At 40.1% G+C, this 72089-nt stretch overlaps 2 protein-coding genes across 2 annotated transcripts; one reads left to right on the forward strand and one right to left on the reverse strand.

Annotated features, from left to right (window-relative positions):
- Window positions 1-7223: 7223 nt before the first annotated feature.
- On the forward strand, window positions 7224-24032 carry LOC131234429 (uncharacterized). The gene is made up of 9 exons (XM_058231291.1): window positions 7224-7367; window positions 7514-7633; window positions 8730-8797; window positions 10401-10509; window positions 10617-10685; window positions 17714-17771; window positions 22825-23060; window positions 23173-23224; window positions 23821-24032. The coding sequence occupies exons 1-9, from the start codon at window positions 7365-7367 to the stop codon at window positions 23886-23888; spliced, it is 783 nt and encodes a 260-aa protein (XP_058087274.1). The 5' UTR covers window positions 7224-7364; the 3' UTR covers window positions 23889-24032.
- A 4117-nt stretch (window positions 24033-28149) lies between these two features.
- LOC131235146 (DNA polymerase II subunit B4) lies at window positions 28150-49037 on the reverse strand. The gene is made up of 3 exons (XM_058232282.1): window positions 48825-49037; window positions 39023-39141; window positions 28150-28419 (listed from the first exon to the last, which is right to left on the reverse strand). The coding sequence occupies exons 1-3, from the start codon at window positions 48989-48991 to the stop codon at window positions 28271-28273; spliced, it is 435 nt and encodes a 144-aa protein (XP_058088265.1). The 5' UTR covers window positions 48992-49037; the 3' UTR covers window positions 28150-28270.
- Between the last annotated feature and the right edge of the window lie 23052 nt (window positions 49038-72089).

Here is a 72089-nt window from a genome sequence, read left to right on the forward strand (position 1 = left end):
TCTATCCATCAATGTAAATCTCATATGATGGAAACATATAGATCTCACATTAGGATAAAAAATTAAACTTAAACAATTGATAACATGCATACACCCATTCATCTCATCATTAAAATAATCAATCATCATAACTATGAAAATATTAAACCAATATGCTTCCCTTATAGCCCGGACCAGAGGGAACTTAGAAAACATAATTAAATTACAGAAATAAAAAGCAACAAGAAATAATAAAAAGCTTGTAAAGAAAAACAAATTAAAACTATGAAAATTTCCAAAAATCCTATATAAAACTCTTTAAAAACCCTATATCTTGCTTTAAAATGCCTTGAATGAATTTTTAGGAATTCCCTAGAATGCCCTATTTATAGGTGGGGAACTCCCTCCTTCAAACAAATTTTTTAAAAAATTGAAAACTACTTCAAAACTATTTACTCCGCGTAGGCTCTGCGTAAATCTTTCAATGACATCAAACTTCCTTCGATGTCATCTAAGACTGACTTTGATGTCATCAAAACTGTTTCGATATTATCGAAAACTGACTCCAATTTATCCAGCAACCAAACTTGATTTTTCTACAATTCTTCGGTGTCATCTAAACTGTTTCGATGTCATCTAAGCTCAGATTTTACAATTTTCTCCACTTCTTTCATTTTCCTCTTGGTTTTCTTGACTCTTGGAGTCTTAAAGTCTTCAATCTTGGTCTCCAAAAGTCCATTCTTTTATTCGGTGATTCTTGAGCGTTAAATCCATGCTTTTAACATTGTTTTCACTCTAAGCTCTCAAGTTCACCTTACAACACAAACATGTATAAAATATACCATTAAGTATTATCATGTTTATAAAACCAATATATAAATGGGGAAAAATATGCAATATTTGACATTCAACACCAGCACGAAATAAATAAAAAACCAAGAGACTGACTGTGAGTGTGCAAAACTCACCATATTTGCATTATTAATCCTACCAATTATATCAAAGTTGTTCATCATCCAAAGTATTTTTTCCCTTACATAGTGAACTATAATTCAGCTATGCATGCACAAGTCCACATAGCGGATGTCTAATCTAAACAATCAAAAGGTTGTTGGTAGATGAAAGACAATATTCAAGAAAACACCACAAATGAAAAATGAGTTAGGACATACCTATTTGATATGACCACAATTATTTTAAAGGGCGGGACTTTCTGTCCAATGATACCAAGAGTAAGATCTGCATATAAAACATCTTCATAGTTAACTACCCATCTACAGAAACAGTTGTAATTATGGATAGGCCTGTGGAATGTATGGTTTTGTGTAAATCAGGTTAGTAGGTGAGAATAATGTCATATGAATTCATCAATGACACAAAAGGGATTGATGGGCTGACCCTATTAAAAAATTTGAATTTTCTTGGCCAGTTGATAGCCTTATGTGTTAACTAAAAGTATGCCCATGATAATGATGATGAAATATCTACACAGGGTCTCCCTATCTGCCAAATTTCATTTCGTTAATGTGCGTTATGTGTGCAATGTCTCAGTGCCTGTGTATCAGCCATCGCACTCTACCAAATAGGTGAAGAACTGCCCATTACAAAAAAGAATTTGAGGTTATTACATCACAATGTTGATGATCAACCATCACTCTTTATCTAAGTATTGAAGTAATTGCCCACGTCTCAAGAGAATTCAAGGTTGTTACATGATGATGAACTCCCCATTTTGAAAAATAATTCGAGGTTTATGACAGACTTATTATATAGGGTACCTCCATTCAAACGGTTCAATTTTAGTTAATAATGCATGTTATGTGTGCAATGTCTCAGTGCCTATGTATCAACCAACGCAATCTGCTAAAGTACTGAATAACTCCACACTAGGAAAAAGAATTGTAAGTTATTAGATAAAGATTAATGTACTTCCCAAATCCCAACAGTAGCAACTGTCCACATTTTTCAAATTATAAAGACATAAATATAAGACGAGTTGGTATTTAAAAAGAAAAAAGAACAAGAAGAAAAAGAAAAAGAAAAAGAGAGTAAAGATATGCACATTGTTTGGATGCCATGCAACATTACAGACTGATGAGTTAAGCTTTTTCCTGGTAAGTTTACCCTCTCACTTGGGGACCCATTGTCAAGTTTATAACCATTAAAAACGAACAATTTGAATTGGAATCACAAAATTCAAGCATTTAGATCATATTAAATGAGAGTTTAAGTGAAACAACAAAGTAAATGCAATTTGTGTTTATGTGGTTGTGCTTGTGCTAAATTGTAAAATCTCATTGTCAAGAGGAATTTATAGAAAATTTTGCAAAATTTTGGGGTTCTTTTGGGATATAATTAAGAAGTCCCTTTGAAATTGAAATAAAGTAAAACCGATATTGAAAAAATATATATATAAAGAGAAGTAAATATTACATTTTATAAAATTGGATAAAATCATGGTATTGTGTTGATACCATTTGAGGATTTGGAAATATCGTGTTAATATTTCCAGTTAAGAGTCACAAATCTACAACATGATTTTGACACTAATATATCATAAGACAGACCAGTAGAATTTTTGAGGAAGAAAAAAGAAGAAGAAGAAAAAAAAAGAACAGAGGACATACTAGTATAATGCAAGACCATATACGATAATGAGCACATTGCTGTTTGTTAAAAGTAGTAAAATGGCATAAAATTCTGATGAGGGCTCATGAAGAAATGAAAGATGAATCCATCAATCAAATGAACAAAAAGTTAGCTACTAATCATGGGAAACTTCAAAAGAAAACAGTAGATAGGATCATGAGCATAGCTATCTGTTAGAATGTTGAATCAAACCAATCTGTATTCTGCCATGTAGTATTTCATCAGCCATCATCCATTCATGATATCACTAACCCAGTATTCCCAAATCCAGACAGAAAGAACATTGAACAATAAAACCAAAGATCTCATAGTAGCGGATACCAGTTGTTCTACTGTTCATAGTAGCAGATACAAACAGTCTTGGCAACACTTCCAATAGCAAGATTGATTTTTGAAAATTGCATATTTCTGCTCATTAAAAAAATGCAAGAGTATTTGGATAGAAAATACATTCCATATCTAGAAGCACCAACAATGATGCAAATAACTCAGTTTAATATAAGAAAGAACGACCTTGATAAAAGATTAAAAAATAAGTTTAAAAAATGACTAGACATGACAGTAAAATAAAATTCACCATCTAGAAACACTAGTAATAATGCAAATACCCTACTTTAATAGAAGAAGGAACAACTTCAATAGAAGATAAAAATGAAAAGAGAAGAAGACTTCTCATCAAGGTAATGGCAACAGATGCTACTACAAGACTCCCTGTTCAACTATTTTAAGAAATACGTGAAAAATATTTGCAGGAAAATACCAGGTGATCAGTTGACAGGCATCAATCCATACCTTTGATTCCGGGACGAAGGTCAAAACAGACAATGATACCTCTTCTAATCCATATGATTTGATGTGGCTTCAAGGTCTATAATATGTATAAGAACGAACATAAATTTAGGAATACTCCGAAGAGAAGAGAATATGATGAGAATAACTAGAGTAAGAGACACGTGAGGAGCCGACACCCAATCGCGTGATCCACAGTGGGTACCTATTTTTAGAGATCGATTCCTCCTCCCTCTACCACAACGATTCAAGCTCAGGGGGATAAGTAATGCCAGCTTTCCTGCTAGTTCCGTCCCACATCCCGCCATTTCAGTCAACAAGATGTGAAAATGTAAATCCTCTCTCCAGTCCGTACGACAGTGTTGGGAAGAGAAGATCAAATCCCATCCCTCTGTTCGGACGACGGTATTGGGAAGAGAAGGGGTTAGGCTCGAGGATAGGATTCGAGTAGGAGGCGTATCTTAGTGGGATATCACAGTCCCACCGAAGTGATCTCACGTGCCACATGGTCGCAAATCCCTCGTAACTCTACTTACATCTAAACAAGGCTAAAACCATCATTTGTGGGATTAGATAACACAATCCCTTGTAAAACCACATAAAACAGATACCCAAACTGGCCCTTAGTGAACATGTGATCTGGATGATGAACCCCACCTAAGCACTGATACTTTCTGTTTGACAATATATTAAATAACTATTTTGGACTTTTTTATGCTTGGTTTTAATTTTGAGTTACTACATGATTGTGCAAAATCATGGTGTGGTTAATGTGTTTACACTATTTTTCTGTAATGTGGCCAACATGATGAATGAGTAGATCTGATCTTCACATAGGGACGAATATATGGTGGAACGTAACAACTGGATGGGTGGGATTTCTAAAGAAATTAAATGATAAAACCATTTTAGTGTGTGCACCATTAGTTTGGGGTCTATCGTAGCGGATGACAGACCTTCTCCCACGTGTTAATGTGGTCAAGAAAATCCCCAATGATCATATTGTGAGGTGAACCACTCCTCTGCGGCGTTCGGTCTCAATTTACCATGCAACAGTCAACTACTACACCTGAGTATGATGCAAGTTGTATCCAAACAAGATTTCCATTCATGTGATAGATGAGGTGCTAGACACTGTAAGTTTGATTTGACAACTACATTCACTGCCCAAACACCCATGCAGTGAATTGATGCTTGTTATACTTGAAAGAGTGTAAAAATCAAACAATGGGGGTGAAAGTCATATTCCTCAGACAATCATTGTCTTTACAAGCACAAAGTAATCATTCTTACTTTATCACCAACTAAGTAGGTAATTGGAAAACCAAACAGGCCCTTATAGTCTATTAAAGCATGTTTAAATTAATCTCCTAAAGCTAAAAGGTGATCAAAAGAAGATTTATCGATTGCAATTAGGATCATTTAGAGACTAAGTTGTTATAGGTTTAAGGTTAGGGTCACCAAGACACCTCATATTTTATATATTCTTTATTCCCTGATGCTTCATGTCATTTCATGTCTTCAATTTTTAGCTTAAGGGCTCAACCAACTCACTGACATACAAACTCATATAATTAACAATATATGCACAAGTAAATTGTACTTCCATTATTTATATTATAGTAAATTTTTGCCGGACTAGGTTTTGTGGTTTTTCTTTATACATTCGAGGGTTTTCTACATAAAAAATTTTGGTGTCTCTTGCATCTTACATGTTTGATGGATAGAGGTCCCAACCCCCAACACTACCAGTGAGGCCACTGCAATGTATACATTGTATATCTTCATAGTTTATCTATTTTGACGGCTTATGTTCAAAAAATTAAGTAGATGCAAATCTAAGGTGTATGACACCCTATGAAATAATGGTCATTGACTATCCAAACTTTCACGCGGGGCACGCATTTTTTGGTTCAAGTTGATATTTATGTTTGCCCTTCATCTAGGTCTTTATGACCTAATCAACGGGTTGGATGGCAAAAGTTTAAAGTGAGTCCTTGGAAGTTTGTAACCATGGGTGTTCATGACCATTGTTCCCGTGGTTTGGTCCATATGAAATTTGTATTGCTTCATTTTTTGGGACTATTATCTTAAAGAAAAAACTGGCAAAACGGATGGACGGTGATGCATAAATCAAGGTGGACCCACGGTGACGGGTGCCACCCACATCCCTCGGATGGACGCGGATTAGATATTGACAAGTTGAGTAGAGAGAGTCTCTAAAGTGATGTCACCAAGTTCTATGGACCCCGATATGATGCATGTGTTGCATCCACAATGTTCGTTCATTTAGAGATATTATTTTAAGGCATTAGTTAGAGAATAAAGCGGATCCAAAGCTCTAATGAGCCACACCACATAAAAAGAGCGTAGGATTGATGTGCACAATTGAAACCTCCGTAAGGCTTACTGGGATGTTTTTTCAAAATCTAACCTGTCCAAAAGTTAGCAAAAACATTAAAGAAGAGAAGAAACAAATATCAGCTTGATCCAAAACTTTTGTGGCCTTTATAAGATTTTAATGGTGACATCACTCTCTGCACTGATTTCTTTGGCAGGGCCCACTGGAGCTTTGGATGTGATTCACTCTCTAGATCTTCCACTAAAATTATCTCTCACGAGTGGATACAAAAATACATCATGGTGGGCCCACAGAAATGGGTAGCTTCACTTCGGTGGCAGTCTCGCTGCTCAACCTCTCAGTAGCCAATCCGCGCCGGAAACGGATTGGCTACGCCCCTGCCACCATCCCCATGGAGGGTGGTCGGTGCTATGTGGGCCCCATCATGATGTATGTATTTCATCTATTCCGTTCATCTATTTTTACAGATCATTTTATAGGTTCAATCCAAAAAAGAGAGGAATATAATTCTCAGTGGGCCACACCGCGGGAAAACAAGAGTCATTAGATATCCACCATTAAAATCCTCCTAAGGCCCATCTTATTATTTATTTGACATCCAATCTGTTGGTTAGGTCATAAAGGCCCAGATGAAGGGAAAAAAGCAAATATCAGCTTGATCCAAAACTTTTATGGCCCCCGAAAAGCTTTTAATGGTCGACGCTCATTCAACACTGTTTGCTTTAATGTGGTCCACTTGAGATTGTTATATAGCTCTGTTTTTGTATCATTTCATAAAATGATCTAAAAAAATATATGGACGGCATGGATGAAACACATACATCATGGTGGGTCTCACAGAGCACCGAACATCAGCCATGGCAGGGGAGTAGCCAATCCGTTTCCATCCGCGCCCCCCTCGGACGCGGATTAGAGCAGCGAGACTTGCTATCGAAGTGACGTAACCAAGTTTTGTGGGCCCCACTATGATGCATCTGTTGTATCCATACTGTTCATCCATTTTGACGTATCACCTTATAGTATGATCCAAAAATAAGCAGATAAAAAGTTTTACTGGACCCACGACAGAAAACAGTGGGGAGAGTGATTCCCAACGTTGAAACTATCCTAAAGCCCAACGTGATTTTTATTTGAAATCCAAACCGTTCAAAAGTTAAAAAAGACACAAAAGAAAGGGAAAACACAAATATCACCTTGATCGAATACTTCTGTGGCATTTATAAGTTTTTAATGGTGGCCGTCACTGTCCCACTGTTTTCCGTGCTGGGTCCACTGAAGTTTGGATTTAACTCATTCTTTGGATCTTACCCTAAAATAATCTCTGAAAATGGATGGACGGCGGGGATACAAAGCATACATCATGGGCTCACGGAACTTGGTGACGTCACTCCAGTAGCGAGTCTCGCTGCTCAACCAGTCAGTAGCTAATCCGCGTCCCATCCCTCGACCCCACGTCTGTCCCGTGTCGGTATCCCTAACTTGAAACCGACTCGCTCTTTCAGTTTTAGAACAGTGCTGCAGAGCCTGTAAAAAACTAGGGTTTATCATTTTCCTTCTGTGAAGGGAAGACACCTTCTCTGTAGCCATGGTTCGTTCTTCACTAGAATCTCTCTCTGACATCACGGAGATTTCATTTTCCTGGAAATTGAAATTTCTGTTTTCATTTCATCAAACAAATTCTCTGATTCTTCTACTTCTGATTTTTCCGTTTACCCTTTTTCGTATCTTCATCAGCCGCAAGGAGATTACATCGACCTTCACCGCAAGCGCCATGGATACCGCCCCGATCACTTCGAACGGAAGCGGAAGAAGGAAGCTCGAGAAGTCCACAAGCGTTCCGCTTTCGCTCAGAAGGTAAAAAGAGATCCCTTTCTTCCAAAAACACTTCAAAGATTTATTTTCTTCATTGGGCTATGTTTGGATACGAAAATGAGTTAAATTACAATATTTCATCCATGAAAAATTGCAAGATAGCATCGTTTCAACTCCCAACTTGAAGAATGGGATTATAGTTAGGAGCTTGATAATAGTTTTGAACTGAAATGCTGTACCCCTTCCGGCCATTTCCTTTCTAGCGAACTCTAATTACAAAACCACTAGGGGGTCGTTTGGATGGTGGTAAATGGTTTACGTTGTAAATGATTTACAGTGTTTGGATAGCCTGTAAATGGTAAATGAAATCTGCTTTATAGGCTTTCATTCAAAAGAATTGAGCCATTGCCATCTCCTCATTTACTAGTAAATGATATCTCAGCTTTTTGCTGGTAAATGAGAAGGGGTCTTTGCTAGTAAATCATTTGTAAATGATTTACTAGCAATGAGAGCATCCAAACATAAGTAGTAGTAAATGATTTGCTAGTAAATCATTTACTACTTGCCCCATTTACCACCATCCAAATGACTCCTAAACATAGTTCCAAAACGCAGGTACTCGACTCAAATCTCAGCTGGGTTAACTCCACTCAGTGAGATCTCGTGCCAAGTCTGTTGGAAACTTGTTGGCGAGAGTGATTCGGTTGAGTCTCGAAAAGTCTTGTCCAGGTGGCTCGTGAACTCAGTGGAATTGACCGAGTTACTCGCCCGGTCAACTGGGGTTTTGGTAAAAAAAACCCAGAAGGATACATAGCTCAAAAGTTGAACAAGCTATCTGTTTCCACTGTAGAACAGACCTGCTATGAGCCCACCAACTGCTTCGCTTGTTTTAAAACTTGGGCTTTTTATTTATTTAGTTATTTTACTAATGTCCAACATATCAACTGCCAGAAAATAATTTATATTTTAGTAATATATATCAGTCTAGTCCAGATATTTGAGTCAACCTGACCCGACTAGACACCGACTTGAGTTGAGTTTAAGGTTTTTGAACTATGCTGCTACAATCTCATTATTTCTTCTTCAGATTAATTTTTGATGTAATCTCTCATTTCTGTTTCCATTTTTCTGTAAACAGGCTCTTGGTATTAAGGGGAAGATGTTTGCAAAGAAACGCTATGCGGAGAAGGCTCTGATGAAGAAAACGTGAGTGCATCTTCCATTCCTGTGTTCCAGCATTTTGATTTTTCTTGCCCTTTCGTTTGTCTTTTTTTCTTCTGCTATTGCTACTCTTACTGTCTGTTTTGTTGCTTAAAGTTTCAAAGAGGGTTTTTTAGAGCTTCCTTTATAATATCTGAAAGAGTGTGTGTGTGTGTGTGTGTGTGTGTTATTAAAGCCAGGGCCAAAAAACTTCTATTGGGCATATTTGCTCAGACCGGAAACTATACATGTGGGGTCTTAGCTTTTAGGGATCAAGATAGCCTACATGGTGTGCCAAATGGTAGAACTGATTTTTTTTTTTGGGTTGTATTATTACTATTTTTTGTGAGTTTGGGATGGCTATCCAGCCATACAAAGTGGTACTCTAATCACTGAGTCAAGTAGGTTAACCCAGCCGAAGTAAAAGAAAATAGACCATAACAGAGAGCAAACCAAGGCACAACTAGAGTTCTCTGTGTGATGGAGCACTAATAAGAGGAAGCATATCACTATCGAAATTAAGCAGTGGCTAGCATGCTAAGTGCATGTTTGGATTGGGTGTAAACTAGGGGAAGGCAAGGGAAAGAAAAATTGTGACATAAGAAGAGTTTAAACTCACGTGATCACGTCAGAGCAAGGGGAAGGAAACCCTTCGCACTTGTTTGTTTTGCTAAAGAGAAGTCTTGGATGATGCTTTACCTTTTGATTTTTCAGTGTTTGGATTGCAATCCCACAAAGGAAACCTCTTCTCTCCATTTTTTCCAAAAACTACATTAGAGGGAAGTTATGGTTGATTAATAAGATCCTTCATGGGCTTTCTAGGGCATCTTTGTTGCGGCAGGTTGCCTTCTTCAAGTTTAACGATTGTCGTGGAGTGGTTATACCACATCCAATGTTTTGCCCAACACTCCAGTTGCAGGGGCATGGATTGGGAGGTGTCGTCTAGTGTTTGAAAACCCAAAGGCCTGTTTTCCGTGGGTGGTTCAGTCTACAACCACAATCCAACCAGTCAGACCCTTGTTGAACTGTTTTGCCTGGGAAATCTTTTAGTATAAAAATGTTTAAAATATAAGGAATAAATGATCTACTCTTAGAATACTGTTTTGGGTGTTTGGTTTATAGTTGTAAGTCACGGGTTCAATCATTGACTGTTAGAATTTTCTTTTTCTTAGGAAACAGTTGCCCTTCAAGTTGAGCCAGGTTTCTAATGAATTACCTGATGGCAGGTTCCTGTCCAAACTGGTCCAATGATCTGGTCCAGACTGTTTTGAAACACTCGTCTTGGGAATTTCTCACCTTACCTCTTCCCTCTTCTTTTGTCTTCCTCCCCCATTGCTGTTCCTATTCGACACATTATCATCTCTATTTCTCATGGTTCTGGTTCTTTTCTGCTGCTTCTTATCGTATGTATATAAATACACACGCCCAAACACTAATACATTCTCATTTGTTATCCTTTAAGGACTTCGTTTTGGTTGTATACATATAGTTGTCTTTCTTTTCTGATTATGTTTTGTGTGGTATTGTCATCTGGTCCTAGGACATTACATATCTTATATGTTGCATTAAAGATCTTATATGTTGCTCCGTCCTTTTATTATTTCAACAGGCTTGCTATGCATGATGAATCATCAACGAGGCGCAAAGTGGATGATAAGGTTCACGAAGGTGCTATTCCTGCATATCTCCTAGATCGTGAAACAACAACAAGGGCAAAGGTAATTGCTGGGCTGGTTATTCATACAAGGATATCATTTTTTAAAAAACTCTGATATGATTTTGTGCATGATACTATTTTACAATGTTTCATTCTTGTTTTGCGCAGGTTCTTAGCAACACTATAAAGCAGAAGAGGAAAGAGAAAGCTGGCAAATGGGAGGTTCCATTGCCCAAGGTGAGTTTACCTTTAAGTTGGCTCTAGCAAGATGTGTGGCTTGAAGTTTTATATATTCCCTTCAACCATACAGTATGTCAACAGTTTTTGAGGTGGGCCCCACCTGCAACAGAACCTTCCGGATGGGTTTGATGCTACACATGCTGAGGTGGGCCCCACCTGCAACCTTTTTTGAATTAGCTTATTCTTCAAATGTTGCAGAGGATACTTGACTCCAAATTAAGGAAGGATTTCGTTAACTGTAATTAATGCTGAAAATCACGCAAGAGGAAGATGAAACAACAGAGATAAGAAAGGGAATAACATCTCCCTACAGCTGTGTTTAAAAAATCATGTCAAAAGATGGTTGTAACCTGATAGGTACTTGATGGGAACCCACGCCTGACTGGATCCGGGTCTGGGACCTCAAATATGGTACCCGGACCCAGTCAGACCCGACCTGATAGGTCCTGGGACCTGATTTGCCCAGGTATGGGTACACTTGGACTTGCCCTAAACCTGATCCATTGGCAGCCCTATCTTGAAGCAGTCGGATTGGTGGCTAATTTGGTTTTGTTTCCGGTAATTATGGGAGGCAGTTCTATAGCATGATTAACTAGGCCAAAACCAATATTTTCCTTGGAGGTTCATATCATGGAAGAAATTAGTGACTTTTGTGAGGGGTGCTTTTCCAATGTCTCAAGAGAAGCAAATAGGGATGCTGATGACCTTTGCCAAAAGGGGCGCCCCCGGCAGAGCCTTGCAAATTGAGGGCCATATTGTTTGGGTACCTAGGATGTTCTGTAATTGTCTTGGTGTTGTCTTTCTACTGGTTCTGTCTTGCAGAGCTGTATTTGTTTGGATAAGAGGTAAAAAATAAGGATGAGCTTTTGGTAAGGTATGAAGATCTTGGGTGTGGCCGTACAAAATCCTAGTGAAGGTCTTTGTTGAAACACTGTGAAGGTTTTATTGCTCGAGTATATTGACTTCAAAATTCAAATAAGTACAAAAGAGGCTCTATGGTGCTCGGTTGTTAGCTAGATTTTGGAAAAGCGTTGTGTTACATGCTTCAAAGAATGGGTTTCAGTATTAGGTGGAGGCAATGAATGATAGAGTGTCAGGCAGTGATGCACTATTGTGGCATTAGAATGGCTATTTGAAAGGTTTTTTGGGGGTCTAGAGGAATGCACCAAGGTAACAAACCCTTTCCTTGTATTTGTGGTGATTGCTGAAGCTTTAAGCAGAATGATAGACAGGGCAACAAGAGAGGCTTGTTCAGTGGGTTGAGATTAGTCACTGTATGCATATTGATGATACTCTGCAAAGTCTGGTTACATCACCAACTTAAAGAGGGTCCTGAGTTGTTTTGAAGATGTCTTTGTTCAAAGAGTTAGCATGTTTAACAAGGAAATGTTTGGAATTTGTTTAGTGGAGAGGTATGAGGGCTCTTGGCCAAGGAGTGTCTGCAAAATGGAAAAGCCACTATCAACATACACTGGTCTTTCGTTATGCATATAGAAGCGAGCCAAACTATTGTAGGATGTGGTTGTTGAAAAGGTGGATCTTTAACTTTCTGCTTGTAAAAGCAACTACTCACATTTGGGGTTGTAAACCTCTCAAAGCCGCATTGTTCAATTTGCCTGTCTGATTGGGTAACCAATCACATTGAAAAGCTTCAGGGAGGCTTTCTTTGGCATGGTAGGGAAGATGAGGAAATATTTCAACTGGTGAGGTGGTCTCAAGTTTGCCAAGCTTAGCAGAATATGGGGGTATGGGGATCAAAGACTGGCTAGGAACTAAGCATTGCTTGAAAAGTGGCTTTGGAGGTGCGGCTAAGAGGACAGCAATTTTTGCAAGCAGATAATTTCTTATAAACATGGGGCTGGGCTCGCAGGGTGTTCTGTCAGCGGGCTTGAATTTATGGGTAAGGTGGTTTTTGAGATGGTAGGTGGAGTTAAAATTAGAATTTGGGAAGACACTTAAATCGGCAATTCCTTGTTGTTAAGATTATCTCGCACTTTATTCTGTGTTGTCTCATCACTGTGTGATGATTGCCCAATGCTTGAAGGGTGTTGGCTTAGTGACTTGGTGCAGTCTTCTTGTTTTGTTTTTTTTGTCGGGATTGAGTGTAGATGAAATGGAGTTTATTGCTCTTGCCAACCATATAACCAGGGACAAGTCTTGTGGGAGCTAGAATTAGATTTTGGCAAGATACTTGGAGAAGGAATTCCTTTCTATCAAGACTATCTTAGACTTTATTATGTGTCCTCTCACCACCAAGTGACAATTGGCCAATGCACAAGCAATGGGCCAGTGAATTTTCCTAGGAATTTGAGTGAAGATGAAATGGAGTTTTCCCCTCTTCCAACCATATAATCTTGGATAAATGCTATTGTAAGCTAACATCTTCAGGGATTTTCTTGGTCAAATCCTTCCATAGCTTGACTGGAAATGCCGCTACTTGTCAATGGGGGGTAGGCTTACTCTCATTAAAGTGGCCCTTTCGAACATCCCGATCTACTTTATGTCTCTCTTCAGATGCCCGTCCTCAGTGCTTCAAGCTGAGAAGAGATTTCCTTTGGAGCGGCAAGGATAATGAAAAGAAGATGCACCTGCTTGACTGGAAAGAGGTTTGCATCCATTTTCAGGAAGGAGGCGCGAGCATAAAAAATTTGAAGATTTTAAATAGTGCTCTCCTTGGCAAGTGGTCCTGGAGATTGGGTGTGGAGAAAGATGCATTATGGACCTCTGTTGTCAAAGGTAAATACGGCTCTTCCCCTGGAGATTGGTGGACCAATGACTCCTTAGCTCACAGAGCTTCTCATTTATGGCGTGCCATCCTTCATTCTAAAAAGGCTGTGATAGAAAACATTGGATTTGAGTTGGGGAATGGATCAGCTATTCATTTCTGGAAAGATTTATGGTTGGGTGAGATGACATTGAAGAACAGATTCCCCGACATTTACCGTCTTGCCGTAGATAAAGATGGTCCAGTGGCTAATTTTTATGTTGAATCTGTGGCTGGAATAGTTTGGGAGATCAATTGTTCCAGAAATCTTTAAGACTGGGAAGTGGGGGAGTACGTCAATCTTCTTTAATGCTTATCCATTGTCGATCCGGTGCAGGCTAATCAGGATAAAATTATTTGGACGAGGGACAAATCTAGCCAATTTTCGGTTAAATCCCTATATTACATTCTATCCCCCCCTCCTTCCTCTGCGACTTTGGCCTCTTCTTTCATTTGGAAGTATGCAGTCCCTCCCAAGATTATCTGCTTTGGCTGGCTGGTGGTTAAGAGTCGAATTTTAACTGTCGACAATTTGAAGAAAAGAGGCATGCAATTAGTTAACATTTGTCTTTACTGTATGAACAGCGAGGAGTCAGTTGATCATCTGTTGGTCACTGCCCCTTTATATCCAAAATCTGGCTGGACTTCTTCTCCAGATTTAACGTCAGCGGATGCTACCCGGAATCTGCTTACTCGATGCTTGCATACTGGCACGGCTTCAAGCTGGGCAAAATAAAATCGCATGTTTGAAGAATGGGGATTCTTACTATCTGGTGGGCTGTCTGGAAGGAGAGAAATGAAAGATGTTTCAACAACAGCCAATCTTCGACTGAGGCTGTGGGTTCGTTTGCGAAAAAATTACTAATCGAATGGGTGGCAAATGTTCCGAGTCTAAAAGATGTTAACCTTTTGTTTTTAGGCATTTAGCCTTGGTTTTGCTATCTCAACAGTCCTCGTTTGTATTCCTTGTTTTTTTTTGCTTCTATAATATATTATCGTTGCTTTAAAAATAAAAAATAAAAAAAATCCTTCCGTAGCTTGCTTTGTGGCGAGGCCACTTCTTACTCTTCCCGAATGCATGAGGGTCTGATCTAGAACTTTCAGGTCCCTTCCAGGGTGATCGCTTTTGGATTCGTGGTGGTTAGGAATAAGATTTAACCAATGGCTATTTGAGGAAAAGAATGATGTTGATAATCTATTCATCCATTATGAGGTTGCCACAAAGATTTGGAGAGATATCTAACTCTTTTCAGTGTGTGTTGGGGATTTCTTGTTCAGTGGATGATCTTATTGTAGCTTTGAATGGGGAGAATGCTAGAAAAAAGATCTTATGCCATCTTTCCTTTCTGGCAGTTTTATGGTCTTTATGGAGAGAGTGAAATGACCACACTTTTACTACTAGATCAGAATCCTGTCAGATGGTTCCTTCCAGGGCCAAGGAAAAAAATAATAATCATTTCTTGGGTTGAGGGACTTCTCACCATCCCTCTCCTTGTCTGCCCTAGGTGATTCCTCCTTTCTGTTCAGTCTCCAATAAAGTCTTTTTGTTACCATTTAAGGAAAAAAACCATAGCCTACCTGATGAGTGGATTGGCTTTAATCTGGCTAGGGAGTCTACACTTGGACATACTTGATGGATGGCCCTTATGCCCATATTCCACACAGACGCATTTGGTTGATCTGCCTTATACATGCTTGTGGGGAGGTATCATATGATCCTTCTCATCTAGTTTTCAGTTTATACGGTGGCTTGTTGATCTAAACCATTGACATAATGCCCCCCCTAGAGTGGGTGGACCACTTTTAAAAATATCATCATTAGGACAATTCTAACTATTTGATTATTGGCCTTCAAATTGACCATTGAGAAAGGATACAATAACAATCAAAATTCAACACCATGAAGACCAAAGATGGGATAATTAGGTGATGCAGGCCCATGGCCCACCTAGTCCCACAGCCCACTTAGGCCTGCTGTAGGGCACAACATTAATGTAGGCCCATAGCCCACCGTAGGGCCCAAAATGTGCTGATTTTTAGACTATTTATTAGGTTTGGGAGCTTCAATCAATGATTGCATTTTTCTATTTTTGAATGATATAAGGGCTGATTTAAAGATGTGATTGAAGATTGGGGGGGACTATGATTTAAGATATGGGTCTAATCAAGAGAGGTAATTAGGATCTTCTATATTTGCTTTTACTATTGTTAGACTTTTACCATGTAGATTAGATTGATTGGAAGTCAACCATGATTGATTTGAAATTAGTTTCTTAGTTGGAGAAATTCTAATTAGAGATTCACTTAGAGTCTATAAGGGGGGGATTTTCTTAGTGTGGATTTTATTTATTTATTTATTATTTTTATAATTATTATTATAAAGTATTATACGAAGTTTGATATCAATAAAGTTTTTTTTTTTTTTGAAAGGTAATGAGATTTTATTAAAATAAGATTAAAAAAGACAAAAAAATTACAAAAGCAGTAGCCAATTCTGCTGAGATAGCAGACAAAGGCTTACAAACCAAGAAACAAAAGGTCGGAATCCTTCATGGATTCAATATGGGTGGCCCATTCAATAATTAGAGCTTTAGCTCTAGATAGCACCGAAGCCGAAGAATTAGAAGTGTCCCGAAAACATCTGCCGTTCCTTTCCACCCAAACGCACCACCAGGTGGCAATAAGGGCCATTTTCCACAGGGTGGATCGATTCTTTTCAAGCTTCACCCCGTTCCAATCCGTAAAAAGAGAAGAGACGCAAACTGGAGGGCACCAATTGACTTCAAAACGGACCCGAAAATTGGCCAAAATGGAAGAAATGAAAGGGCAGTGGAGCAGCAAATGGTCCACCGTCTCCTCCGCCTTCTTGCAGCACAAACAAATGTTCATTAAACACATCCCTCTCTTCCTAAGATTATCCACCATCAGAATTCTTTTCAAAATGACCAGCCAACCGAACGCGATGAACTTAGGAGGAACCGGGAATTTCCAAAGTTTAGAACAGTGATGATTAGTGGAGATGGGAGATTGGTCCAACTGCAAATAAAAGGAACGGACCGAGAATCTGTTGGTCTTAGACTTTGTCCAGAGCAGTGCGTCATCGATTTGAGGATTGGGTTGGGACCTATAGATGCACTCAAGGAGGTCCACAAACTGTTGGACCTCCCTATCTTGTATTTTCCTCCTACAATCCACTGACCATACCAACTTTCCAGCAGTAATAGAATAGCAATCGGAAACCATGATATCTGGATTTGGAGCGAGAGAGAAAATTAAGGGAAATTTGTCTCTAAGCTGGATTTTCTCCACCCAACAATCTTTCCAAAACCGAATTTTTAAGCCGTTGCCAAGATGGAATTCCATCCCTTGCAGGACCTGATCTTGAGTGGAAATAATCTCTCTCCAAACCGCTGAATCCTTGTGCCAAGAAGAGATGTTGGACCACCAGCCACCAACTGATTGGCCGTATTTACCTTTTATCACTTTGTTCCACAAGCTATTGTCTTCAGTTCCTAAGCGCCAAATCCAATGAAGTTATTGCTCCCTCTGTACTAAAATAATCTTCTGAGTGTAATTCTTGTCTACGTCTTTGCAATTCGGTGTCGATATCTCATTCATTCGAGCGGGTGATCGTTGGTTAATTGCCGGCTCTACATCATCTTGTAATAGCTTCAAAGGAGGTGACACAATAAAAGTTTGTGCAAGTAATCCAATTGATCCACACAGAGTGGGTAGATCAACTCATGAAGAGAGGCATTTAAAAAAAATAAAATCTTGGCTGTATGTTAGGGGATGAAGGCTTAGGGAAGGGGAAGAGGGAAATTAGCTTGGAAAAAGAAGACTGTTCCTATTATAATACACCACCCTTGAGAAAATAGTGGTGACTCTTCAACTGTACAATATGGCATAGTTGTAGCCGATCCAGGTCGTCCAAATTGGCCCCAAGTGGGAATGTGGAGACAAACATTTGAGCTTTCCATTGGAATTTGGACCATTCATCATTTTACTTCTAGCCATCCATTTGGATGGTTAGGAACTTAGGATTGCTTGATCAGTGGATTTGATGGTATAGATAGCTATATATGAGTGACATGTGTAAGGAGGATGAGTCACCACCATTTTGATGACCATTCACCATATGCGTTGGTGACATGCGTGACAGTGTCAGTAATATGAGACACCTCATTCTGTATTCATATTTACATTTTTTGCTTATCGCTGCATGGTAAACTTGTAATCACAAAATATTTCTCTATTGCAGGTCAGACCTGTGGCCGAAGACGAAATGTTCAAGGTTATTCGGACTGGTAAAAGGAAAAGTAAGTTTCCATGCATGTTTTCTCCTACTCCCTTTTCTTCCTCATAGGTATTATATTAAAAAAGTTATTTTCTGGGCATTTAAAGCTGGTTTGCTTTGTTCCATCTATTTCATGAATTCTGCTGCAGCTGAAGGCACATGCACCTTCACAATTAGCTACATGTGCCAAACTAGCATATATGGGACATCCAAGCTGTCCATCAGGTGTGCTGACAGTGTAGATTTCTTGCTCCAAAAATCAAGATGGTTAACTCATTGGATGGGTTGCACGTGCATGCAAACAATGGGTGGTTCATGAAATATTGCAGATGGTCCACATTCAATGTAAATTTGTGGCCTGCCTGATGAGTGGAGTGGTGCACAGTTTGGATTTTCTACACATTCTGGGTTGGCACATAGATCTACATGAATTGACTTGCGCCCCCCCCCCCCCCCCCCCCCCTCAATCAGACTTCATCTCCATGGAACATGTGTTTAAATTTTTTTCTTCTTCTTCCTTGAACTCTCTAGCGATCTCACCTTATTTTAAGCTGTGGGGTTGATTCATTTCTTCTATCAGAACTTCATGAAATGGAATTTCTTCAACTCTTACTGCTTCTCTGAGTAGACAAATTTTAATAACAGCTTCCATTATTGGTTTCTTTGGGTTGGTTTCCTTCCTATACTAACATTTAGTAATCTAGTGGAAAGTAAGTCCTGGCAAAGGTTCATTATCTGCAATTTTGATCGATTGAATCTTAGGCAATCCATTAACGGGTTACAGCTACTATGAAACTACAGTTAGTCTTGTAAAGATGCTTTGCAATGAATGCATGATATATCTCCCTTCTGTTTTGTTTTAATAAAATAATTTTTTGCCTATAGAAAAGAGAGAAATTGCTTTTGCTTAACATTTGAAATTACATGTTGTTCTTGTTGGTTTTCAGCGTGTTGTTTCATCGCTATCAATCTTACTATTTCTCCCAACAATTTGGGGTTGGCTTTTAAATGGTAGATGTGCAAAAGTTTTATGATTGGCTGACCAACAGACATCATTCTTCATATTCTACCTGGGTTCTTGGAACCAGCAATGGTAGAGGCTCCTCCCATTGACACCAATCACATTCCAACATGGTCCTACCTGGTAGACTATTGATCCTGGGCCCAACTTTGCACGCAAAAGGGTGAGGCAAGCAAAGTAGGGTCATGGAGGGCAGTTGCCAGGCAAACTGTGCACACACAAGGCCATCAGAAGGATAAACTAGCCTGTGTCATGGTCTACTAGTATTGAAAGGTCATTTGGTATAAATAGGGACTTTAATATTTAGAAAAAAGATCACACTTAATTTTAGTTACTGGTATTGAGCCCTACAAAAGCAATGTTGTAGAACAGATTTCTTTGAGAATTAACTTTACAAAAAGTAGATATGAATGGACTGTTTTGCAATGATGACACATTCAAGCATAAAGAGCAATCAGATTGTGTGTTTGCATCAGATTCTGTAGAATATCTAGCATTTGTGTTGTGCCCCAAAAATTAAAGATTGGAGTGGTCTCGTTGTTGAGTAATATGCTACCCCCATCGAAGCTGTTTTCAATCTATGCTAGAGACTAGAGAGATGGGGAAGCTCTCTATTCTAGTTGTATCCATACATGTATTTGGACATGTGGCCAGTCCAAATACATGTAAGGTGGGTCTTATCAGATTAATGGGCTATATCACTGAACCATAGGCCCCACTTATACAGACTGAAAACCCAAGCGTAATGTGCATATCATATGATTTCTTCTATTTTGTTGGCTTGCTGCTTTGGCTTGAGAGATGGCTTGACATCTTTTAGGGACTTTTTTTATGTTCCTAGTCTTGTTTTGGTGCTGTGTATTTGTAAGCACAGCTCCAAAACTTGATTATTATTGTTATTATTTGGAAGTTAATGAAAATTTTTATTGAAAAAGCATAGATATCTATGCTAAAATTACAACAAAGAGGGTTAAGGTAAGAAGCTATAGGACAATCGACTGGATCTTTTGTTACATGAGGCCCAACCCATAAACTCCAATTTTGCTCCTCTAAAAACCTTCTCTGGTGGTTTGCACCTATTCTGGAAACATCGGTCATTCATTTCCCCCAGATTGCTCATAGGCCAGCTAGGGGAGAAAGCCACCAAACCTCCTCCTGCCTAAATCCACCCTCATACCATGCTAGGAGGAAGCCCTCGATGGATGCTGGCATCGCCCAACTTAGTTGGAATGTATCAAAGAATCTGTCCCAAATCTCTCTAGCGAAGGCACAATGCATAAAAGATGATCGATTGCCTATGCATCGTGCATGCACATCATGCGAATATTGGGAACATTGTTCGAAGTATCCTCGATATTTTCTGGAAATATCCCCAATAGTATCTGTTTCTCCAGCTCAGTGATACCGATCACGCTGGTATTGATAACATTGGTAGTATTAGAAATTCCAGGCATTGGCGATGAATTACCAAGTAATGCCAATATTTTCGACTGTGTAAACTTCAAGTGTCGCTTGTATTGCCAGTGTATCAATATCGCCAATGTATCGCCGATATTTTTTACTATGTAAATTTTACGTGTCACTTGTATCACTACTGTATCGGTGATATTTCGATAATATTGCCAAAAATCTGTTATATATATATATATATATATATATATATATATATATATATATATATATATATATATATATATATATATATATATAATCATTTCAAATTTTATTATTATTATTTTTTCTATGGGCACATGGTTGTATGCAATGTTCAATTTTTCAACGATAATGTTGATAATATCACGATATTATCTTTATCGCAACATGGGCAATATCTAGACCACAATCTTTCATTTCCTTTCCAGTTGTCGACGATTTTTCAGAGAAATGTCATGTGCTGTTGATATTCTAAAATATCAATGGATGTTTGGATGAAAAGTTGGATGGTTGGATGGATGGATGAGATGGTTGGACTGATTTTCTATGACAACGCATGCTTTTAGGCCCCCATTAAATGGAAACTTATTATGTATTCATTCTTTTTGTAATTTTTTTGTTCCTAAATATGCAAAAATGTGCATTTTAGTATCTCCTGAAGTTTCCCCACATTTCTGATATCGACGATATCAACAGACGATATCAATATTGTTTCCATATCTTCGGCCAGCGAAACTTGTAGCGATACCGATACTTCGAACACTGATTGGGAATCCGCAATATTTTATTAGAACTTGATTACTTTATTAGAAGTGGATAGATGTACAATGCAAAATTTTGATTGTATTTCTAGTTGGGAAGTTTAGTAATCATGATTGTGTGACACTGGTAGTGATCTTTACCATCTGCTTTTGCTCATTGAATTTGGATCTTCTACCAATTTATTATTAGCAAACCATATGATGGTCACCGATTGGACAGATAGAAGTGCTCAACCAGTGTGATTTTTAGGTTATGCTTAAGGGTGTCAACGGGCTGGGTCAAGCTCTGTCCAAGCCTGGCCCACATTGTTCTATGTAGGACCAAACCTGGCCTGGGCCCGTGACAGGCCAAAATAGTCCAGCCTAAAATGTGCATGAAATGTTTATGCGCGGCATAGGCCCGAGTCCAGCCCTAGCAGAGAGACGGGGATGGAGAGAGGGGCCCGGTTGAAAACAGGCTTGATTTTTAAGCTTGAGCCCAGCTCTGAGGTGGGCCAGTCTGGCCCATTGGCAGCCCTAGTTACGCTCCAGCTACAATGGTCTACCACTTTGGTCTAGATTCACATGCATAAATGCAATGTGCATGGTGGATGAGTCGACACCTTCAAGAGAGCAGTTGCAACCATCTGCATGTGAAGCTTACATCCAAGCTGCTCAGGTGCCCACATGTCATGAGTAGGACTGTAGGACACAAGCTGTGCATAAGAATGGTCCAACAGTGAGGATCAAATTTTCAAAAAGTCAGGCTGGTATACATCAGGTGGGTAACATGTATATGGTGGATTGGATTGTTGGCAGGTCTCATCTACAGTCTAGTTGTTTTCTTAACAGAGGCCTGCTATTCTGTGCGAGATGGTCTTCATGGTTGTGCTCATCTTATGCACAAAACATTTTGGCACATGATCTGAGTTGCATGTAATGTTCAAACATGCAACTGGTTGTAGGAGATAATTCGTCATCTAGAAAATAGTGGGGCATGCTATCTGGCCTGATTGTGTAATTTCTTACTACTTTTCATTTGTTTTTTGGGTGAAATTTTCAATGCCTCGTGTATATTCGACAGAAAGGTGATTGCATGTTGTTCCATTGGTTCACATAAGAGATGGGACCACACATCTGATTATCTGTGTTTGGAACCATTTTTATACTTGTGCTAACCATCTCTGTGACCAATATAAGTATCAGTGGCCTAATATTTCTCACACCCTGACTGATTATCATGGCTTATTGATCAAGGAGAAAAAAAGTGGAATAGAAAATGCTCCCGTGATTGTGTAGTTATGCGGGGGGCGTGACTATTTGCTGATGTGGATGGATGTCTCCATGATGTGTGCTGATGTTAGGCCCTGATACCAAACGTAACACTGATCCAAAACTCAGGTGGGCCTCACTACAGACTGTAAAATCTGCCCAAAATCTCCAAATTCACGTGGGTTGATCACCTGAATTTTAGAATATCGTGATTTTTGGCAAGTACCTTCATCTTAGTGAAAGTGCAATGAATGGATTGGATGGCACATGTAAACCATAGTGGGCCCCATACACAGCTAACAGTGGGCGTCCCTCCCCAACTCTTCCTAATGGCATGGCTTGGCTGAGTTTTGGACCGACCAAATATTTGGTTTCCAAGGTGATCATTTGAGATAGCACACTAGATGGATGGCGTGGATCTCATGAACGTTCTCTACCTGTTGGTGCTTGGTTTGTTGTAGGCACACCAGCATATGTCTATGCATAGTCTGGCCGGCTCGGTTAAAAAAAGAGGGATAAGCATCAGTTCCCTCTTGGCATAATGATTTCACAATCTTGGCTTCTAACTTATTTTTTTTATTTTTTTATTTTCTATTCCACTAAAACAGCCAAGCAATGGAAAAGGATGGTCACTAAAGTCACATTTGTGGGACCGGGATTTACTAGAAAACCTCCAAAATATGAGCGGTTCATTCGTCCAACCGGTTTGCGTTTTAACAAGGCCCACGTGACACACCCAGAGCTGAAATGCACTTTCAATTTAGAGATAATTGGAATAAAGAAAAATCCAAATGGTCCGATGTACACTTCTCTAGGCGTCATAACCAAGGGAACTATAATAGAGGTAATATTTCTTATACTTGGTGCCTGTGATATCTTTGAAAATTCCCTGTTTATGCTGTTTTTATTTATCTTTCTTTCAAATATCTGATACAGTTTTCATATTAAAATTTCAGGTGAATGTGAGCGAACTTGGTCTAGTTACACCAGCCGGAAAAGTAGTGTGGGGTGAGTCTTGAGGGACCTGTACTGCATTTTTTTACATTGAATGAGTGATCATATAAATTAGTTAGACGATAGGCCTGTAGTGCAACTTGTTTTGGAACATGGATGGTCAAATTAATGATCTGGACCTTCCATCACTCTACACCAGTCTATGGGTCATGGTGCAAATGTCTCGCTGAGTGGATGATCCTAACCATCTGATCGGATTATTATAACTTTATGCTTCCCAAGACGGATCAGATGGTTAGCAGATATGCCTGAAGTCATCCTTTGGAATCACAAGCATTTGAAGGCGAGGCCCACTGAATGGTTACATCATTATGATGATTGGGCCTACGTTTCTTTGAATGATCCAGACTGTCCATTTGGGGGATTCTTGGCTCCGACTTTTGCATCATGGAATTAAAAAAGAGGACTTGAATGAATTGATGATCCTGATCGTTACTTGTATCATCCACTCTTCCAATGCAACTAGTACCACAAGTCTATGGTACACCTTGTTGTATGTGATCCACTTTTTTTTTTTTTCTCTGTTTTCTTTAAAAGGATCCTTTTCTCATTCCTTGGGAACTAAATTTCAATTTCACTGATGGATGCAGGGAAATATGCTCAAGTTACAAATAATCCAGAGAATGATGGTTGTATAAATGCTGTTCTGCTTGTCTAAGATCCTTACTATGCACAGCAACGTCCTTTGTAAGAGCTGTTTGAGCTGATCTTGAACAGCGAGCTTTTTGACCCACCTTAATCTTGATCAAATGTGAGGAAACATTATATATTATAAACTGAGACACATCTGTTTGATTTTGAAGAGGCTACCTTGCCTTATCACTCTCTTTTGCTGTGTTTGGGTGCATGAGCTGATTGCATCGTGAACAATCAGTTCAATTGAGATGAAATGAGATGTTTTCTGGTGTTCATACTTAGGAAGCATGGCCCCCAAATTGCAGTTTTGTTCATTCCATGTCCGAGATGTAATTGTAAATTGATGTGTATACCATCAATATGAATGGAAGGAAAGTAAAGGAAAAGACAGTTGAGTTATTTCCACTCCAGTAGACTAATAATTGCTATTCAATTTGGTAGTGTATCCAAATGCGCCCTAGCCTCCAGATGAGAGGGCACGGAATGAATGCCATTTGTAGGTTCTTGGATGAAAGATTGGTGAAAATGCTCCTGTCCATAGATTGGATGTGTTGTCGAATTGAGTTACAATTACTAGTCCATAGTAAAATGGAAATAACCAAGATATATGTCGAGGCTCGAGGCTTGAAATTCCAAGTTGCAATTAAGTGACGTAAAAGTTGAAATTTGTTAGAATCTGAGAACTATTTGAATAATAGGGTGTTTTGGATATCTAGAATCATAGGGAGTCTATCATTTCCATTTCTTTCTCTAGCTGAAATAATAAATAGATAAAAAGAGAAGATTGGAATAGAGATTTTTAAAAAATGTTCTCTCAGGTAGAAACAATATCTGGGGAAGGAGATTCGGGTTATCTTGATTGGGTGCCTCAAAGTCGGCCGTAAACTATGCTGGCAGTTTACCAGCATTTTAGGACAGTGATCATTTGTGCCTTTGATGCTAGGGCATTCCTGCACTGATTCCTATCTGATGGATCTCATACATATTTAGACACATGACCAAGTAGACCTAGTATTTGCTTTCTGAAACTCCTATTTTCTTATTGGCAGTTTAGTCAAAAGATGAGAAATGAGCATATTCAATGGTTGTGTGAACTTCCACATGCATGGCCCATCACCTTTTATATCCCTACACTAATTAACTAATTACAATGAAGCGTGGTTACTACATCCACATTTTCTAATTATCAATTGCGCTAGACATATTTGTACCATTATATGTAACATGATTTTCTAAGGGCTGGTTCTTTCCAAGCAATTATATTTCCAGCTTTAAATTTTATATTTCAAAAGATATAGGAAAGGATTTGAAACAAAATAAGAGCATTTAGGTAATTTGATGATATTCAGTTACTTCCCAGCTCCATTTCTAATCCACATTTTTACGTACTCCATATTTGTCAATTTAAAATATTAGTGTGAGTAACCCGCATGTCCGAACTACACATAGCCTACACCGGCACTAAAATGAAGTTTGCTAGATTACATCTTGACATATTGCTGTAGAATACTTTGGGACTCTTTAACCTTTACATTTAGGGCTATCATCCAATAAGTCGGGATTTTAGCCTTTACATTTTGAGGTCGAGTTCCAATGACCAAAAACTGTTTACATGGCGAGTCTCAACTTAAACTGGGGTATATACAAAATATAAAATTTCTTAGATTGGGATATTTTATTTGTTTATGATCATTTTAACTTTTTTTTTTTTGGGAATTTGAATAGTTTCCATAACATGTAATTAATCATAGGGTTGAAATACCTCAATCTAACAGTTATTTAGATCCCTCACTCTCACAGATTTAGGTCATTATATAGATGGTTTTAGTCATTGAAAAAGACAGATCCAACAGCTGATGTCTACTAAAGTGGTCCGGCTCATATCAAGTGCAGTCGACTTTGAGAGGCTCCGAGAGCCGAACCATTTAAATAATTGGGTGGAACTCTGGATGCAGAGCTTCTCCGATGAACCGTATTCAATTTTGGGTCGAGTCCAACAACCTGAGCTATTTGCATCCTTGCTGGATGATTTTAGTGTTGTTTAAGAGAGTGATTCTTCAATCATGCTCTATCCAAAAATGGGCCAGTTAGGATTTGGACGGCCTAGATTGATGTATATACGTTACCCCTACTAAAATGACTGGAATAATTATCCTTGTTGATATTAATTACATTTTTTCATGGGAACTTTGAAAGGGTGACTAGAACCACACCTACCCACATGGTGGCACTTGTGCATGAGATCCATGCCATTCGTTAGGTGGGGCCTATTACTAAGCGTCTTGGTCCAAAATCAATTGCACTCCCCATTTGCTAGCCGTAAACCATGGTCAAATGACTCTGCAATTCAATTCGACTCGGTTTGTCTCTTGTTGAGTGGCGGGTGAGTTGACATGTTGAACCAGATTGGGTATGATTGAGTGTGATTTGACTCAGATTAGTTGCAAAAGACTCATCAGAGTCATGAAACCATGTGTTCAGCCATATTACATTTTGTGGTCTTCCTCTCAAAAGGACCCAACCCAAGCTACCTTAACCTAACTCAAATACATGTGATTATCCCCAACCGGGTCTAACATGACCTGAATTTGCTCAACCCAAACCTAACCCGATTTCAAAGGAAGCAGATTGCATACAACCAGATTTGTGTAGGAGTCCACCATGATGTATCTGTTTATCCAAGCCCAAACCATCCATCCCTTTTGTAAGGTCATGTTAAGGTATGACCCAAAAACGAGGTAGATCCGACGCTCTAGTGGACCACACCAGAGATAACCCTTGCATTTAATGCAACCCAAGTTTACTCTTTGGTGTGGTGATCTACCTCATTTTTGAACCCATAATTTAACATGATCTTAGAAAAGGGATGGACAGCTTAGATAAACAGATACATCATGGTGGGTCCCCACACAGATCTGGTCAGACACAATCCCCTTCCAATTTCAAATAGGTTTGACATTTTACAACCTGAGCCCGACACCAGGACCTTCAGAACCCAACCCAACCTGAACTTGGTTTGGGTCAATTGGGTCCTAAATCCAAGTTGTAGCCCTAATACAGATCTTTGGGGACTCCAGTCATACCACAAGGGCTTTTTTGGGTGCCACTTAAAAGATGAGTTTATCTTGTTTTATTTAATCGAAATTATGTGTTAGAAATCTTTCTTTCTTTTTTCCTTTTCTTTTCTTTTCTTCTTCTTCTTCTTCTTCTTCTTCTTTTCTTTATTAATATTATTATTATTATTATTATTATTTTTTGGTGGAGATTGAAAATACAACCAATTAGTACAAACTATCATCTCTAATACACAAGTAATATTAACTAAAACAAGATGAAGTTATTTTTTAAGTGGCCAACCAAACAAACTCTAACCATATTTTCAGATTTTAGCCCATGGATTGTACTGATTTTGGACCATGTCACCTTTCTGGCAGGGCCTCCTGGTGCATGACTCGATATATAGCTGGGCCTTATATGTAGTGCCAAATATAGTGGCAAATCTTGTACTTGGCAATTCTCTTTGGGTCTTCTTGGTATATTATCAGGAAAATCTGGCTGAAAATAATATTTAAATACATTAATTATTAATTAATAAATGTTTTTTTAAAAGAAAAAACATATAGTGAATAATTTTAATTTTTATAAATAAATTGTGAAAATTGAAATCTGCCAAGATTTTGGAAGTACCACAACCTGGACTGGCTTGTTCCTTCCTGATCTGGGTTGGGATGTCTTGTCTCGCCCAAGTGAGGGTTAACACATGGTATTGAACCTGATAGGTTCTGACCGAGTCCGAGTTCAAGTCGACTTAAACAAGTCACATCAGACTCGTCTGAGTATAAAAACTGTAGGTACCAAAGCACTAAGCAACACGGGGACAAATCTTCTTGGAAATTTGAGATTTTCATATTTTGACATTTTTCTTGCAGTATTATCAATCTGGAAAATCTCACTGAAAATAAAATATTAAAAAATATTTACCATAAAAATATTTTATATGAATTAATAAATAAATGAAGTTATTTATATATTTGACAAAATTTTTTATATTTTTAAATTAACAAATAAACTTAAATCTATAGTCAGAAAATGAATTATTTAAACTTCTAAATGTTTTTTTCCCTCACTAAAATCACAATATTTTGCAATAAAATTATGACAAACTAAAATTGCCAAGATTTTGAAAATCCCAATAAAATCTCCCAATCAATTTCTGGTGAGTATATGGCAGTATTTTCAAAATCTCGCCAATATTTGTCACAATGCTTAGCAAAGCTCACATGTAAAGTAAGATTGCAGAAGATTTGTTTAAGTGCAGTTGCAATTCTTCATTTCTCAATATTGAAATTTACAAGGATGGCTTAGACATTGCCTATCAAAGTTCAAAGTTTGGTACAGAATCATTCATGCATCATCATCATTTTCATTGCCTTCTTCTGCATTCCCAACGTCTGCTCCATTTGACTCTGAAGGATCTTCCTTCATTTTCCTTTTCCTATCTGCTTCTTTTGCTTTTGCCCCCAACCTCTTTGCGGCAGTCTTTTGCCTAAATTCTGCAAGAAGCAAGAGAGAATTATAGTCATGATGGCTGCATATATGGGTGAAGAAATAGGACCAGTTGGGTTCAACCGGAGACTGGCTCACTGTTTACCAGTGCATTAATTTCATCCCCTCACCCAGCTCATTTATTTGGCAGGCAGAGTTCAGAATGTTGCCAGCCTAGGACTGGGGACGCGGATTGCGTATTACCCCCGCCCATCCCTAGCTCCGAACAGGCAGTTCTGTGGGCAGGCCCACCATGATCTATCTGTACATCCAAGCCGTCTATCCCTTTTCTCATATTATTTTAAGGCATGAGCACAAAAATGAGGCAGATCCAATGCTCAAGTGGACCACACCAAATAATAAGCTTGGTTGCATTAAAATGCACAAAGCATTAAATGTCAGTTGCATTAAATGCAAGAGTCATCTGTGGTGTGGTCCATTTGACCGTTGGATCTGCTTCATTTTTGTTTTGATGCCTTAAAATAATCTGAGAAAAGGGATAGACAGCTTGGATGTACAGATACATCACGGTGAGCCCGCCCGCAGAACTGCCCGTTTGAAGCTAGGGACGGGTGGGGGTGGGTGGGGGTAGTACGCAATCCCCGTCCTAGGACTGGGCCATGTTGGGGCCAACCAGTTTTAAAACTTACAGACTCAACTTGAAACTCGGATGAGTCAGCTCATCCTTGGTAACTTGGGCTTTTGGGACTGACTCACCCCAGAATCGGGAAGACTTGTCGAGTCAACTCGCTAACTTGGACAAATTGACTTGGCTCATGGTGACTCGAGCTGAGTCACTTGGCTTGAAAACTGGTATTGAATAAAAATGAAGAGCCGCGGGGCATAGGGATGAGTTTGCAACCTCCATTACATGAAGTGATGCCCCCAATCACCAAGCTACATAGTATCATGCCATCGATTCTTTTATTTTATAATACTTGCACAGCAATGACTATGTTAAATCTTCTTTACTACTGCAAATATTTTTAATTTATAATTATTAAATATTGATTCGAATCAGGATCAAGTCTTCGAGTCCACCAGATCCTGATGAACACCGAGTTTAGCCAAAGCATCAACTTGACCCGTTGGACCAATGAGCTTGACCTAAAGGTGCAGGCCTGATGAGACAGACCCAGGCTAGACCCAAAACTGCCAACCCCATCTTGAAAAGAGGGAAACAAATGGGCTGGACAGAATCAGATGTAAAATGCCAACATAGTTGTGCAAAGAAAGGATTTTTCTTTCTTTACCTGAATATCGATGGTTTTGTTAAACAAAGAGATCATACAATGCTCAAGTCCATGTTTTGAATAGAAAGTTCAGACTTTTTTAATTTGTATAAGAGGGGCGCACAGTCCACTGGTATGTAAAACATTGATATGATGAGATTCACTGTCAATGGATGGTTGAAGTACCAAAATTCCTAGATGGAAGATATAGCTGTAGAATACATGTCCTTCTATTGGCTAGATGGGACCATTGCAAAACTTCCTTTTCAATCATTTCTTTGCCGTTCTTCCATTCAAAGGTTTCAGAATTTTCTACTGTACAAATTTGTGGACCATTGACAGCAGGGTAGATAAGATCAAAATTTTTGGTGTTGGAAGTTAATTTGAAAATTGATTAATTAGGCTTGGCCCCTTTTGGTTAATGAGCCTGGGAATTCTACAAGACAAATATTATGCTTTATTAGAAAATAAGAATTGTGTTATGGGAATATGTGATTCATGTGTGAAAAAAAAAATGAAAAGGTAGTATGGGAAGATGAAATGCGTTATGAAAGTTGTAAACGTTAATAATTGGGTTACTTGGTTATTAATTATCTTATATATATGAGAAGGATACGAGTACAAAAGAGTAAAGAAGAACAAAAAAAGATATTGTTGAGAACTTCTCGTGGTAGAAGTTGTAATTGATGAAGTTAAAGAAGTACATTTTGATAAAAGGCCGCCTCCTGAAAAATTATGAGCGATCTTTACGACCTCAGGGCCATACATCTCCAAAGTCTAATTTTGTGCTTTAACTTCTTGTTACTTGTCTTATGCATGTATTTTTAAGATGAACAAATTGGAATCAGAGTTGTGCCAGATTCCAAAATCAATCTTTCCCTGCAAGTATCTAAGTAGTCTTTTGGCAGCACCAAAGTGAATTTGGCTTGGACTTTGCATGAATATGGATAACAAACTTGAACTTAATATCTGGTCTCATAGTAGTTAAATATGAGAGACTAACAATCAGGCTTTGATAGGCTGAAGCATTCACCTTCTTTGCGTTATTATCTCTTACCAATTTTTATTTGCCACCAGTGGAGTAGCAAAAGGCTTGAAACCAAACATCTTGAAACTTTTAAGAAGATTTATTATTATTATTATTATTGTTATTATTTTGCATATTTTTGTCTTGAGAGGAAAATTATCTCCCACTTTGTTAACTTAGATAGCCAAATGAAGACGGTTCTAAATTGAAAATCTATCAACACTGATCACTGACCACATCCACCCGTGATATTTAAATCTCACCCACGCAATGAATCCTTTCAACTTGCTTGTTCAATAAATCTCGATTTCCTTCAGAACATAAACAGTTCTTGTATCAATTGATTAAACATTGGCCCTACTTCTTCTTCTTCTTTTTTCCTGACAACACTCATCGTTTCCTTTGGCTCCAATGGAGGCATTTATGAAGCAATGGATCAAGCCAAAGAAATTATTACAAAGAATATTGGGATGTAAAGAAGAGATACTCCCCCATTTAGCAAATCATCGATGCAAGATGGAATGTACAGCTCCATAGGTCATTGCATGGGCTGAATATTTTCTAAATCCAAAATTTCAATATGATGATAATTTTCAAGCAGATTTAGAAATTAGACAAGGTTGTATGATTGCATAGAGAGTGGTATTAGCTTCAAGAGAGAGTGCCAAGATCAATGAACAATTTGACATGTACAATAAAGGTCACAGAACATTTAGGAGAGAGATGGACAAAGCAACTAGGAAGACTAAAGAACCAGGTAACTTATTTTTATTACATTTTATACTTAATCCATTAAAATTGCCTAGTTTATTGATTGTTTATTCCCTTTTAGCCATATTTCCCTTATATAATGATAGGTTTATGGTAGGAAAGCTATGAAGATCATTGCCTATTTGAGTAGCATCACTGCAAAGATTGGCAATTCATATGTTAACTCTCTCTTGCAGCACCATAGGTTGTGAACACAGTTTTTTTTTTTTTTTTTTTTTTTTTTTTAAAATTTTTTTTTTTTATATACACACACGTGCGCACACACACACACACAAACACCGTAGTGGGATTTCACCACCTATGGGTACTCGAACACTTGACCTGATGTTGAAACTCTTGTGAGTCTACCACTAGGGCAAGAGTGAGGAGATATTTGAGCAAGTGAAATATTGTAATCTATAATTTTATATTTATATATAATTGTATTATGTATATTATGTTCGTTACGTTAATGTGTCCAAAAAGGGGGGGCGGTTAGAATAATAGAAAGAGCCGCTTCTATCAACAAGTGACGACTCTTCCACTTAAATAACTTCCTTTCGAATCTTTCAACCACCTTACTCCTTAAATGAATTGCCGGCTTCCCCAAGCATAACAGAAGGCCCAAATAAGAGGATGAGAAATACTTAGGCCCCGTTTGTTAAATCTGAAGTCTAAAGACCGAATCTGAAATCTGACACTTGAATCTGAAATCTAAAGTATTTTTTTTTTAAAAAAAAAAACCAAACAAACTTGTTTGATAATTATAGCTGAAGTCTAAAAATTAAGTACTGAATTTGAAACAAACTGTTTGTTAACAAACATTTTCAGACATTGTTAACAAACATCTTAAATGTCTGAAATATGTTAATTTGACACATTTGCCCCTATCTCTCATTTAGAAATGTTTTACATTATAAAGGAATCATTATATTTAATTCAAATAAACTAAAATACTTAATAAAAAACTAAAATATCATCATAAGGCCCTCAATTCCCCTTAGCAGGAAGATTGTCGGTATGTGTTGTATACGAAATTAATTTTCATTAAATGAAAATAAAATCATTATATTTAATTCAAATAAACTAAAATACTTAATAAAAAACTAAAATATCATCATAAGGCCCTCAATTCCCCTTAGCAGGAAGATTGTCGGTATGTGTTGTATAGGATTGAACACCAGTAGCAACAAAACCTTCAAATAAGGCCCGCCTTATATTTATATGCTATCCAAACCGATTATAAGGTCATTCCCAATTGGATGAAGTGAAAACATATTGATCCAAAACCTCCGTGGCCTATTTAAGTTTATTTTCCATCCAATATGCTCATAAGGTCACAAATACCTGTATGAAGAGGAAAAAAAAATCATATTGATCTAAAACTTCTGTGAACCCAAAAAGGGTTTCCATGGTAGACGTTCAATCCCCCGCTGCTTTTTGCAGCTTATTTTTCGCCTCGAGCTTTAATACGAGCTCGCCAAATGGATGGATGGCTTGGATATAACACATACCTCATGATGGGACCCACAGAACTTGCTGACGTCAATAAGGCAGCTATATAGCTGGTGTGAGGTACACCAACCAATTCGCATCCTACTTGGACGCGGGTTAGGCGCTACTGACAAGTTGAATAGCGAGATTCGCTACCGAAGTGATGTCATCAAGTTCCATGGGCCCACTATGATGTATGTGCTTTATCTACACCATCCATCTATTTGGAGATTTAATTTTAGAGCATGAGTTAAAGAATGAAGCAGATCCAAATATGTAGTTGACCCCACCACAAAAAACAGTGGTGAGATTGATGCCTACCGTTGAAACCTTCCTAAGGCTCACAATGATTTTTATTTGAAATCCAACCTGTTCACAAGTTAACACAGACATGAAAGAAGGGAAAAAACAAATATCAATTGGATAAAAAACTTTTGTGGCCTATTTAAGTTTTTAATGGTGGGCATCACTCTCCCCACCGTTTTCTGTGGTGAGGTCCACTGGAGCTTTGGATTTGATTCATTCTTTGGATCTTTATCTAAAATTATATTTTCCAAATGGATGGACGACGTGGATACAAAACATACATCATGGTGGGGCCCACATAACTTGGTGACGTAACTTCAGTAGCAAGTGTCACTACTCAACCTGTCAGCATCCAATCCGCGTCCGCGGAAACAGATTGGCTACTCCTCTGCCACCAGCCAATGGCTAATGGTCGGTGCAATGTGGGCCCCACCATGATGTATGTGTTTCATCCATGCCGTCCATCTATGTTTCTAGATCATTTTATGGTATGAGACCAAAAATGAGGTATATCCGAACCTCAATTGGACTATATTACAAGAAACAATTTTAAATAAACGTCGACCATTACAAACTTTTTAGAGACTATAAATGTTTTGGATCATGCTCATCTTTGTTTTTTCCGTTCATCTAGGTCTATTGCGCAAACAATTTAAAGAGAAAAAATTGCCGTGGTAACTTGAAAATGAATAATTTTGAAAGCAAAAAATTTTATTTAATGAAAAATTCACCAAGCGCATTCCGCATTCACCATTAAGCCTGTTACGGAAAGAATTCAGTGAAAAACCACTTAGCACTTTCCTTCTTCCGCGTTAACGACGCATTAACAAACACCACTAAACACTGCACATTTTTGCAATTCCGCGTTAAGTGCAAAAATTCAGCGATAACAAACAGGCCCTTAGTTCCAAATCAAGAATCAATTGTAAACTCCTGAACTTCCTCCTTGTATAGACCAATGCCTAGCACCTCACTTTTACTAACATTTTTTTAAAAAAAAACTTGGAAACCTCCCCATAACACCCCACAATTTTCCTTAGATTGTCCATCATTGTCAACTCTACATCGCAAAACAAAATTGTATCATCTGCATATTGCAGGTGAGTTATCTAGACCCATCCTAGTGATCCTTTGAATCCATAAATGAGACCCCACCTCTTGACCCTTTAATAACATTCTACTTAAGGCTTCTGCTACCGCTATAAATAGAAAAGGCGAGAGTGGATCCCTTTGTCTTAGTCCCCCCTAAAGCTTTAAAGAAACCCTTGGGCGAGCCGTTGACCAAATCTAAGAAACAGACCGATGAGGCACCTTCTCGAATCCACCAAATTTATTTGCTTCTACATCCAATCATGCCCAACATGTACTCAAGAAACCCCCAATTAACGTGGTCATAAGTCTTCTCAATGTCTAATTTACACAACTCTCAGTTTGTTTTTGCCTTCTCTATTTCTTGAATCTATACATTCATGTGCCATAAGAGTATTGTCTAAAATTTGTTTGTCTGCCATAAAAGCTCCTTGGTTCTCAGAAAAGATTTTTACTAGAACCAACCTAAATCTAGATGAGAGGATTTTCGCCACATCTTGTAGGGACTTCCAATTAAGCTGATAGGCCAAAAATCTTTTAATGACTATGCACCTTCTTTCTTCAAAACAAGGGCAATAAATGACGTCCCCGTCCCAGAAGTAAGCCCACCTTTTTCAAAAACCTCTTATATAAAATCCACCACATCCCTTTTGAGGATTTCCCAAAATACTTTACAGAAAGTCATGGGGTATCCATTTGGGCCCAGGGCCTTATCTCTACTCAATGAGTCGATAGTTGCTTTGATTTTTTTCTTCTGATACAAGCTTCTCAAGGGAATCCCTTTCTGCGGTTGATAAGCTCTCAAACTGCAAATTGTCTAACTTAAGTATGATCCATCCATCACTAGAGAGTAGCTGCGAGTAGTATTGAACAATCATCGTATTCCTTTTTTCGATTCTTCTTCCATTTGCCAGTAGACTGTTTATGCGATTAGTGCTCAATAGTCAATACATAGCCACATGCCTACATGTAGATTGTGTAGTGAATATAGTAATTTAGTTATGCTAATTGGTAAGCCTAAGATACACAATTACATTGTATTATGGTCCTAGAAAGCTTCCATAAGAAGTAAAGAGAAGGGGAAAAGCAAGGAAGGAGAAGAGGTTGAAGAGGAGGAATTTCTTTAATCCGATTTCGAAATAGAATTCCAAACAATATCATTCTTCATGATGAAAGTGATGATGATAATGTCATCATTGACGTCGAGAGGGAAGGGAAGTTGCATGAAGATTGAAGAGAAAAAAGGGATAACTTTTTGGTCCTTTTATTTTCTTTTTGAAAATATACATTATACTAATTACTAAATGTATAGAAATAAGAATGATTGGAATGAGTTAAAGCTTTATTATTCGGTGACTATGACTAGAGGTGGGCATCAAGTCAAGTCGGACCGGATTAGGTCCAACTCGACTCAATCCGGTTTTTGCAAGTACCTGACCCGAACTCGATCCGATTCGAGACCGAGTCCAGCAGGGCTAACTCGATCCAAACCAATTCCTTGCTGGCCTGACCCGAACCGAGTTCGACTCGGTCAGGGAAACCGAGTTGGAGCAAGTTAGGTATGATTCGGATCGAGTCTTTTGTTTTGAAAAATTTTTTTCTTTTTTAAAAAAATTTAAAATATATATATGTGGAGAGAGAGGGAGAGAAAGGAGGAGAGAAAGAAGGAGATGAGGGAAATCGAGAGGGAAAGGAGGAGAGAAAGAAGGAGAGCAGGGAAATCGAGAGAGAAAGGAGGAGAGGAGGGAAATCGGGAGAGAAAGAGGGAGAAAAAGGAGGAGAGAAAGGAGGGAAGGAGAGGAAGTCGGCTTAGGCTGCGGGTGGGGTTAGGGTTCGGGTAGAAGAAAGGTATAGGTAAAAAAAGAAGAGTAAAATCTGACTTTTTACACCCCATTCCGGTCCGGATCCAATTGGATCGGATCGGATCGAGTTGCTACATGACCTGAACTCGACTCGGTTTGGTGTTGGATCCAAATGGGTCTACTCAATCCAACCTGACCCTAGCTTTCAGTTCGGGTCGGATCGGATCCGACTGGTTCAGTCGAGTCGGATCTTGCCCACCTCTAACTATGACACATACACCCATTTTATAGGTTCTCCATTAATAAGGTCATTGTATGTTACTTTTCTTGATGCATATTGATAGAAATGGACCATTGATTTGTTTTCTTATTTTGTATGATTTAAGTATAATTTTTTCAATTTTTCTGATTTTCTAAGAAAACAAGAAAAAATCTTACAATTTACTGTACAATTTGCAATACAATTTGATTTAGACCCTCCTACGATTTGCGTTACGATAATGATTATCAATATTCTTGTCGGATAGCTTGTAGAGTTACCTTTCTGACATGCCAAAGATTACACAATTTGGTCAAGTATTGAACAAGTTAGATCGAAGTACCAATAGGGTACATGGTTATGACGAAAATTAGGATTTGTCAATGATATCATCATGTTTGGTCCTCCAAGAGCCTAAATTCAACTAGTGGAATGGTTTAAGAAAAGTTTATAGGTTTGAGTTTTGGTTTGGAGTGCTTGGAGAGTTTGTAAAAAAATTCTAAATCTAGAGCATTCCAATGTTAATTTTAATTTTTAAGTAACTTCTAAATCTAGAGTATTCTAATGTTCATTTTATTTTTTTTGTAACTTTATATTTGAAGCCGAGTCAAAGTTAGCTAGCTTGGTTCACAAGTTACCCTAAAGATCGTTAAAGTTTGTTTCCAATTTGGATTCAGTTAGTCTTAGGAAAGACTGGAAGTATTCTATAGTTTTAGGCAAATATTCCACAAATTGAAGTCAGTTCTTGGAAGGTAATAGGTTTAGAAAGTCTTATTATGATAGTAAGTAGGAAGTGTTTTTAAAAAAAGAAAATTTGAGTTTTTTTGGAAGCCCAGGCAGTTATAAATATGGGTCAAGAAGGAGCATGGTATTAAAAAACAAGTAACATATTGGTATTAAAAAAACGGTTATGTACCAGACTTACTGGCTGATACACAAAGGAAACAGCCACTCCTATTACGCAATACTAGGATGAATTGGTCTATTATGAAAAAATGGGCTGTATCATCCAATACGGGATCATAAGAGCTGTAATGGTGTTGATATGACCATTACAGGTCCATTTTGAACTCTCTTTTTTCTTTTTTTTTTAAAATTATATAATATCTCTATTTTGCCACTTATTTCTTTTCTCCATTTCAACAATGAAAGAAGCAAAGAAACTAATTTGAAACTAGATCTAGCAATCTAGGCCTATTTTGAGGATCAAAACACATAATTTGAGTAGGATTCAATGACTCAAGGGGAGGGGACTATTTTGGGGAATGTTGAAAGAAGGGTAGACCATCAATCAGTTTTCATTTTCAATCTTCCTTTTGTTGTATTTTTTATGTAAAGGGCCCTAATCCATCAATTATGGCCTATTTGGTCAACATTCAATGAGTCAAGCTAGCAATGTCAAACAAATAACATTCTTACCAAAGAATGGCCCATTACACCACCATATACATGTTCTAAACCAAAAAAGAATACACATTTGGAATCCTCAATAGTTTTAGAATTTCACCAGTAAATTTTGAGATTTCCCCCACACCGACAAAAAAAAAAAAAAACAAAGGTTGTTAGAGAGTTGTATCATATTGGCCAACAAGATGGTTGATACACCTGTCAATACCGTTGCATAATACAATAAAGGAGAGGAACCAATTTTAAGATGCTTTCCGCAAATAGAATTATTTGGAGTTCTTTCTCACGCCTTTTGCTATATGGCCAAACAGCTCTTATAAACCGTTGCTCTCTCCTTCTGCTTTCTTGGATTGTTTGTGGGGATTGTGTAATTCTTTGAGAGGATTCAATTCTTCTTTTTGCACACCAATCATTTAAAGCTATTGCCAATTTTTAATTTTATTTTGTTTGAATCCAATACACATGTAAAGATAGGGGTGTACACGAACCGAGCTAGCTCGGTTAGCTCGCTTGATTCGACTCAATTCGAAGTTGAATTCGAGCCGAGTCGAGCTGATTTTTTTAGCTCGAAAATGAGTTCGAGCCGAGTTCGAGCTGGCCCCAGTTCGACTCGACTCGACTCGGATCGAACCCAACTCGAATCGAACCAGTTCGGTGACTTGGTTACTTTGATATTGATGTTGCTCACCAAGTGTTTGATGAAATGACTCAACGAAGTGTGGCGGGTGGCAAGGAAGGTTTGTATATGAAACAAATATCCTTTTTTTTTCTTTTTATGTTGCTTAGAAGGTTTTTGATAAAATACCTGTAAAACCACTGTTGTTGTTTTACATACAGTGAGATTTTGAAGGTGCAGTCCATGTGTTTGTGAAAATGATGCACAGGCGAACTTGGCTTGAACTGGCCCGAGCTGCTGACTAAACCGAGCCGAGCTGGCTAGTTAGGCTCGAGGACCGAGCCAAGCTGAGTTCGAGCTGGGGTCAGCTAGTGGCCGAGCCGAGTCGAGCTGGTTCGACTCGATGTACACCCCTATGTAAAGGTAATGTTTTCCTGAGTTTTTTTTTTTTTTGGCCAAATGTTCTTGTAGCCAAATGTTCTTGCAGAGAAAGAATGTTTTGACCACCCACATTTGCAGGCACACCAACACGCGCTCGCGCGCATAGTAATGAACGACTATGCTTGGATTCATTTCCCACTAATTAGAACAATGAAATAGAATTCTAGGTCATAAGAAAAGCCACTTACCATCCAAAGAAGCCCTAAGAGGGTCAATGAACTCAGGAAATTCAATTTCCTCTAGTGCTTTGAGAACATCATCAGCATTGATTGTTTGTCTCTTAGATTCCTTACATATGTCATTTGCCCTGCAAGTGAATTATTCTTCTATAAAGTCGGACATTGTGCAAACTTACAAATAAAACTATTTTGGAGAGCAATAATCTCAAAAGGACAATACCATACATGAAAAGGGATTTTTTTTTTCTTTTTCACCAGATTATTAGATCTAAATGACTTGCAGACAAAATTCTAAATGACATACTATACAGTGCAGAACTAAGTCATGCATGTGACCTTTTTCCCCAAAAATGCAGATCAATATCCCTTATGATCAGAATCTTTACAAGCATGCTGCAGCATGTGCAGAAACAATATTCCCAGAACCAGACGGGCACCATGTAACAAAGATGAATCTAGAATAGCATGCACTAACAAATCACGGAGTTCATCTCCAACACAAATTGTAAACATATAGAACCTTGAACAACCCCCCTCCCTCCATCCCTTAACACATAAGAAATCCGATATACATTTTCTCTTCCACCACTTCTTTTTATTTGTCAGGTAGAAAAACAATTTGTTAGAACAAAAACAATAAAGCCTTAAGTGGCATGAGCTAACAACCTAATATCCACCCTAAGCACGAAGGGCACAGTTCCTGCATATCATCCATCATACTTAGGGCTAGACTTCTTTGTTAGTTTAGCAACATATAAAAAATGGTGGTGACTCTTCCCCCATAAGCATGGCATAGTTGTATGGCAATCTCTAGACCATCCAAATTGCTGACCCAACTGTGCATGGCGTATAACCCCAAAGTTACACTACAAAGCTAACATGAACCATCCGATTTGTCCATCAAATTTAGAACCACTATTTTACTTTTAACCATCCATACGATAGCCATTAATTGGATGATTGGGATTGCTGGATCAAGGTGATATTGAAGATACAACCCCTCTAGGATGGGGCTAACAATTTGGATGATCTTGATAGTTGGACACTAATGCCATGTGTGAAGAGGATTACTCACCATGATCCGCTACAACTTTTTTAGAATAAGCTTATTCAAATGCAGTGTGTGGGGCCTAGCATGATGTTTGCATGACATCCAATTGGTCCATCATGTGTGACCTTCCATGCTTCCCTTTGAGACAAAAAATCAGGCCGATCCAAAGCTCAGGCGAGCCATACTCTGCAAAATCGTGCCTAAACCTAAAAATCATGTGGCTTGGCCCATTTGAGTTTTGGAATGGATTGATTTTCTGGTTGTTGGTTAATCATGGTGGGGCACAACTCAACTAATGAATGGATTGGATGGCATTTACAAAACACAGTGGGCCCACATACAATCTAAAAGGTTTTTAATGGTGGCCGTCATCATCCCAACTGTTCCTTGTGGTGTGACCCACCTGTGTTTTGATCAAGCTGATTTTTGGAACATGGACAACTTAGAGGGTAAGCATGTTGGGCAGATTGGACATGAGACCTACATCACTGTCGGCCCAACTCAACTGTTGTAAAATAAGCTTATTCTGCAACAATTGCAAAGGATCAGGCCTCAACTAATTTAGGAGTCTAGCATTCTTAAAAGGAATGGGAGATATTTGATACTCTAGTAGCATATCAGAGTGTGATAAGCAAGCACTAAATTATCCATATGGCATACAATAACTCAAATTAAACCAACTAGATTGTGGAACTCACTATCACTAAGTCACGGTCCCAAAATCATAGTTGTTGAACAATCGTAACTTATGATTACTTGTTTTCGGGGACAGGACCATTGTATTTTTTTCATTTTAGCTCTCCAATAAATTTTCACCAATCTGATAGTCAGACAGTTAAATAAGTGTAAATTTTCATTCATGATACATCTAAACTAGGACCCATAATCTAGACATTTTAATTTGAATCAGTTGTATTCCAAGTATGCGATTTCTAAGTAATTTTTCTAAGTAATTTCTAAGTGCCTGCATATCATTCCAAGTATGATATTTGGAATAGTTGTATTCCAAATATCTGCCTGCATATCATACATGGTTATTTTTGTAATGTTTTGAGTTCTAGGTGTGTATTGCCTTTTAACATCTCCAAAAGTTTCATTGAAAAACTCCATTTTCCTAACGTTTACCAAATGTATCCCTTATACTGCAATATAGTCCCCGATGCATGTGATATTTCCCACGCGATAATGATATGTCTCCATATTGCAAATGTGCAATACAGGCATCAATACCAATACATAAAACATTGGATAAACTAAAGAAAGGGAACAGAAGTGACAAAAGCAACTCATTGCCTTCATTAACAAGAAATGAGAATTAGGAGTATAACATTCTGCTCATCTAGGAAGGTTAATACCACTACTACTCTCTTAAATCCCACATAATATCTGCTAACAATTTATCCATTGCACCTCCAGCAAAATGAAGATACATAGTTAAAATTTTTGTTATCTTCCAGGTCAATCATTACAAGGACTGAACGTGGTCTATACAGAGGCTCAAAAGTTGGTATGAGCATGTTTTCCACCAGACTGTCTTCCACTATTTTAGTCATTGAGTAAGATACTTTAACACAAGAATCAACATTTGTGGATGAGGAGAAAATTTTTGCTCCTGCTCTTGCTTGTTCTTGCTTTCCTTACAATAGACATTTCTTCTTATGAGTTATGACAGGACATCTGCACTGATAATTCAATTCACCACATCCATAACAATTCTTGTGGAAACTAAAGATAAGAAATAGTGCTCATTTGATTATTTGGTGATGGGAACTTCCTCTTGGATTTCAATTAAAATCTGATGACATTTTCACTCTATGGAAATAACCATGCGGGTGTGGGAGTGGAAAAGTATCTGTTTCAAAAATTTTGCAAGGATAAGCAGCTAGAATTTTATTTTATTTTATTTTATTTTTGGTTGGGGGGGTTTGAAGCAGGAGCAACACCTGGTAAAAAGGACATGCAACTTAAGTATAACACAGATTGCAAGATTAACCTTCTAGACTAAATAATCCTAAGATGCTAAATTTTAGAAGAAAAATAAAAAATAAGATAAAATAGAAAAAGATAGTCAGAAACACAACAAGATTGCATTGGTTTCACAATCGAAAATTGGAAGGTCCCGTAGGTTCCTCTAATGGTTGATGGGAGAACAAATAATTCAATAATCCAACAGACTGTCAAATCGAACCTCCTTCCAAAAACATATGGGTATGTTTCTGTTACGACCTGGGTTTTGGAGGTGGACGTAGGATCGAGTGAAGTGGCGAGGTGAAGGCGGAATGGATTTAGGTTTCTTCTTTGGTCGACCAATGGTGAGAGAGAGAAACTATAGGATTGTTAAAGGGATTCAATCCCTGCTGAAGACAGCTCTTTGGAGATAAATTTCATGTCCTTGCATTCATTCCTTCCCCATTTTTATAGACTCTAGTTACAACTAATTCAATTACACCCAACTTTGCCCACTACACAGACGTGCGGATGTCTTCCCTAAAACTAGGACTTTAACAAGGAAACTACCTAAGACTCATGCATGAAATAGGGAACTAATACAACCAACTACTACACCTCACCTCACGTGCAAGCATGTAAGCATTACATGCATGGATTTAGGCAAAAAGAATGACACGTACAACTAACTAAGACCACTTTTGATTACTGGTTTATGACATCCCCTCCTTAAAAAGAGCCCTTGCCCTCAAGGGCTATCTCTAGAAACCTCATCTTCAATTTTTCAAGATTTTCTCACGTGGCACCTGCAGGAGATAGACCCACCCAATGCACCAATGCTTCAGCTTTCCCTCTTCTTGTGCGCTTGTCTAGTATTGCTTGAGGAGTTGGAACCATTCGAGACTCTTCATCTACTTCAAGAAGTTGTTCGATGACCTGCTTAGCATCCCCAATCTTGGGTTTGAGCAATGAAACATGAAACACCGGATGTATCCTTGAATCTTTTGGCAAGTCAAGCTTATAAGCAACGCAACCGATCTTCTTTATTATCTTGAATGGCCCGTAATACTTGAGAGCAAGTTTCATATTTCGCCTGAGAGCAAGGGAAGCTTGCCTGTAGGGTTGGAGTCTAAGATAGACCCAATCTCCTACAGAGTAATCTGTTTCTCTGTGGGACCCATCATAAACCTGTTTCATACGAGACTGAGCTTTCTTCAAGGCCTCACGCGACTCCTTCAGCACCTTGTCCCTATGAAGCAGCTCATCTTCCACATCATGTACCTTTGCAGTGCCAAAAATATAAGATAATAAAGTTGTATTATAGCAATACTCCACCCATGTCAGCCATTGCATCCATTTTTTTGGTCTTGTTCTACTGAAACAACGGAGATACATCTCCATGGTGCGATTGGTTATCTCTGCCTACCCGTCGATTTGCGGGTGGTAAGAGGAGCTAAAATTGAATTGAGTCCCATACAGTTGGAAAAGCTACTTCCAAAACGCACTCGTGAAAGTTGGGTCTCGGTCACAAACTATGGATTTAGGCATACGATGAAGCTTGAATATTTAATCAAAGAAAACACGAGCAACCCCTATAGCCGTATATGGATGCTTCAATGGAACAAAATGACTATATTTAGATAGGCAATCTATTACCACAAAATTGTTGACTTGCCTTGAGAGGGTGGAAGTCCCTCCACGAAGTCCATGCTAATGTGCGACTAAATTTGTGTAGGGATTGGAAGAGGTTGGAGAAGTCCAACCGATTGTCTGTGCTTGTTTCACTGACAGACGTCACACTTATTAATAAATTCTTTGAGTTGTTGCTTAAGCCCGGTCCAGTAAAACACCGCCTTCAAGCGCTGGAGTGTTTTGACTAATCCTTCATGTGTACTATTATGGAACTGAGATAGTAAATCCTGCAAGAGCAGAGAGTCATCTGCAAGGTAAATGTGATCTTTAAAAAAACAAAAGCACACCTTCATGAAACCTCTATGGGCTAATGGCATTATCTGTCAAGCATAGCTGGACTAGTCGTTAGAGCTTGGGGTTAGATGTAACTTCTTCTCTAATGGCTAAGATCCACCGTGGAACGGGAGAAGAAACAGTTGCAACCTCTCCTTCGTAGTTGCTTCGGGATAGCACATCCGCCGCTACATTTTCTTTCCCTTGTTTGTACTCTATAGTGAAGTCGAACCCCATCAATTTGTAGAGCCATTTTTGTTGTGCAGGGGTGGTGATCTTTTGCTCCCACAAGTACTTAAGGCTTCGCTGATCCGAGCAGACAATAAAAGTTCTTCCAAGCAAGCATGGCCTCCATTTTTTAACCGCAGAGACTAGTGTAAGCATCTCCTTATCATAGGTTGACATGAGGAGATTCTTCCCACTAAGAGATCGGCTGAAGAATGTTATCGGTCTCTTGTCCTGCAGCAAGACAGCGCCAATTCCCAACCCAGATGTGTCGCATTCTACCACAAAGTTTTTAGAAAAATCAGGCAAGGCTAGAACTAGCGCCTTTGTCATTACTTATTTCAAGTTTTTGAAAGCTTCCTCGGCAGCTTGGGACCAGGCGAACCCATCTTTTTTTAGCATTTTCGTAAGAGGCCCAACTATTTTTCCGTAGTCCTGAATGAACTTACAGTAATAACCAGTGAGGCCAAGGAAACCTCGAAGCGCTTTGGGTGTAATCGGCTTGGCTAATTAGTCATAGCCACAACCTTCTTAGGATCTACCGCCACTCCTTGGCGAGTAATGATGTGGCCCAAATAGGCTACCTGTGTGTCACCAAAATGACACGTTTGCTTTTTCACAAATAGCTTGTTAGTTCGTAAGATATCAAAGATCACTTTCAAATGTTGTAAATGGCCATCCCATGTCTTGCTATAGATTAGTATATCGTCAAAGAAAACAAGGACGGACTTACAGAGATGTTCGCGAAAGATGTCATTCATGAGGGCTTGAAAAGAGGAGGGTGCATTAGTCAGGCCAAATGGCATGACTAGAAATTCATAATGCCCACTGTGTTCGAAAGGTTGTTTTGTGGATATCTTAGGGGTGGACTCGAATTTGATAATAGCTAGAGCGTAAGTCTAGCTTGGAGAAGAAGAGAGCACCATGTAATTCATCCAGCAGCTCGTCGATCACAGGAATTGAAAACTTGTCTTCTCTGATACCATGGATGTTACAAACCAGTCATTAGAAGTGGTCTTAGTTGTATGTGTCATTCTGTTTGCCCAAATCCATGCATGTGATGCTTACATGTTTGCATGTGAGGTGAGGTGTAGTAGTTGATTGTATTAGTTCCCTATTTCAAGCATGAGTCTTAGGCAGTTTCCTCGTTAAAGTCCTAGTTTTAGGGAAGACATGCCCACGTTTGTGTAGTGGACAAAGTTAGGTGTAATTGAATTAGTTGTAACTAAAGTTTATAAATACGGGGAAAGAATGAATGCAAGGACATGAAGTTTATCTCCAAACAATTGTCTTCGGCAGGGATTGCATCCCTTTAACAATCCTATAGTTTCTCTCTCTCACCATTAGTCAACCAGAGAAGAAACCTAAATCCATTCCGCCTTCACCTCGCCCCTTCACTCAATCCTACGTCAACCTCCAAAACCCAAGTCGTAACATTATGGTAATAGAGATGGGGCCAATGGTGCATCGAATGGAGAGTCTAGAGAAGGAGGTTAGCACACTTGTTGTCGGCCAAGAGAAGATAATAAAAAAGATGACTGAGCTCTTCGCAACTTGGTCGTCGAGGTGGGAATCCCGAGCCAATCCGCGGGAATGGGGAGAAGCTTCTCAGCCTTGCAACAATGAGAGGACCTACAACAGCTCAACCAGTACAGGAACCTCCATTAATTCCGGTACTCCAAAGCTACTCAAGCTTGACTTCCCGCGATTCAACGGCAATGAAGATCCCACAAGTTGGCTTTGTCGGGTGGAGCAGTTTTTTGAATTCCAGCGCACCTTAGAGGAAGAGAAGGTGGCACTTGCTTCCTTCCACATGGAAGGGGATGCACAAATGTGGCTGCAACTTCACAAGCAAACTCATGAGGCCATGAATTGGGAGGAGTTCAAAGGAGTACATGCAAGGTACGGTCCTATAAAATTTCAAGATTTCTTTGCTGACTTGATTAAATTGAAGCAGTTTGGGAGTGTCAAAGAGTACCAGACACAGTTTGAACGCCTCCTCTCACGTGCGGGTCAAGTCACCCCAATACAGCAGATTAGTTGCTTCATCAGTGCGCTCCGTGACAACTTGTAAGCCGATGTGAGGGCTGAAAATCCCGCCACATTGGAAGCAGCGATTGGCCTTGCTCGCTTGTTTGAAGCCCGAAACCAGGCCATTCGCCGACCACCGATGCTAGAGAACTCCAAATTCAAACAGGCCCTAGCTCCAACGCGCACCCCACAACCTTCTCCAGTCAAGCGCATGACACCGGAAGAAGTCAAAGAAATGAGAGATAAGGGCTTTTGCTTCTACTACAATGAAAAACACTCCCCTAGCCATCAATGCAAACGCATATTCGTCATTGAAGCTTGCTGGCCCGAGAAGGATGAAGACAATGGAGTAGAAGGGTCACAAGAGGTCGAAGGAGCCAGTGAGAGCACGCCTGAGATCTCTTTCAATGCAATTTCTGGAGCTCATACTCCCCAAACTATGAGATTGAAAGGTACGTTGTTTTCAACACCAATAACAACTTTGGTGGATTCACGGAGCACACACAATTTTATTAATAGCTCTCTGGCTGCTAAAGTTGGGCTCCAAGCGTTGGAAGGGAGGCCATTTGAGGTGGCCGTAGCTAGTGGGGAATGGTTGATCAGCTCAGGCCGGTGCAACCAGGTCTCACTCTATATCCAAGGCACCCACTTTTATTAGACTTGTACTTATTACCCTTGGATGGATATGAGATTGTCTTGGGTACCCAATGGCTCAGGACTTTGGGTCTTATAATCTAGGATTTTACCAATCTTCAAATGCATTTCACAGTTTTGGGAAAAGAAATCTCATTGCAGGGCTTAACATCTCCACAAGACAAGCTCGTAGAAAACTTTTGCCTGGAACAGGTATTAAAGCAGACAGACTGTCAAATCGAACCTCCTTCCAAAAACATATGGGTATGTTTCTGTTACGACTTGGGTTTTGGAGGTGGACGTAGGATCGAGTGAAGGGGCGAGGTGAAGGCGGAATGGATTTAAATTTCTTCTTTGGTCGACCAATGGTGAGAGAGAGAAACTATAGGATTGTTAAAGGGATCCAATCCCTGCTGAAGACAACTGTTTGGAGATAAACTTCGTGTCCTTGCATTCATTCCTTCCCAGTTTTTATAGACTCTAGTTACAACTGATTCAATTACACCCAACTTTGCCCACTACACAGACGTGGGGATGTCTTCTCTAAACTAGGACTTTAACAAGGAAACTACCTAAGACTCATGCATGAAATAGGGAACTAATACAACCAACTACTACACCTCACCTCATGTGCAAACATGTAAGCATTACATGCATGGATTTAGGCAAACAGAATGACACGTACAACTGACTAAGACCACTTCTGATGACTAGTTTGTAACAGTTTCGATGCCACCCACCCATATTTCATTTCTCAATAAATCTGCAAATGCCTGTGCATTTGTCAAGAAAGTCGCTCCCACCCTGTCTTAAAAGGGGAGAAAAAAGTGTTTAAAGAGGTGATGACTAACCACCCCTCATACATGTGTTAATATGTGTTGTGTTCGAAAGTCCAAACCGTCTATCAAACTCACCATCATGAGTTCAAGTGAAATTTCAGGCTACTAGACACCTAAGTGGGTCACAGTATTATGTTTAATTCCAGCCATTAGTATGCTTCCAACAAGCTTCGACACTCACATTAAAAGACACTAAAATGCATCTTTAGTGACACCCAAACACACCCTGAGATTTGCTACTATCAATTCAAAGACCATGGGAATTATTTGATACTCTAGCTGCATATGAAGCATGATATGCAGAAACCTAGAAATGGTAAACGTAGCATCTATTAACTCAAACGAAACCGACAAATCATAACTCACTGTCACTAAATTTCAGTCCAAGCATTAGATCGGTTGAACAATCCTTACGTTTGATGCCTGGACACTTGTTAGTTGAAATAAAACCATTGGATTTTTTTCATTTTTAACCATCCAATAAATATCATACAATATGATGGATTATCAAACAAAGATAATTTTTGGTTAATGATACATTTGAACTGGTACCCAAATTTTGGCTGGTCTCATTTGAATTACATGTATGCAATTTCCAAGTAATTTTTTTAAGTGTCTGAGTATTATCTGTTACAATCTGCAGAGTATCAAACTAATTTCTCCAATTATAACTGCCATTATGATTACAAAGTCAGTGCATTGATGAAACATGTTTTGTAGATAGTATGAAAACTAAATTTTAGCAGTCAGTGGGACCCCTGACCGTGCACAGGGCCCACACTTGGTGATCAGAACCGTTCCAGGGACGCTAACAGGTGGATTCGTGGCATATTTACCAACCTAACACATGTGTAGAAGATAACACCGCTCATCAGGTGGGGGGGGGGGGGGGGGGGGACCGGGAAAATGCCCAGGCCAGGCGACTCATCAAGTGGGCCCACACTTGCGCGAGACAAATGGGGGTGGGGAAAGATGACTGATGGTCCAAACAGTTGAATTTGATCAACGGTGGACTATCCGTGGTGGGGCTTACCAGGTGAACGGTTCTCATCACCGGAGGACTACAATCAAGGGTGGTCCACCGGACTACTAAATCTTGCAGAGAGAGATTTGTGCTTACGTGGCGGAGAGGTAGTGGATGAAGATGCGGGCGCTCTCGGAGAAGGCGAGGAGAGCGTCCTTCTGGACAGAGATATCTTCGTCGGAGCATCGGGATAGCTTATCCTTCACCACCCGGCGCACGATAGAACGGGGCAGCTCCTCCACCTCAGCTGCTGGCTTCGCCATCTCTCTCTCTCTCTCTCTCTCTCTGCAAAACCCTAGACAGGAAAAAGCCCCCCGCGCGAATTTAAATGCCTTTTGGTACCTTCCCGCTCGTGTTAAGTTGTATTTACGAAAATGCCCCTCATCCCTTCGCGAATGGTTTTCCGTAGCAATGTAGCATGCATTTGGGACGTCTGACGGATTCACACGTGCCAACCTGGACGTACAGGTGGTAGTCATGTATATATATGTGTGTGTGTGTGGAAATGGTACTATGAGGTCGAGCTGTGTGGGCCCCACCGTGATGTGTGTCAAGCAGCAACATGGTGCATTTGATGTGTCCCCTTTAGGTTATGGGATATGCTAAAAATAAGCCGTATAAGGAACTAAGATGGGCCATAACATCGAAAACCATATGAAGACATTATTAAAATATATAAAAGCACTTGATGGGCCCTACTTGGGTATTGAATGCAGCTGAAACTTGTTTTGTTCCCTCATCCAAGTAGGACACACACAATGGATGGACTGGATTAGTGAACCACATCTAGGTGGGTCCAATAAATGATTATGAAGGTTTTAATGGGAGGGTAACCCCTCTCAACTGTTGTATGTGGTGTGGCCCACCCAAGTCATGGATTGACTTGATTTTTAAGCCTGTGGGCCACCATGGAATGGTGCATCTGACTGATGGGGTAGATGTTCGACACACATCACAGTGGGGCCCATGCAGCTCGACCTCATTTCAAGTTTCCATGAGGTGGACCTCATAGTACCATTTCACACACACGCACACACACACATATTAAAAAATAATGCTTAAGCTTTCGAAATGCCTTATTTTTGGGAAAAAGATTTGAATAGACAGTGTGGATATAATAAGTGCATGATGATAAGGCTCACAAAATTTTGACTTAAAAACTTGACCAGAAAATCCCAATATTTAAGCACCTCTCTTCCAAACAAAAATACTTGCAATCATTGTGTTTTTACCACAATCTCTTGATATTTTAGTGGTAAATAGGTTTTAAAGAAAATTATAATCATTACAATTTTACACAGCAAAAGGCTCATTCTTATGGTGATACCATATAAAATAAACAATGGTATAGTATAATTATTGCAGTCAAATGTAAGTAATGTTACCCTGTAAATACGATAAATAATTATTACCCATTTTCAGCTAATTACCATTGTTTTAAAAAATTCCTTAGAATCCATTTGGACAAGGTATTCCACATAATTGGAATAAAGTCTAATCTCAATTTTGACAGGCCTCATGCTTTCACATCACTATGGTGGTGTTTTTATATGCAAAAATGAAATTAATAGTATTTTTCTTCTTCTAAATTAAACTTCAATAATCACACTTATGCTTACAACAGCACTACTTTAGGATAACAATTCTAATGTAGATGACATGGTGCTTGCCAAAATTAGGGTTTGACTTAATCTTGATTTAATAGGATCCCTTACCCAAACAGACCACCCAAAGGGTGTGTTTCCAGGAAATTGAATTTGTTTCAACCTATGAGACAGCTTGGGCTGTTTGGATAGATGGAAAACCATGGACTTCTGTGACATGATCATTACACTTATCCACAAGGGCAGTTTTGTAGCACAAGAAACAAGGAGATAGTGTCTCACAAAACTAAGATTTCCACTTGTATTGAAATAGAACTCCTTAATAGATTCAAAATTTCCACATCAAGAAGGGAAATCATCATTAAGTAATCAATCCATGTATCCAAAATAATACTCAAATACTAAATTATATAAACATAGCAAGTTAAAAAAGAAATGAAAAGAAGAAAAGACGCTACGATTTAGTTCAAGTCATGCTGACACAATCAAGTTGGCTTGATTAATCTTGCCAAATTTCAACTAAATCAAGCTCCTCAACCGAGCTTCTTAGTAACTGATTGATTTCTAACCAAGTTGAGTTTTGGGTCAAATCACCAAGTTTTAGAAATATGGTGTGGTTGGCCCATCTCTGGATTGTCCTTATTTTGGCCATGTCATCTACAGCCTAACCTACAGTCAAGATTGTTTGTACCCATGGTTCGGTGGGCATGCAAGGTAGTGTGTGTGTGTGTGTGTGTGTGTGAGAGAGAGAGAGAGAGAGAGAGAGAGAGAGAGTGTGTGTGTGTGTGTTTCAATACTCAAGTATTGAATGTTCTCGAGCGTTACCTAGAAATTAACATGTGTACGATACCCATCCAACTATCATAGTCTTACATCCTTGCCCTGACATAAACCTAACTATTAGGAATGATCCTCATTCATAGATCAAGTCATCTGACCATTGATCTCCAGGCACGACCATCCATCACGTGATTTGACATAATTTATTTCATAAAAATTACTTAGAAACGTGCCAACAACCACGTTGAACCATTAGATTTCACAAAACTTATAGATCAGAAATAAGTTATGAAAATGCCACTACCCTAAACCCTTAAACTCTAGTTCACTCAGTTCCTCACGATCCGTTTAGCACGAAAACTTCATAAAATGCTTAATTAGCCTAAATTAACCGTACACATCGAATATCAACCCTTAGCTCATTGTAGAAGTGTCCCAATGGAAGAAACAAGCATTAACCAACGATATTGGGGTCCACCTGATGTTAGACTATACATCAGATTAGTCCCAACCCCTTAAATTAAATGGGAAACCCGATGGACGGAGTGGATTTCCCTAAACCAGTACATGGGCCTCACGTTACGTGGCCGGTGTACACAGCGGAAATACGCCCGCTGTGTACCGGACGACAGCCGCTGACCCGAAGAATCCCAACAGGATTCGAAAATCCTTCCTTCCGCCAAATAAGGGAGTCGCGATCCGTTACGGTGGGCCACTAGCTCGATCCGGACCGTCCATTCGAACCGGACGAAAGGCCGGACCAAGACCTAGGTGAGATCGGTCTGGAACAAGTCAGGGACCGATCACTAGCTTGCTGAATGGCGGAGTTACCACCACACGATTCACCAGGGGGGAGCAACGCTAACTGTAAGTCGAAACATGCGATCCCTGACCAAGATTCCACCACGAAGATGATGGAAGGTGTGGATTTGTCCAAAAACATTGGTACAGGACCCACTGATGTTTCTGCAAATCAGTTTTACGCAATGTGCGAGCGTCCGAGCAATCCGGACGATCCGGTCAGATGGACGGTTAAACAGGGAATCAAGAACCTGATCCGGACCGTCCAAGCTCTTACAATAAGGGTCCCGACTCCGTGCAAGAAGTCTGATGGGAGGGTTTAGACGAACAACCAACTCAATTCCAATCATACGCAAGTCGGCCTCCAAGATCTTCGCCGCACCAGAAACAGGGGCTTGCGTTTTCCTTTTTCATCTGCGAAAGGCTTCGCTGGGAGCGTCTGGAAACTTCACTTCACCCTATAAAAGGGCACTCATGACCAGCGGCTGGAGGTAGAGCGAGAGAAAGAGAGAGGACGCTCGACCGAGAGCAGCACCCACGAAGGAGGGAAAGTGAGGTTTCAGCCGAGCGGCAGCTCTGTTCACCCAGGCTTGCTGCAGCCCAGAAAAGGAAAAAAAAAGAGAAAGAAAAGAAAAGAGAAGAAAGGAAAGAAGAGAAAAGAAAGGAAGAAAGAAAAGAGTAAGAGAGAAGAGAGAAAGAAAGAAAAGAAAGAAGAAGGAGACCGTCCGAAGTGCGACCAGCCCCAGGAAAGGAGGAAGCACTGGTCGGCTGTGCAAATCCGAATTCACAACGGCCAAACGGTCCAGGTTCTTGCTCTCCTCTTCCTTCTTTCCTTCGTCCTCCCTAAAGCCTCCTCATAACAGGAGCTACCTCGAGTCAACTCGGTAATAGAATTGATTTAAGCATAGTAAAATCATAGCCAACGATGTACAATTCGTATGAGCAAATTCTAACACCATAGATACATTGAGTCTAATTGAAGTTGACTTAAAACAGGTAAATTAGACTAGAGTCCAACCATAAGGAATATTTGCAAAGGTCAATGAACCAAGGTGAGGGTTTTTATCCTTTGAGCTTACTTTAATTTAAGCTATTAAATTCATCCTGGTTTTATACGTAACTTTATGGATTGATCTCGCCTTTACATGTATTTAATCTGGTTTTTTTGTATTACCCGAATCTTACATGTTGTTATATGTTTCACCATCAATTATTGGCCTCTTCAGTGCCTTTTACAATATGAATTAATGAGGATTATTCTGTATTTCATGTTTACATGTCCTATGGGAGTTATCCTCTCGATTGATTTATTTTATATTATTGGCCCTTTTGGGATTATGATATGATGTCAACCACAAAGAGAATTTCTCTGCATTTATGCGAGGCCATGGATGCAAGCCTTGCCCTGCCTCATCAATTATTGAGTTGGCTCTGCCACTCGTCTTTATATTTGAGATGACTTTGTCATTCTTCTCTTATTTTATTGGCCTTGTGCCGTCTATCATTAAGGCACGAGCATGTGTCCTGTTATTCCAGAACCTTCATGATGCAGTTTTATTCTTGATGATTCAACTATATTCTCTGTAATGAGCAAGTGATGTAAGGTATCATGACTAGTGATTCGATTATCTTATCATGGACGTAATGCATTATGGGTAGCAGCCCTCTTGGTCGGCACGTAATTCCGTGGGTTGGCTGGCGTGGTGCACAAATCGATGTATGTAAATCGGTATATGTGTTACATCAACTGTTGGGATTGGATGTCGCAAATAGTCGCTCCATGAACATATCGTGTTACGTAAATCCCCCAACCGCGTGTTGTGTTGTCTTGAGATGTTCGCATAAATCCACGTTAGTGTTGGCCATGCCGGCGAATATCCGTAGTTATGGGATGCGGGTCGAGCCGGGTGTCCTATGAATTATACTTCACATCGTGATGATCACTATGTATGATGAGCCGCACACATTGCACCTCTTGTAGGCAGTTTGCGCATGCTAATATCTCATGGATTAGTGAAGTATCAGAATCATTACTTTATTTTTATAAATCTCTTGAATTATTGTTAATCTTGAAGGATGATCATCACTATGAGTAGGGCATTGACCCTCTCCCAACCGTATAGATGATGCAGGTGACGAACAGATGGAAGAACCTAAGGATCACCAACTTGAGGAAGAACGCGACGAATAAAGTAGAGGATATGAATTTAGTTTTACTTGCGTTTCTGCCATTCATGGGATTTATATTGTGCTCCTATTTTGAGAGCCTTTAATAATTTGATTATTTTCTTTTGGAATAAGGAAGACAGTTAATATCATTCTTATAGCTGATTTCCGTCTAAAGTGAAATTGAATGTGATGTCGATAGGAGAAATTCTCAGGGCAAGCCCTTGGGACATTCTCACTTTACAATATTAACACCTGGTTTCCTCGAACACGAGTACATACTCTGGTCGTGAAAATTCGGGATGTTACAGTTGGTATCAGAGCCCAAGAATGAGATTAACTGGGCCTAAGGGGATAAACCGTCATAAGAGGGCTAAGAAAGGATTGTGAATTAAACACATACATGAAAATTCGATCCGCAAAGGAATTATGTAGCTACGGTAGCAAAAAAAAAAAAAAAAAAACATAAGAAAGATGAGAAATTTAGCAACTATAGACTCTAGGACCCCTATAATAAATCTAGGGAATCGTAAATGAAACTGACTTAGACTAAGGAAGCACGACCAAGCAAGACATATTCTGAGTGCCTTAAGGTACTTTTTGGACAATGTTCACAACTCTAACATATTTTCCCATCCACAGGAGAGATGGCGCCCAAGAAGAAAACTACACAATCCAACTCCCTGCCCCCAACACAGGGAGACATTCCTCAGGAAGCAGCCATGGGAGAGTCCACACCCTCGCTGTCAGCAACCCACCGAGGGGCCACGCTCCCAGGGCCACCCCTAGGGCAGGTACCACCAGATACCCAAGCATGGGCACCACTCTACTCCATCCTGGGTCGGATAGAGACGTTTATGGAAAGGACCCAGCGGACCATGGACAGACTACAACAACAAGCCGACAACAACTCCCCAAGAACCGAAACATCTCTGCCTTCGCCTGCTCACGCCCCTGCATCAACCCCCCCTCGCACGGAGCGGTACGACGAAACCTTCATGTTAGAAAAATTTCTAAAGTTAAGGCCCCCAGCGTTCTCAGGGGCAACAAACCCAGAGATGGCCGAACATTGGGTAAAGCAGACCAAGAGAATACTAAGGACCATGGGATGCTCGGACCACCTCAAAGTCTCTTTAGCTACATTCAAATTCGAAGGAGAGGCAGTCAATTGGTGGGAGACAACAGAAAGGGCAATCCTTGAGGGTCGTGCCTGGCACTGGGAAGACTTCGAGAGGAGGTTCTTCGAGAAGTACTTTCCAAGATCTTACCGAGACGAAAAGATGTCTGAGTTCCTGAAGCTCACTCAAGGCGAGATGACTATCACGCAGTATGAGGCTAGGTTCACTGAGTTATCGCGCTATGCACCGAAATTAGTCGAAGATGAAGACTTCAAAATCAAGCAATTTAAAGATGGTCTTCGACCCTCGATCCACTCCAAGATATGCTGCCTAAACCTGGAAAGCTATGCCGACGCGATCGACAAGGCGACTCGAGCTGAAAATGACGACGATCGTAGATCACGGGCCAGGATTCAACAACATGAGGCCGGGAAGAGGCTCAGAACAAACCCTGTGATGCCACCAATATCGGACAAAAGACCGAGGATTGTCTCACAACAAGCAGGAATCACCGAAGACAAGAAGCCACGAGACAGTCGCCCGGGATGCGGCTACTACCAGAAGTTGGGACACGATATGAAGAACTGCTACAAGAAAATGAGGGACGAAGGGCGTCCTGTTCCATCGCAGAGGCAACCATTTGGGCCAAGCGCGCCTCAAAAACCCCAAGGGCGTCTGTACGCCATGAGGTCACCGGAAGACGCAGACACTGCCTCAGGACTAATAGAAGGTACGGCTACTATCCGAGACACCCCCGTTGTACTTTTGTTTGATTGCGGTGCTACCATGTCTTTTATCTCAAGTTCGAGTGTAGAACGGTTAAATTTGGAATTAAAGCGCACAAAGGAGACGATCACTGTGGCGTCACCTTTAGGGAAGGTGGTGGAACTAAACAAATATTGCGAGGGCTGCCCCATCACTATCGCAGGCCTCGTAATACCTGTTAACCTAGTGATGATAAACATGAAATGCTTCGACGTGATCCTTGGGACGGACTGGATGGACGAAACTAGGGCAACCATAGAGATTAGGGCTAGAAGGATCACCTTCACCGTAGCAGGGCGATCCCCCATCACAATACAAGGAAGAAAGAGGGAGGAACCCTTAAAACGAATAATGAGCTTGGAAACAGTATTCGTAGAACAAATTCCAGTGGTCAAAGAATTCACCGGGGTATTTCAGGAGATACCTGGACTGCCACCCAGGAGGGAGGTGGACTTCGGTATCGACCTAATGCCTGGAACCGCCCCAATTGCCCTAGCCGCCTTTCGTATGGCACCGGTCGAATTGGCAGAACTTAAGAAGCAGTTAGAGGAGCTCTTGAATCAGGGGTTTATCCGACCAAGTGTTTCTCCTTGGGGCGCACCAGTGCTATTCGTCAAGAAGAAGGACGGATCCCTAAGATTGTGCATCGACTATCGTCGCCTAAATCAAGCAACAGTGAAGAACAAGTATCCTCTCCCCCGTATCGACGACCTATTCGACCAACTAAAGGGAGCACAATTCTTTTCAAAGATTGATCTGAGATCGGGATACCATCAATTGAGAATTAAGGACGAGGATATACCTAAGACCGCATTTAGAACAAGGTACGGACATTTCGAATTTCTGGTAATGCCCTTCGGTCTCATGAATGCCCCGGCCGTTTTTATGGATCTCATGAACCGTATCTTTAGACCGTTCCTCGACAAATTCGTCATAGTCTTCATCGATGACATCTTAATCTACTCCCGAAGCAAAGAAGAACACGAGGTTCACTTACGAAAGGTCCTGAACTTGCTGAAGGAAAATTAACTCTACGCTAAACTCTCGAAGTGTGAGTTCTGGAAGGAAGAAGTCAGTTTCCTAGGACACGTGGTGAATCGTCAAGGCGTCGCAGTAGACCCGGCCAAGGTGGAGGCTGTCCTCCAATGGGCCAGACCGGATACCGTCACTGAGATTAGAAGTTTTCTGGGGTTAACAAGGTACTATCGGCGATTCATCAAGGAGTTTTCCAAAATAGCCCGGCCACTAACCAATCTAACAAAGAAAAATATACGGTTCCAATGGGATGGGAAAGCCGAAGAAGCCTTCCAAGAACTCAAGAAAAGGCTAACTTCCTCCCCCATACTCACCCTACCCGAGGAAGGAGTAGAATTTACGGTATATACGGACGCCTCCCTTGAAGGCTTGGGGTGCGTGCTTATGCAGAACAATAAGGTGATCGCGTATGCGTCCGGACAGTTGAAAGTACACGAACAAAATTATCCAACACATGACCTGGAACTAGCGGCCGTGGTGTTTGCTCTAAAAATGTGGAGACATTATTTGTATGGGGAACAATTCAAGCTTAACACAGATCACAAGAGCCTTAAGTACTTGTTCGACCAAAAGGACTTAAATATGCGACAACGCCGATGGATGGAAACACTGAAGGACTACAAGTTTGAAATACAATACCACCCAGGGAAGGCAAACGTAGTGGCTGACGCACTCAGTCGCAAGAAATCTCACATTTCGGCAGCCACAATTGCACTCGAGGAATGGGAAATGCTGGAATTCATAAAGGACTTTAATATCCAGCTAGACCTAGGAGAAGGGAACGTACTGCTCGGAAATCTATCCATGGAACCCTCACTGCTTCGTCAAATCATTGAAGCGCAGAGTCAGGACGAAGAGCTGCAGGAGCGTTATTTGAAAGCAAAGGAAAACCGAGATTCACGATGGCACGTGGGTACGGATGGTGGACTTAGATGTAGGGATAGGTTATGCGTACCCAACAAGCCAGAGATAAGATTAGCTGTATTGGATGAAGCCCATCGATCCAGATTAACCATCCATCCTGGGAGTACCAAAATGTACCAAGACGTAAAACGTCATTACTGGTGGAATAACATGAAACGAGAAATCGCCGCTTATGTGGCTAAGTGCCTCACTTGCCAACAGGTAAAGGCCGAACATCAGAAACCTGCTGGACTACTACAACCGCTCGAGATACCCTTATGGAAATGGGACTCTATATCAATGGACTTCATAGTAGGTCTCCCAAAAACAAGAAAAAGCCACGACTCAATATGGGTAATAGTGGACCGACTGACTAAGTCAGCTCACTTTATACCCATGAAAATCACTGCCTCCATGAACGAATTGGCGGAATTGTACATCAAAAATGTGGTACGACTTCACGGAATTCCATCTACGATCATATCAGACAGGGACTCCCGTTTTACCTCAAATCTCTGGACTAAACTACAAACAGTACTAGGGACTTCCCTGAATCACAGTACCGCTTTCCACCCCCAGTCGGACGGACAAACAGAAAGAGTGAATCAAGTACTTGAAGACATGTTAAGAACATGCATTTTGGATTTCAAGGGCAGCTGGGACGACTATCTTCACCTCGCTGAATTCGCTTATAACAACAGCTTCCAAGCAAGTATTGGCATGGCCCCATTCGAGGCTCTATATGGGCGACCTTGCCGCACCCCGCATTGTTGGGCAGAAGTAGGAGAGAAGAGCACACTAGGGCCCGAAATTGTTCAAATTACTTCTGAGAAAATCGATTTGATAAGGGAACGCTTACAGACGGCTCAAAGCAGGCAGAAAAGTTACGCGGACATTCGATGACGTAATCTTGAATTCTTCGAAGGGGACAAAGTATTCCTCAAAGTCTCTCCTATGAAGGGCATGATGCGATTCGGGAAAAAGGGAAAACTAGCACCCAGGTACATCGGCCCGTTCGAGATATTAGAAAGAGTGGGAGAGGTAGCTTACCGTATTGCACTACCCCCACAGCTGGCCAATGTTCATAATGTCTTCCATATCTCCATGCTGAGGAAGTATGAACCGGACGCCTCCCACATCATCAACTGGGAACAAATAGAGCTGCGGGATAACGCCACCTACGTAGAAGAACCCATACAGATCCTCGATCGCAGGGACCAAATTCTTCGAACCAAAGTTATTCCTTTGGTCAAGGTTCTGTGGTCACATCACAACCAAGAAGAAGCAACATGGGAGCGCGAGGAAGAAATGAAGGAAAAGCACCCCAGCCTCTTTTACGAAGACTAGTGCAGGAGGTAAGATTAAATTTTATTTTACTTGTTCTTCCTTTAAGAGGGGTAGATAGTAATAGTTTCAATACTTTCTTATAAACATCATAGAGAAGTATACGCACTAATTAAAGGGTAAAGTATTACAGAACGACCTAGTCCCTATTCCACGACAAGAGGGAAGGAATTTCGGGGACGAAATTTTCTTTAAGAAGGGTAGATTGTAACGCCCCGAACATTTCAATACTCGAGTATTGAATGTCCTCGAGCATTACCTAGCAATTAACATGTGTACGATACCCATCCAACTATCATAGCCTTACATCCCTGCCCTGTCACAAACTAAATTGTTAGGAATGATCCTCATTCATATATCAAACCATCTAATCATTGATTTCCAGGCAGGACCATCCATCAAGTGATTTTGACATAATTTATTTCATAAAAATTACTTAGAAACGTGCCAACAACCACGTTGAACCATTAGATTTCACAAAACTTATAGATCAGAAATAAGTTATGAAAATGCCACTACCCTAAACCCTTAAACTCTAGTTCACTCAGTTCCTCACGATCCGTTTAGCACGAAAACTTCATAAAATGCTTAATTAGCCTAAATTAACCGTACACATCGAATATCAACCCTTAGCTCATTGTAGAAGTGTCCCAATGGAAGAAACAAGCATTAACCAACGATATTGGGGTCCACCTGATGTTAGACTATACATCAGATTAGTCCCAACCCCTTAAATTAAATGGGAAACCCGATGGACGGAGTGGATTTCCCTAAACCAGTACATGGGCCTCACGTTACGTGGCCGGTGTACACAGCGGAAATACGCCCGCTGTGTACCGGACGACAGCCGCTGACCCGAAGAATCCCAACAGGATTCGAAAATCCTTCCTTCCGCCAAATCAGGGAGTCGCGATCCGTTACGGTGGGCCACTAGCTCGATCCGGACCGTCCATTCGAACCGGACGAAAGGCCGGACCAAGACCTAGGTGAGATCGGTCTGGAACAAGTCAGGGACCGATCACTAGCTTGCTGAATGGCGGAGTTACCACCACACGATTCACCAGGGGGGAGCAACGCTAACTGTAAGTCAAAACATGCGATCCCTGACCGAGATTCCACCACGAAGATGATGGAAGGTGTGGATTTGTCCAAAAACATTGGTACAGGACCCACTGATGTTTCTGCAAATCAGTTTTACGCAATGTGCGAGCGTCCGAGCAATCCGGACGATCCGGTCAGATGGACGGTTAAACAGGGAATCAAGAACCTGATCCGGACCGTCCAAGCTCTTACAATAAGGGTCCCGACTCCGTGCAAGAAGTCTGATGGGAGGGTTTAGACGAACAACCAACTCAATTCCAATCATACGCAAGTCGGCCTCCAAGATCTTCGCCGCACCAGAAACAGGGGCTTGCGTTTTCCTTTTTCATCTGCGAAAGGCTTCGCTGGGAGCGTCTGGAAACTTCACTTCACCCTATAAAAGGGCACTCATGACCAGCGGCTGGAGGTAGAGCGAGAGAAAGAGAGAGGACGCTCGACCGAGAGCAGCACCCACGAAGGAGGGAAAGTGAGGTTTCAGCCGAGCGGCAGCTCTGTTCACCCAGGCTTGCTGCAGCCCAGAAAAGGAAAAAAAAAGAGAAAGAAAAGAAAAGAGAAGAAAGGAAAGAAGAGAAAAGAAAGGAAGAAAGAAAAGAGTAAGAGAGAAGAGAGAAAGAAAGAAAAGAAAGAAGAAGGAGACCGTCAAGTGCGACTGACCCAGAAAGGAGGGATCTTCAGCAACTGTTATGTCCCTTCTCATATCCAATTCATCACGTCCTAAACGTCCGTATATTGCTCTCCTCATGTCAACTTCTGGTATATTGTTTACAGAACTACCTAATGTCATTCACTATCAATAGAGCTATCATCCTAGTACAATTGAGTTAATTAGAATTGATTTAACATGTAAATTAACATGTCCAACGATAGGAATATTTCGTATGAATCAAGTAGTTATCTAACCTTTGAGATTACTTATTGAGTCTAATTGAATTTCTGATTTATACAGTAAATTATGGACCTTGACTCGCACTCATAGATTATTTGAAGTTGTCATGACCAATTTGAGATGTTTGTTATTCTTTCTTACTATTATTGGCCCTTAATGCCTTTTATCATATAATTCATCGAGATTATTGTATTCAGTTAACTTCTATGGGATTATCTCTCGATTGATTACTATTTTTAATGGCTTGTGGGTTATGATATGATGTCGAACTCTTACAAGAGATGTTGCATTACGAGGTGAGCAGTGCCCTTGTCCCATCAATTATTGAGTTGGCCGTCTCATGCTTTTATCGAATATGATTATGTAGATTATTCGTATTTATGTTTATCTGTCCTTATTAGGAGAGTGTAGTCCTCTCATTGAATTCATATCGTTTATATTATTGAGACCCTTTGTGTGTTATGAGAATGATGTAAGATCCTACAAGTAGATGTTCATGCATTTATCGAGTATGGATTCGGGCTAGCCTGTGCCCTTTGGTCTCATCGTAATTACTTGTATGTTGGCTGCGCACAAATCGTGATTAATGTATATTGAGCATGCAACTGGATTAGTCGAATATCGTTCATAACTATATTTTATAAATGACCTTGTTGTGTCTATCATTGAAGTTGCATCACATCAGTTAGTGTTGATCTCCGAAACCGTATATGATGCGGTGTCTAGTCTGATGATTCAAACTATATTCACATCGTAATGAGCATAGTGATGTAGAGGATCATGACCTTTTAGCGTTTCATCTATATCTCATGGATTATGCATTAGGTATCGAAGCTCTTTATTTTGGATAATCTCTGATTTGTGGCAATCGTGCAAGACGATGTATCATCAATCTTATAGGTGATTACCATCTCCAACCGTATGGGATTGGATGTCGTGGAGAAATGTGGCAAGCCCTAGGACATCTCAACTTTACGTAAACACCCCGAAACCGAGTAGAATTGTGTTGTACTTGGATGTTCGCCATAAATCCAGAATTTAGTGTTGGCCTATGCGTTGAATACCGTATAGGATTTGAGGGTCTAGTGTTCTTGAATTAAGACTACATGTGATGATCATCTATGTCTGATTCCGCAAATGGAAATGTATGTAGACGTTGTCGCATAGGAAATATCTCATGGCATTCCCATGGAAGTATCGAATCAACTTTACAATTATTAAACTCTCTATAATAATATCCGTGTGAATCTGAAGGATGATCTCACTGTATGAGCCTAAGGATGACACCTGCCAAGGGAAACCGTCATAATGAGTGCTAAGAAGGATTGTGAACGATGGTAAACACACTCATAAGATTCATCCAACAAGGAAGATGACGCGAAGAAAAAGATAAATTATTTACTTGCGTTTCCCAAAACAGGAGAATTTAGAAGCTCCATAATTGAGACCCTTTAATAAATCTGAGATCGTAATAACTGTTGGACTAAGGAGACAGTCAATACCCAAACTATAGTGATCTGATCCTCTTGAATGGATGGAGCGTTTATGGAAAATTCACGGAACCCATGGGACATTTCCTCACGAAATTTAGCCAAGAAAAACTGACCGCAATCATCTCGCCTCGCAACACGAGACATCTCCGTCGTAGAACCTTCATGGGATGTCCTACACCTTCGCGTCTCGGAGCCCAAGAAGAGCACCTCCGGGCCTACAGGGTGCACAAACCCAAGAGGGCTACACGACATGGGTGCGGAATTAAAGCTCTTATGCTGAAAGAATTCGACGCAAAGGACAATATGTAACACAGGAGCAACAAAAGGACGCAACATCTACGATTGGTCTGCCGCATCAACCTGAGAAGACGTGAGAAACCTTCTGAGAAAAACTAAATTAAGATTCTCTGGAACAACCCAGTAAAGATGCGAACGTTGGAAAGCTGACTCAAGGACTAAGGACATCGACCACTCAAGCCGCACATCATTGAGAGAGCATATTGAGTAGCACTTAAGGGAATTAGGGTCTGCGACGGAAGACTTCAAAAGTTCTCGAAAGACTTTCCCGATCCACAGGAGAAGATCGATCGCCTAAGACAGAAACTATCGCCAGATAGACAGGTTCACTTCCGCAGCGCCAAATAGTGGATGACGATTCAAATCAAGCGATTTCAACAATGAGTCTCGAACCCTCGATCACTCAAGAACCCTAAACCGGAGTGCCACGCATCCGGGGACCGTAAAAGACGACGTAGTCCGGCAATCAACAGAATAGCCGAAGCAGGCCGACACACACTCCGGATGCCACCAATTGGAAGACCGATGGAGCTGCTACAAGGAAATCGAAGACAGAACGCGAAGCCGATGGCACGCTACAACAACATATCGACAAGCAACTGCCTCAAGGAGACCGCAAGGGCGTCGTCATCAGCCATTCGCCAACGCCCTAGAAACCCCAAGGGCGCCCATGGGCACCGGAGACACAGACAAGGTACGGCTACTATCCGAGACACCCCCGTTGTACTTTTGTTTGATTGCGGTGCTACCATGTCTTTTATCTCAACTTCGAGTGTAGAACGGTTAAATTTGGAATTAAAGCGCACAAAGGAGCCGATCACTGTCGCGTCACCTTTAGGGAAGGTGGTGGAATTAAACAAATATTGCGAGGGCTGCCCCATCACTATCGCAAGCCTCGTAATACCGGTTAACCTAGTGATGATAAACATGAAATGCTTCGACGTGATCCTTGGGACGGACTGGATGGACGAAACTAGGGCAACCATAGAGATTAGGGCTAGAAGGATCACCTTCACCGTAGCAGGGCGATCCCCCATCACAATACAAGGAAGAAAGAGGGAGGAACCCTTAAAACGAATAATGAGCTTGGAAACAGTATTCGTAGAACAAATTCCAGTGGTCAAAGAATTCACCGGGGTATTTCAGGAGATACCTGGATTGCCACCCAGGAGGGAGGTGGACTTCGGTATCGACCTAATGCCTGGAACCGCCCCAATTGCCCTAGCCGCCTTTCGTATGGCACCGGTCGAATTGGCAGAACTTAAGAAGCAGTTAGAGGAGCTCTTGAATCAGGGGTTTATCCGACCAAGTGTTTCTCCTTGGGGCGCACCAGTGCTATTCGTCAAGAAGAAGGACGGATCCCTAAGATTGTGCATCGACTATCGTCGCCTAAATCAAGCAACAGTGAAGAACAAGTATCCTCTCCCCCGTATCGACGACCTATTCGACCAATTAAAGGGAGCACAATTCTTTTCAAAGATTGATCTGAGATCGGGATACCATCAATTGAGAATTAAGGACGAGGATATACCTAAGACCGCATTTAGAACAAGGTACGGACATTTCGAATTTCTGGTAATGCCCTTCGGTCTCACGAATGCCCCGGCCGTTTTTATGGATCTCATGAACCGTATCTTTAGACCGTTCCTCGACAAATTCGTCATAGTCTTCATCGATGACATCCTAATCTACTCCCGAAGCAAAGAAGAACACGAGGTTCACTTACGAAAGGTCCTGAACTTGCTGAAGGAAAATCAACTATACGCTAAACTCTCGAAGTGTGAGTTCTGGAAGGAAGAAGTCAGGTTCCTAGGACACGTGGTGAATCGTCAAGGCGTCGCAGTAGACCCGGCCAAGGTGGAGGCTGTCCTCCAATGGGCCAGACCGGATACCGTCACTGAGATTAGAAGTTTTCTGGGGTTAGCAGGGTACTATCGACGATTCATCAAGGAGTTTTCCAAAATAGCCCGGCCACTAACCAACCTAACGAAGAAAAATGTACGGTTCCAATGGGATGGAAAGGCCGAAGAAGCCTTCCAAGAACTCAAGAAAAGGCTAACTTCCTCCCCCATACTCACCCTACCCGAGGAAGGAGTAGAATTTACGGTTTATACGGACGCCTCCCTTGAAGGCCTGGGGTGCGTGCTTATGCAGAACAATAAGGTGATCGCGTATGCGTCCAGACAGTTGAAAGTACACGAACAAAATTATCCAACACATGACCTGGAACTAGCGGCCGTGGTGTTTGCTCTAAAAATGTGGAGACATTATTTGTATGGGGAACAATTCAAGCTTAACACAGATCACAAAAGCCTAAAGTACTTGTTCGACCAAAAGGACTTAAATATGCGACAACGCCGATGGATGGAAACACTAAAGGACTACAAGTTTGAAATACAATACCACCCAGGGAAGGCAAACGTAGTGGCTGACGCACTCAGTCGCAAGAAATCTCACATTTCGGCAGCCACAATTGCACTCGAGGAATGGGAAATGCTGGAATTCATAAAGGACTTTAATATCCAGCTAGACCTAGGAGAAGGGAACGTACTGCTCGGAAATCTATCCATGGAACCCTCACTGCTTCATCAAATCATTGAAGCACAGAGACAAGACGAAGAGCTGCAGGAGCGTTATTTGAAAGCAATAGAGAACCGGGATTCACGATGGCACGTGGGCTCGGATGGTGGACTTAGATGTCGGGATAGGTTATGCGTACCCAACAAGCCAGAGATAAGATTAGCTGTATTGGACGAAGCCCATCGATCCAGATTAACCATCCATCCTGGGAGCACCAAAATGTACCAAGACGTAAAACGTCATTATTGGTGGAATAATATGAAACGAGAAATCGCCGCTTATGTGGCTAAATGCCTCACTTGCCAACAGGTAAAGGCCGAACATCAAAAACCAGCTGGGCTGCTACAACCGCTCGAGATAACCTTATGGAAATGGGACTCTATATCAATGGACTTCATAGTAGGACTCCCAAAAATAAGAAGAAGCCCCGATTCAATATGGGTAATAGTGGACCGATTGACTAAGTCAGCTCACTTTATACCCATGAAAATCACTGCCTCAATGAACGAATTGGCAGAATTGTACATCAAAAATGTGGTACGACTTCACGGAGTTCCATCTACGATCTATGTAGCGCGAGGACTCCGTTTCACCTCAAATCTGCTGGAGCGTAAACTACAAACAAGATAGGGACTTCACGAATCACGGATCGCTTTCCACCCCATGGACGGACAATACGAAGAGTGAATCAAGTACTCAAGGACATGTTAAGAACATGTATTTTGGATTTCAAGGGCACTAGGACGACTATCTTCACCTCACCGAATTCTAACGAAGAAAATTCCAACAAGTATTGCAATGGCCATTGGAAAGGCCATAGAGACCTTGCCAACCGATTTGGGCATAGGAAGAAGTCACACTTCCTCCCATAGTTCACCTACTCGAGGAAGGATGTAGAATATTATTCGGTTTTATAAGAAACCATATACCACTTGATAAGGCTTAGTGGGTACGATTGCAATTATGCAACAATAAGGTATGCTTATGCCAACAGATTAAGTAACAACTGATAAATTATCGAACTACATGACCTGAGAATAGCGGCGTTAGATTTTGTCTAAAATTAGGATGTACATTACCTTTGATACATGGGACAGAACAATTCAACTTAACATGTATCACAAGAGCCTTTGAAAGTACTTGATCGATCCAAGAAGGACTTAAATATGCGACAACAGTTCGATGGAGAAAACGAATAGTAACTACAAAGTTTGAAATACAATACACCCAGGAAGCATAATAGGATGACAGAATAATGCATCAAGAAATCTCACATTTCGGCAGCACAATTGAACTCTCGAGAATGGAATCCATGTCCAAATGTGAATTCTAAATGGATTTATATCCAACTAGACTAGAGAAAGAAGGTGACACATCGAAGTATGCGGAACATCATATCATTGGAGCCCTCAACCTTATGCAAATTTTGAAGCGCCAGAGTTCGGTAGAAGTGAGCTGCAGTTGAGCAGGTAATTTGAAATCAATAGATGACGTGACTTCAGATGGCACTGTTGGCACTGGATGGTGGACAGCAAGTAAGGAATACCGGTTAATGTTACCCAACAATCCGTAGGATAGATTGCCTATTGGGAAAGCCATCAGACCAGATTAACCATCCAAATCGCTGAGCACCAAATGCTACCATATAGTAAAACGTCATTCGAACTGAATCAACCTTGAACATAGATAATCCCCTTATGATGGCTGAATGCCTCACTTGCCTAACATTAAAGGTCCAACATATAATAACCGAATGTCCGACATAACAAACGTCCGAAATACCTACTTAATCACGAATACTAATGGGATCCTATATAATGGATTCATTAGACTCCCATAACAATAAGATGAAGCCACGTACTCAATATGGGCATATAGTGACCGATACCGATCTAACGATCTGCACTAGCATGTTTCCACATGAAGAATCACCGCTCCATGAACGAATTGGCGGTAATTGATCAAAATTCAGGTACGACTTCACGTGAATGCCATCCACCGATCATTCGACACGGAGCCGCCGTGTTACCTCAAATCCTGGACAACACTACGAACAAGATTAGGCGACTTCACACGAATCACATCGCTTCGACCCCCAGGACGGACAAACAGAAGAGTGGAATCATGTACTCAAGGACTGTTAACGAATCCGATGATATTTGTGGATTTCAGGGCACTGCGGACGAAGTCGATACTTCACCTACTGAAGTTCTGAACGATCAAGTCCAGATATGACATGGATCCGTCATTCCGAGATCATAATGACGACTCCGACCATTAGGCATACGAAGTGTAAGAATTGGACAACAGTGTGATCCAACAATGCAAATTAGTTGAGATCGATGCAGCGGATAATCTTCACGGCTTACTAAAGATCGACTCATACATCCGACATAAGCCATTCTACGTATAAGTCCGAATGAGAATGTATGCCATGCTATTAAAATCCGAATTAAATACGCAAGTGCAGATTAAGCGAAATGTCAATTAGTACTCACCTGAACAGACTGCAAGCTGAAAAAGGTGTCGAAAGATTACAGAAGATCAGAGGTTAGTCCAAGAGACTATTGCACAGAAATCAGTGCAGATACTCAAGGTCACGAGTAACGAAGAGATATGTACTAGATCCATGAGAATACCCTCAAGAGTCAATACGTTTCATCGTAAGAACTATTACAGAATCAGAACGAAAGAGATCAAAGTGATAAAGAATAAGCTACATAAGAAATAAGAAGTAAAATGAAAGAATAAGACTGAAATAGTAAGATCAAGGCAGTCTGACACATCCAGAAGAATGCAATTTTCGCTATCAATCCATACGACTTATATCCAGCTTCTGTATCGTTATTGTTAACATAGCCTATTGAAATATTTGTCATTGATCTCCAATATAGCTGTATTACAAGCTACATAAGATGTATCATTGATGCACGTGTGGCATTGTATAGCAAGTAAACTAACTACATTAGTCATTAGCTAGATGATTAGTTATACAAAGTTAACTGTTGGATGCATCCCAAGACATTGTTACATATGGTAGCTAATTGAATGTATTTTCATTCGATCCTATTATCCTGCGTATTATTACCATGCATTACTATATGATATATGCACTATGAATTCATATTCACTAATCTGAGCATTAACTTGATGCCATAATGACATATTACTAATTATGTATGATCGTTCATATTGTCGCTTATATGCTTTTAGAGTGATATTGTATTAAGGTTCTAATAGCCCAATTAACATGATTTTGCTGAATTAGTACCAAACATTGCTCATACACACTTAGATGTCAGAATCACGTTGCCTCATCATTATGATTCTGATGCTTCAAATGATTACTTACCTATAATATTAACTTATGCCTTGACAGTACTCGACATAATGATACTTTATCGTATCACATTTAATGATGATCAACTTTAATCACAGTATGTAGTGTTGCAACCTGAATATCCGATATGGACGATCCTAACGTGGAACATGGACTAATGTGATTCTGACGCTGATCGAATAGTGCATTACTGTTATAGATATCGACTGGAACGTAATCAAGTTCCAGAACATTTATTATCTGAGATCCATCTCCATGATGATGGTCAAGCTAATGCCGAGTCGGTATACACTGCTGAATCTGGATTCCACGACATGGGAGGTCGCGTGTGCAGATAATTGATTGTGCACTAATGTTGATGCTTAACGTAATGCGATTCGACAAGCGACCAGATACGTATAAGTCATTGTAATGAAATTGATGTCCAAACACGATTTGTACCATCTGAAATTATCACATGTTGGAGTCATTGGTGCAGACGGATAGCATCATCAACCATATACCGGAACATCGAATAGTACCTCAAGCTGGAGCAATCGTTTAGATCCAGTTCCGATGGAACTCTCAAGTTTAATTATGACTAAATGAAGTCAAGCGACTACACATGGTGAGAGAAGTCAAGAATTGACATAGTTAAATGAGGTTTGACGAATTATTCTGCAAACTAATCTTCCGTCAATAATAAATGACAGAAACAGGAGTATGGATGGAAATTCAGGAAGGCTGAAGATCGAAGTGGATCGACCAGAAGAGCCATAGTACGCCGGGAAGCAGAAAAGGAGAAGAACGGTGAAACGAAACAGAAAAAGTTCACAGATGACGTATCTGCAAAAATTACAAGTTAAAGCAATCTTGGTCGGCACGTAATTCCGTGGGTTGGTTGGCATGATGCACAATCGATGTATGTAAATCGGTATACGTGTTACATCAACTTTTCGGGATTGGATGTCGCAAATATTCACTCCATGAACACATCGTGTTACGTAAATCCCCCAACCACTTGTTGTGTTGTCTTGAGATGTTCGCGTAAATCCACGTTAGCGTTGGCCTTGCCGGCGAATATCCATAGTTATGGGATGTGGGTCGAGTTGGATTTTCTATGAATTATATTCTATATTATAGTGATCACTACGTATGATGAGCCGCACACATTGCACCTCTTGTAGGCAGGTTTGCGCATGCTAATATCTCATGGATTAGTGAAGTATCAGAATCATTACTTTATTTTTATAAATCTCTTGAATTATTGTTAATCTTGAAGGATGATCATCACTATGAGTAGGGCATTGACCCTCTCCCAACCGTATAGATGATGCAGGTGACGAACAGATGGAAGAACCTAAGGATCACCAACTTGAGGAAGAACGCGACGAATAAAGTAGAGGATATGAATTTAGTTTTACTTGCGTTTCTGCCATTCATGGAATTTATGTTGTGCTCCTATTTTGAGAGCCTTTAATAATTTGATTATTTTCTTTTGGAATAAGGAAGACAGTTAATATCATTCTTATAGCTGATTTCCGTCTAAAGTGAAATGGAATGGGATGTCGATAGGAGAAATTCTCAGGGCAAGCCCTAGGGACATTCTCACTTTACAATATTAACACCTGGTTTCCTCGAACACGAGTACAAAAAAGGTCTTAAACCCTTATTCATGTTACAGAGAGAGAGAGAGAGAGAGAGAGAGAGAGAGAGAGAGAGAGAGAGAGAGAGAGAGAGTGGTCCAAGGGCTGTCAATATCGATGACACAATTGTCCAAAATAAAAACATTTAAAGAGCCAAAAAAAAAATTAAATTAAATAAAATAGTGGATGAAAGTTAGCTCCTATAAATTTTCATCTCCTCCCAATTGGAGAAGACCTTGTGCATTGTTTCATAATCAGCTAAAACGTCAGATATTTCCCGATGAGCAAGGTTGGCTGATATCACAATTCACAGATTTGATATTTACATGACTCGTCTTGCAATAGACTTATGGGTGTCAATCAATGTCAAAACAACATGAAATTGATCTCTTTTGATATCTAATTGAATTAGCTTTTCAACAAGCCCAAAGGCATCTAATTTAGTGAGGTATAGAAAGCATGCATGATTGTGGGAATATTATGATACTTATCATTCTTAATATTCTATTGAAATGGATGGCTAGGATTAGAACTAGTAGATGGTTAGGGTTATTAATATATGCAGTCTCAATAAATTCCAGTGGAGTGGATTTTGATTTTTTTAAGGCCTCTCATTGTATGTTGCTCGAGTCACTCATAGGTGACGAAACTTGATTATCTCACGTCGAAGCTAGTTAAAGATTATCGTATTCTCAGTGTCATTTTCACCATAGTTGTGCTGGTCTGCGTCACTATCTTCCATATATGATGCTGACCATCCATTTTATCGCCATCATCGAATTGTTGCCCGTGAAATGTGCACTCTACCAAATGGATAGCATGGATAGATTGGAATAAAAAGTTGGATTTGATAGAATGTACAATATAGAAATCTAAGAACTCAACATACTTCACTATAAATTGAGGTTCTGTAGAAGATATTTGCAAATTGAGGCTCTTGCCAGGCAGAATAATGCACTGAAAAAAAGAGACAGCAACAAAGCTCTCCTCAGAATAGTACCAAATGAAAAGGCCAAAAAATGACTGCAAGATCAACTTCTCTAATGTGGATAGATGTGGTTTTTTTCCTCTCTAAATTCCAATTCATGTAACCTTTTGGTGCCTCCTTCCATGAACCAAGGTTGAAAGGATTGAAAAGGTCAGTCATTCACAGCCACTGATGAATGATTCCTTGAAATTTTAAGGATTAGTAATCCTTTTTAGAAATTGAATGGATTTGGCCCCTATATATTTTTCTTATAAAAAAGAAGTACCAGCAGCGTCTGTGCCATTTGCATAGGAGTGTTTCTGCAGCGTAGGTACTTCGGTCAGATGAAAATCAGGTTTTGGAGGTTGCTCCATTGCCCCACCAAGAAACAATCTTCCATTTGCACTTCCAAGTACAAGTTCCCGAGAGTTTTCTCACAGCTGGGGTTTTCGAACCATAGCTACCTAGGCTTCCATAGCTTCGAGCTACAAATCCTACATGATCATTGAGATCGAAACTACCTAAACAGTCAAGGAATGGCCCTGAAACGAGCAGC

The sequence above is a fragment of the Magnolia sinica genome, chromosome 19 (genome assembly GCF_029962835.1).
Source record: "Magnolia sinica isolate HGM2019 chromosome 19, MsV1, whole genome shotgun sequence".
Taxonomy (NCBI): Eukaryota; Viridiplantae; Streptophyta; class Magnoliopsida; order Magnoliales; family Magnoliaceae; genus Magnolia; species Magnolia sinica.

Bases quoted from the DNA above. Each gene is read 5' to 3' on its own strand.
- LOC131235146 (XM_058232282.1), bottom strand. From the start codon at position 48,991: ATGGCGAAGCCAGCAGCTGAGGTGGAGGAGCTGCCCCGTTCTATCGTG. The intron at 39,142-48,824 runs GTAAGCACAAAT...ATTCACTTGCAG, and splicing joins ATCCACTACCTCTCCGCCAC to GGCAAATGACATATGTAAGG. The intron at 28,420-39,022 runs GTAAGTGGCTTT...TGCTTCTTGCAG, and splicing joins TCTTAGGGCTTCTTTGGATG to AATTTAGGCAAAAGACTGCC.
- LOC131234429 (XM_058231291.1), top strand. The intron at 8,798-10,400 runs GTGAGTGCATCT...TTATTTCAACAG, and splicing joins AAGGCTCTGATGAAGAAAAC to GCTTGCTATGCATGATGAAT. The intron at 10,686-17,713 runs GTGAGTTTACCT...TCTCTATTGCAG, and splicing joins GGGAGGTTCCATTGCCCAAG to GTCAGACCTGTGGCCGAAGA.